Raw genomic sequence first — 69,921 nt, 5'->3', positions numbered from 1 at the left:
ACTTGCAACAGTCATTTGAGAAGATCAAGAGAGAAAGGGGTAGTGTGCGATGTATCTGGCAGACGTATATGGAGACAGTTCGAAGAATATTGCTGTATAAATACAATAATAGAAATACCGGTTATGTTTTAAAAGTACCCTCAATCTGATAGCCAGTGGGATTATTGTGAAAGATCGCACAATGTTTCATCATAAACAGGCCCAGATAAAAGTACATGTCATTCATTCCCACATTATATCCCCTTCATAGACACGGGACATGGTTGTTACAGGCAGGGCAAACACTTTCTTCTATAGGTATCTGCGGGTTTCACGCTACGTACATGTATTCAGATTATTGAGAAAAGTAGCGACGCATGTTCTCCTCCATCACACATATAATTGTATAGATACCCAGTGATTAGGGATAGCACTGCAGCAACTTAGTGAAATTTACGACATACACTATCATCTGCAGTAGTACTGCCACACCTTGCATCGTATTTATTACTCTCTTACATAAAGTGAAATATCACAGGGTTGTCATGGTAACGATAATTTGGCATACTATTTATTGTCTTATTCTCTTATCTGCAATAAAAATTTAAATCAGTTTTGACGTGAGCATGTTAAGAGAAAAGAAGCTGTAAAACGAATATTAATGTGATTTTAAAAAATTGAGCCCTTGGGAAGTCCCTAATCCCGTAGCCCCATTGTGTATACTACTACTGAGGTACATGCAAAATTTGATGAAAATCGGTTGAATAGTTTCTGAAATATTGACTTTTAAGTGAGCATGGGGTCTGTCGGGAAAAGGCAAAATGTCCAACTTTTTGTCGTAATTAAGTCTTAATTAATCTAATGAAGTCAACGAGAGTGTTTCCAATGCCGTTTTGTTATAGTTTAACCATCTGTCGCCTCGGCTATTTACCTACAGCTCGCTGAGATGGCTTGCTACGTTATGTTGATGTCCGCGAAACAGTTTATTGTGAATCTCCTTCTATGATTTGTTTGGTTTTCGTAATGAAGGATTGTCAGGCCTGTTGCTTCCGTTGTTCTATGAAATTTGTTTTCTCGTCTTCGCTGATGACGGCGTTTGTACGAGACTTGGTTCGAATCTCTTGTTTCATTCTGTGATATTTTGCGATTTCTGATAGCACCAAACGAAACTCTTCCTCGGAGATTTTAGAGTCGGTGATCGCGGTGGAAATATGATCGTCTATCGTGTTTAACTTCGCTTCGGCTAGAATTCTAATTTCGTCGTGTTTCAATGCTTTACGTTGCAGTCTGCGAGATATGAACATAAGGGTCAATCCCATCAACCCTACCACTCCGGCTGTTATTTCGATGCCTAGCACCACGGGTGCGGCCACGATGGTGGATAATTACCAGATACCTGCTATGCTTAATCCCATGCTGACTGAAACCAGAGCGCTGTCAACACCGTCCACGGAATTGACGGCCCTGTGATATTTTATTTTGTAATGCCGACCGCGTAATGCGTTCACGTTCTAGTTGTTGTTTAATCTCACATATCTGTCGCAAACGGAACCCGTCTACGGGTTCCAGTGTTTTTGCTACTTCATCCACGACCGGGTACAGTCCCATGCTGTATATATAGTATGTTTTTATATGTTCCTTTCAGTGAGGAAAGACTGAAATAAAAATTCTGTCTGTCTGTTAGCTTGTCAACGGCTTTAGGTGATAAAATTAATGAGGTTATGAACGTTGATTTCAAAAGTACTCAAATGTGTAAAAATGAAGTTACAGGAACCAAGTATTTCACATGATGGAAGCAAATGATATCCGGCATGGTACATAATTATCTAAGCTGGGTAAACATTTGAACATTTACATATCTTTCAACGCCTAAGGTAGTGTCCATGTCTCCAACCCCAGTAAACGAAATCGATAATTTCAACACCCATTGCAATTCAATGAAAAGCATTGGAAATACTCTATGATCACGTATTGGCTGGGGTATCTATTTGTAAATTGATGCTGAAATTCCGGTCATAGCATACATGAACGAGGTGCTTGTGCATACAAAAATATATGATGAGCATATGTTTCAAAAGTATAGTATTTTATAGAAAATATATGCCTGAAGTTAGGAAATATCTGCAAACATGCCTAAATCCAATCATAGCATGTATTTCAGTGGTGCGTATTTTGGTCCTGTGAAGGACGTCGGTTTACTGACACTACTGCAATCTGTTGCGGGATAAGATGATCCCCTTGAAAACATCCCCGAAGACTCTAACCATTAGTAAACAAGCAATAACCAGTGATAAGGTTATGACAAGACCGACCATAAGCTCATCACGAAACAATCCATCGCGTTTCTATTGCCTACTATGTCTACATCTTACTCATGTTATAACTGGATTGCAATCAAGCATTGTGTTGCTTTACTCAATGATGCCTTGTTAAACCTGTATATTTGAATATTGTAACAGCAATCGTGCGTCTGTAGACCCGAGAACAGATGCCTAATCGTATTAACGTTACATGATGTCCTGGGGGATATACGCCCGGACTCTACGGTCACCTGGTTTTTCGACATTTATACAATCATTAATGCAACAACGGGTTTAATACTCATATTTTTTTTGGTATCAGTCCATTAGCTCCTTCCACAACTTCAACACGAGACAGTGTAGGCTCGTGCAATAGTCAGACGCTGAGTGACGGCGATTCGCCATGGTCGATTGGTAAAGATGAACCACCGGGCCATCCCACGCATATAGATTTATTCAATTTGAAAGTGTTCAGAACCACAAAGCATGAACACAACAAGATATTATTCAGTTTCAGTTCATAAAAGTTATCAAGACGATTATATGACAATACATATGGTCTACATGTAATACGGCACATAATTCACAAATATTCACACGTCTCCGGCCCCTTTGAATATACTGGCTCTTCTCTGGTCTGGAGAAGTCATGATTCTATTGTTATCGTGTTTGCTCTAAACGCAGTTCACTGTGTGCAAGGCTACAACAACATCTGAATCGCACAACATGGCCCTGGGCGTGGGCACCCAAGTGAGGGATGAAATGTTCTGCACAGAGTGGTCACTGGATGCATAATAATGCATTCACAACGTGTACATCGTGGGGAACATTGTGTGGAAAATATGTTGACCGACTTGGGCCTTCGTGGTAGCGCTCGGGCTTGTACGGCAGGACTCGTCAGTAACAGCAAATGTATTGCCAGATGATGACAGCAGGAAACGAGTGTGCATGTTCTACCGTCAGAATGAGGCCCTGCCATTTATCTGCAGCACTTAAAAGAGTATTAATCCACGACTAACATAATTGGTGGTACAATATGAATTTGACACGATATCAGATACATTTTGAAAAAGGACATGCTCAAGTAAACTTCGACCAGGGTGTAATTCAGAGGTGACAATAACGGCATCCTTGACTGATGCCCTCGTATAGAATCTCAACTTGAGTCAAATATGTACAAGTATATTTTCCAGTACCTATAACATGGCATCAATAAGTAAGAAAATCGCGTGTAAACCATGAACGGCATATGTAGTCGTATGATAGGATATGAACTTATAACTCATCCACTCTAACAACATCTAGTGAATTCTTTGCATTATCTCCATAGATAAGTAACACAAATTGTCGCAAGAATAGTAATGTATGTGTCGCGGGGTATTAAAACACGACCACTGGGCTGGTGCTCAACGTCTTTATTGTGCCATTTGCCATCGTGGTACAAACACGAGCGTGCCATAAACCTGTAATAAGGGAAATTACATAGAGGGCTGCCACTGCCAACATGGTGTGTGCCGGGCACATGGCACATGCAGCTTTTATATCACCTGAGTGCACAGACTGCAGGAGCAGCATGTGCCAGAGCCCAGGACGTACCTGCCGGCAGCCAGCTAATCTGTATGGCAAGCTGTTAGGGACACAAATTGTAAAATGTGCCAGGGGTGCTGTGCTGTACATTGTATGAACAATTGAACCTGTGACACCTGCCTGTACTTTCTCCTGGTACAACATAGAACAATATATTACTAAAACTCTAGTAGTGCCCTACTGACAAGTGTCTATAACGCTGACAATTGACTGGTGGTTAATAGGTAAGTTGAGGTAGTTGAACTATCACAGTATGAAATATTATGTGAAAGAATAGACAGCAAGGACAAAGGAAATGTCTCGTTCCTTTACACATGCCAGATGGGAAAGATTCAGAGGCTGAGGTATCCTAACATGATGGGTGTATGTCAGAGGTTTGCTTGCTTTGTTTGTTTGTGTTAACGCCGTACTTAGCAATACTCCAACTATATAGTATTACCAGTTGCCTCTTACGGCAAGCATGGGTTGCTGAAGGACAATTAACCCAGATCTTCATGGGCATGTGTCCGAGGTCAAAGGAAGCTTGTACACAATGTTGGATGACCCTAAAACAACTGGTGTACTAGGTAGACATATTTTAATTGAAACGCTTTTAATCAACTGACACTCATCTTTCCAGAAATGTATAGCCTGTTTGTCTTTGAATTTGTAAATTGGGGCAATCAAATAATAAATCATAAGTGAAGAAACTCGTTAAATAGGAAACTTCGTGAAAACATTTCCAGCTGTCAAAGTGAGAAATCGGAGTCAAACGTAGAATTGTGGGACCATAATCTCACGACTCACTTGAGAAAATATTGGCAAGATCCAAGTTATAGAAACAAGGAATGATGCAGATTATACAAAGCTAGGATTGGTGGAAGGGATTTATCCAACTACCATCAAGTACATTATGCTAAATAACCCGTACCTTTTTCATACGCGGGGACATAAGGCGCAAATCAACTTGAAATACTTTTTACGGATGATCTGTTTGATTGTCATTTAGAAGTTGGTGAGCAGTATTAAGTAAGATACTTAATGGATAACAACATATTTATTGTAATAGACACTGGACATCAATGTTACAGGTAGGGCATTCCTCTACAGGTATATTTCTTTTCTTCTTTAGTCAAATGTTAGTGGGAGAAAAGAGCTACAGAGGTTACAAGCTTAAATGTTGTCAATCACATTGGGGTTTTATAGTTGTTTAAGTTATGCAATGTGTTATTACGCTCTTCTCATTTACTGGGTGTTAAACGACGACAATGTTACAATGCATCCGTGCATTATAAAATTCAATCAATAACAAAATATCTGAAAAATACTTCACCAATTTCATCTTGAAAATGCAACAAGAAACACACACACAAACACGCACAAACGCACAAACGCACGCACACACACACAAACACGCACGCACGCATACACACACACACACTAAGTCTCTGAAAATAGGGAATAGTGTTAGCAATAGGTAACTCCGTTTATACTGAATTAGGTCCGGTGAGCAAGCAGATTCAGAACAAGCGGGAGTCTACATTGGCTTTATTTTGGACTTTTGTATTGCAGAATGGGTTGGGCAGAAAGTTTGGAGTATGAGACAGACTACTGGCATGCCTAAGACCCCAGCGATACAGAGTGAATCTGGCTCGCACCAAGCAGGAAACGCATTTTTTTAAAAACCGGACATCTCATGCTAAGGTAAGCAGGAGATGTCCTTCATTTAAAACAGGCTCTGCTGAAAACAGCTGGTGGCTTCATGATTTGTTGACGACATCCGGCCTGGTAGTATTCATCTGAGAGAGGTATTTCAATGTGATTCACGTGGGCGAATTCCATGATGCGCTAACTATTGTCAATTCATTTTCTCTCTGCTTGACTGACAACGCAGTAATGCGACATACTGAAATCGGAAAATGAACAACAGTTGGCGTGATAGTATCCATCTTGTCAATGCCACCTACTACTGTCAATATGCGTATACAATTTGAAGATTTTCCGCGCAAAACCATTTTCTAATGCATCAAACTCGTCTGCCAACGACTATCCCAACGTCTGTGGGTGTATTGAATAACTGATAGTGATTATATGGAACTTGACAATTCCCTCTCTAAGGTACGACTTATGCAGAGACCAGTGGATATTGGCGACATACATAGTGTTGGCAATAATAGAACTTGGAATGAACTGTTATCCACATCATAAGACTGACTATGCATATATCCATTAACCATTCTCATAGGTTCACACATATGTTGGAACCATAAAACAATTTCGGTCAGAATTGCTCTTCCGCAACCCATGTTGTCGTAAGAGGGAACTAATGTGGTCGGGTGGTGGTTCTTAGTTACTTGATTGATGCATGCCATAGTATCCCACTTGCGAAGACCGATGTTCAATAGTGTCATGACCATGTTATGTGAAAGTCTTTTGTGTAAATATCATTAGATATTACTAACACTGAGGCCTGCATATTTTATGAACGTTATATATGTTATATCAGCATGACGTTCATATAAATGTTATCTAGGAATATCTTTATGTTGTCCATAACAGCAGGCACTTAATGTTTTGCCTTTAAAGCAATGCGTTTCTGTCTTAATATTTCTTCATCAAATAAAGTTCATCTTTGATAAAGTTGCAAATAAGTTAAACTAAACCTTTCCTGTAGCCACAAGCAATTAGATGTTCCTCGTTAATTTGTCCACCTTAATGAGCTGTGACTATCCTTATATTTTCATTATGTTTCTTGTGGTTTCATCAAGCATTTATGATCGTATGTGGTCTTGAAATGGAAATACAAGTGCACACAGCTCACTGGTATGGGATGTGTGTCTCTCAGTTACCCCATCCATATAGTTGCAAATCGGGTCTCATACATACCAAACGTGCACAAAACATTTGAAATTGTACAAATTCCTAATCATTTCCACATCCGGAAATGGAGACGTGTCAGTTCGAACGTTTGAAATGATGTTTGAAATTATAAACTGCCCAAATTATTCCAGATGGTATCACCTAAAGTTTGTTCAATGTTTGAGGCCCCGTGGCCAAGTGTACACGTAGATATATACATGGCGTGGTGATGTGTTTTTCACAGCATATAAATACAGTAGGTGAGGATATTATTTTCAATAATTCCTTTTCAGAAGGATGGCTTATCCTGTAAGATTTGGCTGTTTCTTGTTGACATAAGGTCTGAAAGTTTCTGTTTTAATTTATATAGATGATAGTATAAGGACAACAACAGCTCTCTGCTTGACTTATAGTAAGGACACACCCATAAAAATTATATCCGTCCTCAATTTCCGTTAAATTACATATATCGCAACTTAAGGCATTTTAGATCATACATTTTACTTAGGTGTTTACACCTAGAAGTAGTTGTCGTAGTAGTAGTACATTTACATTTACACACTAACAATTGTATAGCGCCGATTTGTAAGCTGCTCAAAGGCGCTTTGTTTTTTCCCTTCGATCACTGGATGTCAATCCAAACGGCAACTCGTATTATCAATCTCAACTCCCTGGGGATCATACAACTCTTGCAGCCACTAGGCCCACCGAGTTAGTGTGGCTTTCCCATCCTTACGAGGTATCCATTCACAGCTGGGTGGACTTGGACACATAGTCACAGTACTTTGTCCAAGTTTACTGCACGTTGGTGTACCCGCAACAAGGTGTTTGCACGTATTCATGTGGCCACCATCTGGTCATATACCAACGGATTCGTGGGTTCTTTTAAGTGCACAGGGTTGTGTACTGTACACTAGGGGTTGTGACAACACTGAAAGAGTCGGCACACAAAGTTGACTCCAAGGTTTTTACACCCGGTCACAGGTGGGCTCGATCCCATCATCTCAACCTCGCTGGATCACTAGCCTGGCGCTTTAGCCAGTTCGCCCACCAGTTGTTGTTGTAATAGTAGTAGTAGTAGTAGTAGTAGTAGTAGTAGTAGTAGTAGTAGTAGTAGTAGTAGTAGTAGTAGTAGTAGTAGTAGTAGTAGTAGTGGTGGTAGTAGTAGTAATAGTTGTAGTAGTAGTGGTGATGGTAGCATTGGTGACAGTAGTAGTGGTAGTAGTAATTTTAGTAGTAGCAGCAGCGGTAATGAGAGTGGAGATGGTAGTATTGGTGAAGAAGCAGTAGTGATAGTAGTAGAAGGGGTAGTAGCAGTGGCAGTAGTAATAGTACTAGTGGTAGAAGCAATAGTTGTAATAGTAATGGTAGTAGGGGTGGTGGTAGTAGTAGTAGTAGTAGTAGTGGTAGAAGCAATAGTTGTAATAGTAATGGTGGTAGGGGTAGTCGTAGTAGTTGTAGTAGTTGTAGTAGTAGTAGTAGTAGTAGTAGTGGCGGTGCCAGGTAGTAGAGCCAGGTAGTAGAGCCTGACCACCCGATCCCGTTAGTCGCCTCTTACGACAAGCATGGGTTACTGAAGATCAATATTCTAGCCCAGACCTCACGGGTCAATAGTCGTAGTAGTAATAGGGGTAACATAAGTAGTACACGTAGTAGTGGTTGTAGCATTGGTGAAAGTCGCAGTAGTAATAGTGGCAGTAGTATTAGTACCAGTAGTAGTGGTAGTAGTAGTAGTAATGGAAGTGGTCATGGTAGTATTAGTGAACGTAATAGTTGTAGTAGTAGTAGTAGTAGTAGTAGTAGTAGAAGTAGTAGTAGTGGTAGTAGTAGTTTTGAAAGTAGTCGTAGTAATAGTAGTAGTAGTAGCAGCAGCATAAGTAGCAGTGATAATAGTAGTATTTGTGGTGGTGATGGTGGTGAAAGTACATGCAGTAGGTTGTCAAATGCAGTTAACCTTAACGACCGTTTTACCAACTTTTCTTTACGACGCGAATCTCAATGTCAAACCTGTCCTCAGAACATGTGCTATAAAGATCCTACACTTGTATTCATTAATGCATATCTCTAGTATCTCCAAATGATTCTTTCCAGTATTTTTAAGGGTAAGACTTCCGCCTGTATCCCCCCTAGCTTTTAACGATAAGGAAAAATTTCTTTGAGTGGCATTTATAGAAGTTGGATATGTCTTTCAGTCTGTTCAGATACAATTAAAGAAACATGTTAAAACTCATCCTTATCAGATGAGGAATATATATTCAGGTGATATGATTTGACCAGAATGAATTTTAAGGGGGAATACGGGCAGAAGTCTTTCCCCGAATTGATAGTCTCTAAATTTCATTTGAAGCCGAAGATTCATCTAATTTCCAAACACAGTATGTTTATCTCAATTCTACCATAATCGATTTAGAATCGAACTTCCTCGTCCTGCGGAAGACACTGCGTAATCCGGCATGGGACGAGAGGCGAATTGAACTCATCTGTGAAGGGAGTGGTAGGTGCCGTTCGTATTTTGTTAAACATTGCAACATAAAAACTATTCTGTCCAAAGAAAACAAACTACTGTTTAGTCAATGCAATAATGTAACACCTAAGAGCTTGTTTTTTATAATCATAACTCCACACGACCGAAACCAGCCTATTGTTTTGTGTGCTGTGTTACTGTACCTCCCTGGCCACACTATAATGGAATCGTCTGACCTACTTATTTTCTTGGAAGTAGACAGTTAGGCAACAGTTTGAAATGGCGGACAAGCCAGTGTTTACATTTTGCGAAAGGTTGAAATTTGAAGTGACAGTGGAAAATACTTGACTGACTATCGAACCTGAACCCTGCAGAATCGAAGAATAGATCCTTTTCTGATCGACCTACGACCTGTAACTCATCAAAGACTATTGATTTTTATGACCGGCGAGTGTCGATCATGCCTCCACCCCGGCATGCGACGAAAGAGTGACAGTGCTGCTTTGTGTACATGCGACTAACTTGGCATTCCTTGGAACATTGTTCTCATCATTTGGGACTGGATTGTGGCCAAGCTTTTTCAAAGTGTACGAACACCAGTGACAGCCTTGCGGGGAAGGTGTCAGGGAGCGGAATTCTCGTGGTTCAATTTTTGACATTTTGAACGATGCAACGAGACATGATGGAGTATGAGTGGCATAAATTTTGTGTTTCGCCTGACGGTTATGGTGCGAATTTCCCATTCTAAACTGAAACAAATAAACCATTTACCAGGAAAGTAAATGTTTACGAACGTTTTGCCGCACAAATAGGGATAGATAGGGATGTATTTTTACAAGGTCTTCTGATTTATATGTTAGATATTGTTTGTTTATGTTTGGGGCTGTGTATTGTAATTGAGTTTGAATATTTTTTATAATAGAAGGTAATAATTATGATAGTGAGGTTCCCTAATAATTGTTCCCTTATAATTGTATTTTTCGAGTTTATATAAATGTTTTATCAGCATTTCCATCACGTCTGTTGTGTTGATATTAGTCATGTTGGTGGCCAAGCTGAAGTAGTGCGGCAGTGATGTATACGTGCGCAGTGAAGCGCCGTGAAATCAGACGCATTGTCAATCCAAAATTGATACCGTCTGATTTTTGTGATTGACCAATCAAATTCGAGAATTTCACGTAGCAATGGTAGAATAGATTTTGAAAGTTACATAAACTTATACATATTCACATGCCCACCAGTTATGAAACTCATAAATGGACAAGCTCATCTCACAACACTCTTTCGTAACATCAGTGCGTAGATTTTGAAACACATGAATATCTTCAAAAGATTCATGCATGATCAAGTAGAATTCAGATTATAGGTGATACAGTTTGTGTGCTTTGATTTCAAAAACGAAATTGATCTCCATTGTGTGGGAATGCGTGCTACTCATATGCACCTAGGACGTTGCTGCGTAACACAGTCGGGTGGGTATTTAGATTTGAGACGTCTCAGTACTTCATTGTTTCAGATGCTTGCAATTTGACGCAAGGCTTGAACTTTCAGCTGATTCGCACGTGCTGCTGGACGGGTTTATGGACGCAACCATTTGATTTTCGCGGTGGGGAGTTGGTATTTTCTGAAATAGTAAAGTCTCTGTTTTACTGGAATATATGTGCCCCTTTTTCTTTCAGGCGGTGTGTATCGAATCATAGAGGAGTCCCTTTTTCATTATGTTGGAAAAAATAATTAAGCTTCTAAACATGTAGAAACTGCTGATCTCAAACCTCAATCAAGCTCCCCTTCCTTTGAAATGGTTGCTCCCTAATGGCGTACTGTAACACACAGATATTGTCACAGATCTTTCACGTGTGTCGTTTATTGATCGCAATACTTATTCGCTATTGACTTTACTAGTATCATCAGCCATGTTTCCTTTGTTACGATCTTTAGGTCTGATGCAGCTGGCCCAAAAACAACCTGAAGTAGCGCTAAGCCTATCTTAAGTCTATGTTAAGGTTTGGGAGTTACGGTCACCTTAGCGCTAAGATCGCTTTGTACAACCGTGTCCAGCCCAGGCTACACCAACTTCACATGCCGTGAACCGGGCGTCGTCATCGACGTCATCCACTCCATTTGCGACCCCAATGACAACCGCACCCGCAGCCACAGTTACACGTGGGGTCGCGACGTCAATAAATGTGAGTAGACACAACGTTTATTTAATATTTCTGCATCATTCATTCCACTGGTTCCACAAGTCCTACATATGCCTACTGGTTCTTTACACGACTTCTTCGTCTTATTACTCTCTAACATATGTCTAAAATGGTTGTGTTACTTACACAACTGAGTACTGTACTGTGAGACAGACATATATGAACCCTTGATTTTTTGCTTGTCTAACGTCGCACTCGGCAGTATTCCAGCTATATGGCGGCGGTCTGTAAATTATCGAGTCTGGACCAAACAATCCAGTGATCAATAGCATGAACATCGATCTACGTATTGGGATACGATAGCATGTCAGCCAAGTCAACGAGCCTGACCACGATCCCATTAGTCGCCTATTAGAACCAGGCCTGTTGTCTTGTGTGAGTGTTGTGTGAGCATGGCGTGTGTTGCGTGGGCATTGTGTTAGTGTTGTGTGAGTAATGTGTGAGCGTGTTGTCTGAGTGTTGTTTCAGCGTTTGCGACTTATGTGATTGTTGTTTGAGTGTTTCCGTGTTGAGTGATTGTTGTGAGCGTGTTCTGTGAATGTTGCGTGAGCGTGTTGTGTGTGTTTGCGTGTTGTGTTATTGTTGCCTGAGAGTTGTGTTAGTGTTGTGTGAGCGCGTTGTGAGCGTGTTCTCTGCATGTGTTGTATGAGTGTTTGCGTGTTGTGTAAGGGGTGTGTACCTGTTGTCTGCACGTGGTGAGTGGTGCTTGTGTGGTGTGAGCGTGTTGTGAGCATGTTGCGTGAGTGTTTAGTGCGTGTTATCTACATGTGGTGCGTGTGTGGTGAGTGTTGTCAGCGCGGAGTGTGAGTGTTATGTGCGTGTTGTATGCACGTGGTGCGTGTGTGGTGTAAGCGTGTTGTGAAAATGTTGAATGAGTGTTCTGTGCGTGATGTGTGAATGTTGTGTGCGTTTTGTGTGAGCATGCTGTGTGAAGGTGGTGAGCGTGTTGAGTATAGTGTACAGGCTGTGTGAGCGTTGTGTGAAGGTTGTGAGCGTGTTGTGTTGAGTGTGTTTGCATGTTGACTGAGTGTTTTGTGCGTGTTGTGAGCGTGCACCACGAGGGACGCGAAAGGGTGGGGGTGGGGGTCGTGGGGCGCGTGTGTCTGGTGTGTGCATGTTGTGTGAGTGTTTTGCACGTGTTGTCGGCATGTGGTGCGTGTGTGCTGTGAGCGTGTTGTGTGAGTGTTATGAGCGTGTTGTGTGAGTGCGTGTTGTGAGCTCGGGGCGAGTAAGTGTGGTACGTGTGTTGCTTGTGTGTGGTTTGTGTTGCGTGTGTGGTGTGGTGCGTGTTGTGTGTGCATGTTGTATGCATGTTCTGTGAGTGTGTGCGTGTTGTCTGCATCTGGTGCATGTGTGTTGTGTGCATGTTGTGTGAGTGCTCTGTGCCTCTGTTGTGAACGTGCTGTGTGAGTGTGAGCGCAAGCCATTCGTAACCGTTTATGAGCAGCAGTACTTCGAGGCAGAAGACCTATTGTGGCCCTGTGCTGTGACCACTCCATTGACGTCCTCTAACTCAACTTTCATATGCTGTCCAACAAACTTGGTGCGCTGAACGTAGCTGTGGAAGCCCTTGCTGTCATCATTAGCCTTGGGAAAATATCATTTTAGAATGTTTTGTGGTAGTTTGGGATATTTCGGGTTTTGTAAATAAATAATTGAGTTTCTCTTTGTTATGTTTTTACCAGCAATGAGGCCTGATTCATAGAGCCTATTTGAAGTTGGCTACTTTACCATCCCCACATAAAAAAGTACACAACACAAGGTCCTAAACCCTATTATAGCCAACTTCAACTGTCACTGGGCAGAGAAGCCTATTACAGTTTCAAAAGAATATATTTTTTGGTGACATTTCTCACGGGTGTAGGAGCCGTCACAAACATGCACAAGTCAAATGTTCACCTGAAAAACACGAGAACATATAGCACAAGTCAAACTGAGAGTGGTATCACATAACTGTGTCACTGATGCTTCATATAGAAATGTACTCCACGTGGCAGTCGCGGTGGCTGAGCGGGTTAGCTGGCTGACTATGAGAGTGTGGGTACGAATATCGAATGGGACTCAACCCAACAAAAGTACTAGAATCTGTAATTTACTTAGAAAATGGAATCCCAAATATCACAAATGTTGTGCTCAAAGTGTCTGGCATATTTTGAAATCCATACCGAGGCCTTGAATGTTGTAGTACTGATCAACTGATAGGAAAACATTCTTTATTACCCACGTGGTCAACGTATGGGTAGTTGCATACTAATCTCGTTCGTCACACGAGTGTCGTATCGCGTTGACCTGTGTCGTAACGACTTGACCTGAGATTCTAACGATTTGATTGGATAACCGATGACCTCTCAAATAGGTCACATTCTGACGTAACTATTTTTTTCATTCATAACAAACACGTGAATTCATTCATTCTACAACTTAAATGCATTGTGGGAATGTTAACATCGCGAACGTTGCCGTGTCCTGTTTAATGTGTGAGTCGATCTGAGACATTATATCCGTCGAAAAAACATAAACGCAATGTTTCCACCAGTGATGTTGGCCGAAAGAAGCAGCTGCAAACCAAGAAACGGGGTGCTACGGAGTAGTTTACTGTAGGAGGCTGTACGAGGCGATGACAACTGACATGCATCGTGACGTCGGTTACCAAGGCAGTGACGTCATTACAGTGTGACGTCATGCAAATTTGTACTACAGTACAAAACGTTTCCGCAACCTCTTTATGAAACCGGTTTCGGTTTGAAACCAAAATATTTACAAAAATACGCGTTTTGTCAATTTAATGCATGTAAGACGTGGGCAATAAATAAAATACCACACTGGGTCTCATTACATGCGAATTATACGAAACTCGTGACTTTCCTATGTTATTAGAAGGTCAGATACCATAGAAAGGACACTCGTTTCGTATATTTCGTATGTAATGAGACCTCGTGTAGTATTCTCTATGTATTGTCACCAGAGCTTGGTGTGCAGGAATGACAAACGTTCACATTTGGACAGCCTACATTCTTAACCCCTCCCAAGCCGTACATCCTCTCCCTGAGGAAAAACTATGTTAGTTTATTGGGCATTTCGGCAGTTTCTAAATGTCTCGTATAGAACTGAGGTCAACGGCAAGACTAAAGCGTTATACAGAAAAGTGCATACAAAAATGCATCCATCTAAGCTAAAGGCTTTGACTATGGACAAGCCAAGTATCATTATCAGAATAAATCTTAGTTTCGATCATTTATTTTTTCCAATTCTAAAGTACATGCATAGCAGGAACACGTGACGCAAGAAATCAGCAGATGACTCACAATAATAACGTCATCTCGTTATCTTCAGCGATATGGATATGCACAAAAAACAACAGCTAATATACATTACATGATGAAACATGTCCATTATTATACGCTACTGCTAACGATCACCACTAAAAGATAATACGTACAAGTTGTGTGCATTTGTTGAATTACCATATTCCGTGAACAAAACATTGCTGTGCCACACAAAGCCAACAAACAATATTTGATCAACAATACCCCAGATCAACAATACCCCAGATCAACAATACCCCAGATCAGCCCGTGAGTGGGGGACTCAGGAAGCTATGACGCCGAGTTGCAAACAGGAGAAAACTGTCTTCCCGCTTTTTTTGTGGACCACTTGTATACTTTGACGAACACCTTAGACATGTGTTACCAGCAATCATCAGTAGCACATGTCGTGTTTTCTAAAAGGTGTTTTATTAATTCGAGTTAATCACAAGTGTTGAAGTACCTGTGTTATTATGACCATGCGTAGGTCATCCAGAAAAATCAATCGTAAGTAGCGAGATGATCTTTGTATCTTTCTGTAGCATACATGCTTGCACGGGGCAGGATAAGCTAAACCTGAGCTTCCCAATTTAGTCACATAACTATTATGTAATATAAACGACATTATTTCTAAGCATTCAGCATCTCATAATCAGCAATCAGTTACCACATACTGCGCGATCTTGAATAGGCCTATTTACTCTGTAACGATTAAGACACATGTGGGCCAAGTACGATTAAGTGAAGGTAATGCATTACAAAGAAGGTACAAAAGTAGTGAAGGCAGATTAGGGATCGTTTGTACCACGTACATGACTAGTTGTGTTCTACATGAACCAATAGCTAGCACTTAAGACGGACAACTTTGATCTTGTGATTCCATGTCTGACAAGGTTTGTTTTAGTATTTCCAACCCAAAGCCGCCGAGGATAATCTTGATGTCAGTATCATCATTAATATCAGTCTCATAATGGCAATTGACACGTTCTTTAGCTTGCTGCCGTACTACCTTCTCTAAGTCAGGATATGCACTGAACTTATCAGCCAGCTTGTTGATGATATCATCCTTCGACTGCACTTCCTCGTCATTTGTCTTCGTGCGACCCTCATCTATCACATCGTATTCATTAGGGACATCATGCGTAATAGATACTTTCCGTGGGGCACCTTGGTTAGCTCCTCTCTGGTTTGCTTTCTGGGCTTGTCGGGCTGCTTGCTGGTTTCTGTTGAGATAGTTCACATAGCGTGGCTTTGCAACCCCTACCTGAGAAGCTGAGTCACATGGCTCGATGCTGTAGACACTCCGTGTGTCGTTGTTGAAGTAGTTCTTTCTGCCTCCGTCCATGGGAAACTGGTCAGAGACTTTCCTCCTTCTCAGGGCTTTGGCCTTTTTGGCCTTTTTATGCCTGCAACATAATTATGTCAACTAAACAAATGACACATATGTCAACTAAAGATCCATGATATATGGTCTTTACGTACTTAGACCACTGGTGTCTCACTGATTACCTTTGTCAATCTGGTCTAATGACGTCTGTATAAAAATACTTTTGTTATTTATAACAGGTGAATGAACTGGTAGAGTTTCTCTGATGCGCTTAGATATTTCATGTATTAGGCAATTTGTTTTTGGTTGTTTTGTATATAATACAACGCAATACATATGAATGAATCTACAAGACGTAACGACATGCTCGTGAAATAACTGCTACTCTTGAAATATGTGACATTGTTAGAATCATCAATACAACTGTTTACAGGTACATTCTGTACTTATTTGCCACTTACTTGTGCCACATAGAATACATGCACCAGCATATTGCAGTGAAGACAATACCTCCGAGCGCGGATGATGCCAGCTCGATATCTGAAACATGTTGTTGACGCTTATAACAATGAGTTTGAACATGCATTTCCATTAAGGGAGGATAACAATATATGGATAAACAACTTCTTTATTGCAATTAGAGCGACGTTTGGGTGTAGGTTTAACACCCTATGTAAGCAGGCTATTTGTACCGGAAGCAGCTGTAAACATGCCCCATAAAGGCGATACAATCAAATACATATAGACACGTGGGTATTAGTAGAATACTTACAATAAAGCTTCCTTGATAGAGCTGATACACGTTCACAGTTACACACTGGCGCATAGTTCCAGCCGATATTGTTCTCGGCTTTATTTGGAGCGCCTGAAATATATCACATATCCGTATGAACAAAACACTCTTTGTTCGTTGGCGTTTCATAACCACCCAACACATTCCAGAAAACAATTACCATATATGTTACAGAGTATGTAATGTAGCATGACTACTCCCCTTGCAGTCAACCATTAGTAACAGCTGAAATATGTTTTAAACAACTGGGACGTCCAGTACACAAATCATTTACATCCAGTTTCAGTCAGCCGGAATATGTACTGGGCATAACGACCACCCTAAGATTGTTTTGAAAAATAGCTCTTGCAAGCAATAAAGGCATTTAAAAATAATTAACCTCAGGTTCTAACAATAGGATTGGGTGTCAAAGGTGTGTTGTTACAGAATTCATCATGCTAAAGAAGTATAGTTTGGTTTGGTGACATTAACGACAAAATATCAAGATCCACCTCCAGCGACAGAGCAGGACACTTCTATCAGTGGCGGGTCAGACATTGGTCTGGTCCCCCTCACTTCAGCCGCATCTTACCTGGAGTTGGTGTTTGGTGTTTAGTAGTTGTAGTAGCCGCAGTTGTTGTAGTTGGTGTCGTGGTTACAGGAGTCGTCAAGTTTGGACGTTGTTGTGGGCGTTGTGGATCTTGGGGTGTAGTCGGTGTGGTTGATGTGGTTGGTGCAGTTGTAGTTGTTGTCGTGGTGGTTGTGGTGGTTGTAGTGAACGTAGTCACATCATCACATGTTACGGTCATATCGGAACCTGAAACATTGAAACTACTTTCAACAACCCATCATATGTCTCTCTCTCTCTCTAGAAAATGCCGGGCTGAAAGCTGCCCTCAGCAATATTCCAGCTAATCTCTCTCTCTCTCTCTCTCTCTCTCTCTCTCTCTCTCTCTCTCTCTCTCTCTCTCTCTCTCTCTCTCTCTCTCTCTCTCTCTCTCTCTCTCTCGTTACCTTCTGCATACAGATACATCTCTCTCTCTCTCTCTCTCTCTCTCTCTCTCTCTCTCTCTCTCTCTCTCTCTCTCTCTCTCTCTCTCTCTCTCTCTCTCTCTCTCTCTCTCTCTCGTTACCTTCTGCATACAGATACATCCATAAATATACGTCTTCCTTGGAATCCACATCCGTCAGTTCCACCGTCACGTGACCAGTTGTTGATGCGACCGAGTAGATTTCCTTCATTCCAACAATGCCATAGATTGAATCGGGTAAGGAGGGATCCTTCTCCTCCACTGTGTTGGTGACACTGATTGGCGGGGCATCACCTATGTTGAGAATACGCCCACATCGGCTACTGGAAGAACAAAGTCGTAGATCAATCGCTGCAACCTTCAGTGTTGTATTGGTCCCAAACACAACCTGGCAAGAACAGTTGAAGCCTGTTTGTTGAGGATGGTAGTCGGGATAATCTTTTGACGACAGAAACAGTCCTTTCCCCATCTTTGTCCCCTTTCACACATGGGCTGAATTGATCGATCTGCAAAGAAAACAAGCTACGTATCGGTTGTTTTTCGAAAGAAGCTGCCATTCTGAGTAATGCAGTATAACGATCATCAAACGTTCCACAAAGGTCACCATTAAACCACGAAGTGTCCCTATCTTGCACCACTGTATGGAATCACCACGAAAGAGATTACGTATATATCTATAGTTAACATTTATGATTTGGTATATTTTGACTGGTTATGTTGCCTTGGAGTACCATAAGCACATGGTCGTGGACATACAGATACGAATCACAGATTTGTTCCTAGTAAATGCCTTGCTTCGTCGGTATGACTGATCCCTACTAAAGTGGTAAAATCTGTGTGATGAATCATTTGAGCTGTCTCTTAACATTAAGTATAATATATAATGCCATACAGCTGGAATAGTTAAATATTTGCTACTACCACCAAGATCTGCACCCAAGGCGGCTCCACTCAGGCTCGCGCCCAAGCTTCGACGCTCACCTCGACGACCCTCCTACTCGTTGCGGCGTTCGTTCGCTTATTCATTGTAAAGACTATAACAACTTGTAAAGAATGCACATAATATAATCTGATATATAATTTACTGCAAGTCCATGTGTAATGCGTCTGTATCAAGGTCTGAAATGTATTGCAATTTTCGGAATCAGATCTTTAAAATACCCATTTGAACTGAGAACAAACTATTCGCCTCTTTGCTGATTCATCATTATTATTTTAAATGATCAATCCTTATGAACATTTGTCACGTCAATTCGTAAGGAAGGAGTAGTGTTTGAAGTATCTTGAGCTCAAAAATAGGTGGCTGCAACGGAAAACAAGGTTGAATGTGTGAACATTTATTGACTTGACAATAAGGCTTAAGATATGCATCCATTTAAAGCGTATGATCTTATGCAGATTCATAATCATGTTAGTGGCCAAGGTGGATTACATTATTTCTCATACGTTGATACTTACATGGTGCACACATGTATTCCGTTGTGACGTATTGGGTTGTCAACACAGATGTCAACCCTTGTTGATATGGGCAGCGCATGTTGGGTTTATTTTCATACACAGGGTGCCACGGCGCTCTCTGCCCTTGCAATATGTCTTCCCCGAACACACATTTCTAATCTGGTCAAAGTCCTTAATGCTTGTAAAGTTGCAGTCAGTTGGATCCACATTACAACATTGTTTTGGGTATGTGTTCTGGCCAGTGCAATTGTTATCTGATGAAAACGCCGGGTCTTTGAGCGCAAATATGTTTCTTATTGGTGCAAACCAATCCTTGTCGCATTGCACGTCATACCATTCTTGATAACATAGGGTTTTGTTGTGGAATGGAATAGCTGACCCATTCGTGTACACAACCTTCAGGTCTGAAACAAATGTTCAAATGTCCTAGGTACCATTCATATCGTATATACATCGTTAAAGGATATACTGAACCCCCCATATTCATATCGTATATACATCGTTGAAGGATATACTGAACCACAATGTGGTTGATGACTCAGATACAAGCATGTACAAGCCTGCTGTTGACAACATGAGGTCAACATATTTGATATTAGAAAAACTTTTAATCATTTTGGCTGTTGTAATAAAAATCATAATGTATAATCTTGTTATTAAATATCACTGAGTATAATGTCAGTCTCTCATATTCTTGCCATTGTGGTTTAACCTCTAAACCATGTAATCTTAGAAGAGACACGTCGTCCTTAAAATAAAAAAAGACCCCAAAAGTAGCAGAATTAACCAAAGTACGACAATGCGACTACGTGACAACAGGACAATATGCTCCTTCTAGAAGTCCATACTTTACTATATCAATATCTCATTACTGACACAAGTTGGTTAACTGCGTAAAGACAAGCTCAGACACAGCTTGGTTGGCGGTAATACCAATGCTACAATATGATTCTGAAATATACACCATCACATCCATAATGCCAGTGTGTCTGTATATTATCTTGAGACATTCAGACATGGCGAGTTCAGGTCTAAAAATTTAAGAAATAATATTAGTAATCTCAACACTTACTTCAGTTAAGCGTCAACTGACAACATACAGATATACGTTAACTGTAAGATTACCGTTTTGTTGGTTGGTTTGTTTCTTGTTTAAAGCCACACTCAGCAATATTCCAGCTATATGGCGGCGGTCTGTAAATAACTGACTCTGGACCACACAAACCAGTGATCAACAGCATGAGCATCTACTCAGTTGGGATACGATGACATGTGTCAAGCAAGTCAGCCACCCTGACCACCCGATCCCGTCAGTCGCCTCTTACAACAAGCACGGGTTGCTGAAGACCAGTTCTAACTCGGATCTTCACGGGTCTGGTAACATTTTGAGTTTCATGGAGGAAACATCCGCCATTTTGGAAAATGCAAAATACTGCAGATATTAAGTTGGTTGTCGTGTCATAGAATGACATGACGCAGACAATATGGGTTCAGAAGAATATGGTATTCAGTGTAATTCGCAATGTGATGTCTCTAAAGCCGACAATGGAGGATGTTTGCATGTACTGACATGATTACACCGTAAACACTCAGCTTAACAAAGTGTACATGTTCAATTATCGTAACTTAAGTACTCCGAGAAAGACACGGCTTACCTTGAGATACTGAAGAAGCAAATTGTACCCACATTAATGTGACAAACAGTACAGTTATCTTCATCTTGATATACATCCTCGGTATCGACTACAGATCGATGTCGTTGGCACAGTACTGCACACAGCTGAAACACATTCTAACAGTCATTTTAACCAAACAACCTTTGGAACACAACCTCCCTATCTTTTACGTCACAATAGCGTTATATATATCACAAACAGTCATGTGTAATCTTATGCAGTCTGATATGTTATCTAAGAGGTCAACTCGTCACAAAAGGATAACACGTGAGCTTGTCATTTCTACCAAGTCTAAAATACAACATGCTGGCGTCAAATTCATGTCGGTGTGTAATGTACCAAATATTTAACGCGTCATTGGATCATACTGTATACATGTATACTGTATACTAAGTGGTCAGCATATACTGAGAGAAACAAATAAAGGAACACATGAAAATAAAAATATAATAGTTTCCAGGCTTCATCACCTGTTTTTAATAGCGCTGTGGGAGGAAATCTGATAATAAATAAAGGAATAATGCCATGAAGTGGTGTTCCCTTACTTGTTTCCCTCAATATATGTTCAGTGATCATATTTTACATAGCGTGTGGGTTGTACAGTTGTCTCATGCGCTACAATTCGTTGTGCAGAGTTGCGTACCTTTGGGATAAAAACAATCTGAACTGGGTTTCGAATCTGGGTTCCCTCCAGGGTTGTCAGCTCCTGGATTTCACCAAAGTGGTAAAAGTCTGAGACCTCCATCACTTTAGGCGTCCCTCCCACATTAAGATGACACGCCATAACATAGCTTGAGTATTGATAAAAGCGGCAATAAACAAGACCCATTCGCACACTCCTTTGGTATTCCAGTGGGACGGTTTCAATGCACAGATACCGTATAAGTATTTGTTTCACATTTGTAAAAACTTGGCTGTATGTTTTACGCTAAAGACAAAACTTCAACCACCATCTCTCTGTATATCAATCAATCTTTCTTCAGTACTGAGGAGGCCATAGGCTATAGTACATTGCATATGAACAATTTTCTTATCATCATGGCTTGATGAATATAAACATTTCAACAATTCAATAGAGAAGAAAACTGATCAATTGATGGATGGACAAATTAAAATGCTTTAATGAATTATATTTTTACGTATTGTATTATATGCTGGACATTAACAATGGGTTAGAGTAAGCAATAGGAAGAGTACATCGCAATTGATAAGATTAGATCACATGCACATTTGCCCCAGGTTGAGACAACAGTGAGTTAACCTAGGACTGACATGCAACTGTAGATATGATATGGGAAATCTAGGGTGTAAACTCGGTAGTTTAGAAAACATTTATAAAGGTATTTCGACACTTTGTTGAAAGCGAAACAAGCCACACCACACCAAACTCTGAGTGATATATATATTCCATTTCATCCAGAAGGACTCCTTCTCTATCGTATCTGGTAGCAAATCCTGTTAGAGGGATGTAGACGTACTGGTCTCCATTATGTTTAGTATGTTTTAACAAAGTGTTTGCACCAGCTCTTCAGGTGAATGTTCATCCCTAAAGGCAACCCCGTCGTACCAACTGATCATGATTGTGTTTGTTTGTTGGATGTTTAACGCCGCACTCAGCAACATTGCAGCTACACTGTGGCAGTCTATAAATAACCGAGTCTGGACCAGATAATACAGTGATCAACAGCATGGGCAACGATCTACGTACTTGGGATGCGATGACGAGTGACAACCAAGTCAGAGAGCTTGAACACCCGATTCCGTTAAGTGCCTCTTACTACAAGCATGGGCTGCCGAATTCTAACCCGGATCTTGACGGGTAGAGGTTTAATTAACACTGACAACGACAAGCACGTCAACCCCAGCACCACAGTCTGCAGCATAGGTGACACAAGTATCCCCTGTTGCAGTCCCATCTGTAACCTCACTGATCAGGTACACTGTCTCTCCAGATGAGGGAGGGGGATATACTTCACATGCAAAGTGGTTTGGCTTGTGACAAGAAAGGTGGGTCAATACTGGCACTGTAAACTCAATCCGCTGTTTGCCAGGTGGCCAGTGGAGCTGTCTGAGTGTTGATGATGATGTGGGAGTCGAACTACAATTCAGGCAGCTGTATTATGAATCTCCTACGAGCGCTTGATATTCCAATGAGGATGTTGTGGCAGGAGTCGAGTCGTGACTAGATCAATGACAGGACAAGTGACGCAGCTGCTGACTGTAATCATGTGGCGAATACTTCCGATAGATCTGATGTGGAAAATGTCTTGACGATTTCGCTGAACTGTCTGTCCATGTTGAGAGAGGAATCGAGGTATATTCTAAATAATAAAAATATCACAAACCCAATATTGCGAATTGCGGTTATTTCGTGATGCTTGGTAATAAATCAAGAGATATAGAACATGACAACCGGGAGTAGCAGCATATCAGCTAACAGTGAATAAACGATGAGCAGTTTTCAGTAATGATCCGGTCACGAGGTAAAACATGAGACCATGGAATGTTGTAACTTTGAACGAATCAGAAATATTGTATCGGGACATGTGACCAGGACGGAGCAGGCTCGAACACCTTAAAAGGACGCCGCCGGCACTAGCAAAGAGTTGTGGGTTTCAAAGTCAGCTTAACATTCACATGGCGATCGTTGCAGTTCCACCATTGGTAAAAAGGCCTGCCCTGTCATGTCCTTGAAATGAAGAGAGGGACTGAGTAAGAACTTGGGCCCCGTTTCACAAAGCGATCGTAGCGCTAAGGTGATCGTAACTTCCATACTTTAACATAGACTTACGGCAGTCGTAGCACTACGATCATTTTGTGAAACGGGGCCCAGGTGTTGCGTTAATCACTGTATGAATGTGCTGTTCGCCAATGCATGCATGTGATGTGGACTCACGCCTCGACTTAGACCACTCGACAGACCACACGAGTATAGAGACCCAGCTTACAATCAAGATGACAACATGGAACGGCAACACTATTAGATAACAGTTGTAGGGTCTACTGACGCCCGAACGCAGTTACGACAATATGCAGATTAGTAATATCAGAGACAGACACTGCTTTTGAAACGGTGGACTCGAAGGGAAATAGAGACAGAAAACAGAATGATGAAAAACGAATACACATATATTTCATTTATTTACAGACAGACGGAGACAGACAGAGTTTATTTCCAGTAAAAGGCCGTAGGCCCAAAATACATTCAAAAGGAAATGCCAGTGTAGTCAGGGGCACAATGATCATTCAAGTGTGTTTGTAATAATCCTTTTAACATAAAATAGATACAAGGCAACATATTTTACAGTGTCTACATTAGTATTCTTGAAAAGACTTACTAAAGATTATACAGTATAAGGCTTTTTAACACATTTTGTCATAAACCTCTCTCTTAGTTGTGAATAGGATTCACAAATGAATAGTACATGAAATTCATCTTCAATATAGGTAAGACCTTTAGATTTACATGATGTACAAAATCTTTGATTTTGTTCCGAAGGGAACATAAACAAACATCGAGGGTACATCAACCCATGTCCCCCTCGAGACCAGTGAACATCTTATAATGTGTATACCTTCTTAAAGCATAATATTTTCGGTTATGGAGAACTCGACTACTTTCATGTTCCTCACAACGGTTGTCGACTGTATAACATTACAAAACAATGACAATGCGGATAAATAGGACCAACTTCAGCTCAAGAGGAGGCTCATAATATTGCCCATGACAAAAATGCACATGGGATGCTTCAAGTCTATCTTCCATATACACCGTGATCAGAGTATGTACATACACATATCTTGTTATGTATGTTAAATTTTACAATTCCATGTGCACTGTACATCGTCATCAATATGCAGATCTGTAAAAACAGATCCATCAAACCTGCATTTATATACGCTTGTGTATGTGTGTTTGTTTGTCTGTCTTACTGAACGAGTTCCCGTGAATTGCCAAGTTTATTACATTGCGCGTATTTCAAAATGGAACCGACGAACGAAAGCGTGTTACCCACGCCTTTGAAGCTTTCAAAAGTGTTTCGAAAGTTTAAGTAGGACTAGTGTAGCAAAGTATTCAGTCCTCATTTATTTACTTACAACATCGTCTAAATTCAAAATATATTTGAAAATAGACGAGGTTGATATAAGAGAGGTGTATAAATACAATAAGTGTTTATTGTTCTCTCAGGTTACATCATCATTGCCAGTCCCAGTCCAAAAGTACTGCTCAGTAGCACTCTCCGAACAACTCGAGAGTGAAAAGTTCTGTATGCTTTCTTAAAAAGGTATGTTTTCAATTTAGATTTGAAAATCCTCAGGTTGTTAACGGTCCTTAATTCCAAGTTGATTCCAGTGAGTGGGTCCGGTCACCTGAACAGATCGATCCCCAAACCTGGTGCTGGGCTTAAAGTGTGGGACAACAGGAAGACCAAGATTTTCAGACCAGAGACTTCGGTCGGGATTATATCTGGTGATCAGATCAGACAGATATTTTGGAGCTACGTTACTGAGACATTTGAAAACAAACAGGATGAATTTGCATTGAATTCTGTCTGACGCATGTGTATCAGCAGACACGGGGCTGACGTTTCCAATCCCAGTCCTCTTGGTCCAAGGGCCGCTACTCCCATATACAAAACAGTTCATAGTCGTAAGTAGACACGTCAAGGAATATTGTGATGATCTTTGGGCATGTTGTGTTGTATATGTAACGCTGCTTGCACTACGACGATGCAAATGTCAGTGAGTCTTATGACAGGCAGCTGCGACAACTGGGTATTGTCTATGCATGTCTGTTGGTTTGCAAATATTAGTTGTGCCTACCCGGTTATGTGTTGAGTAGACACTGCCAACTACAGATGGCAGACGCTGCTGGCGCCACTGTTCCAATGACCAACTGTTGTGAAAAATTACACCTGGTGTCAAAATATGTGTTATCAGTACACTGTTTAATGATATTAATCGGGTGATATCTTCACGTTTTCTCACTCTTAAGGCAACCATGTCCACAAAGACTGCGTGTATTTCTGTTTCGCATTCATTCAGCATACATCGTCCACACCGTAAAAGCTGTTTGTACATGCGGGAAGCAAGAAAACTGTCATATGCACTGTGCTGAATTAGCCATATCAAGATGATATTGAATTGGAACAATATCCAGATTCTAAAGATACAACGGAGCGTCTCTTTAATTCCAGATTTGAAGCCATGGTCTCTGACAGTTTATTCCGATGACGAGAATTCCGTTTCAACTCGTTCATCCTGCAACAACACAAGACGTTGATATTGACCCCAAATTAGTGAACCCTCGTAATTAATGCTCATATTTGAGTGAGTTAAAATGTATAGTCACATCGGCCGCTCATATTTGAAGTGTAAACGTACATAAACCAAATCAATTAATACTGAAAGTTACATGGGTTTTTAATATATATATAAAACTATTATATATGCGTACTAGATATGATTTCAGCATGATTACGTCACTGATTTTGCGTGTTGGCGATTAGGTGCCTCACTCTGGGATTCGATTATCGGACGGGACTCGACCCCAAAAAGTACTAGAATCCGTACTTTACTGAGGAGGTGTAATCCCAAACATATCATGTTACATTTGACCACTTTTAAAAAGGCATTTTCTGATTACCATACGTGGAGGTACCAATATGAATAGCAAAGGTGAATATATTCAAACGTTAGTGAAGTTACCATACATACATAGTCATTCTGAATGCTGTTGAAACTGAATTTACCCAGGTAAAATGAAATGGACCTACACACATTTTGTAAATTGATATTGCAGTCTCAATCAAAATGGGGATCGGCGATCTGACTATGAGCTACATACACTCTTTTACAAGACCTATATACACATATACAGTACCTCTTCTTGAAACACAAACACATAGCTGTTGTGATCACCATCAGTATGAGAAGCGTTGCTCCCGTCAGACTTGTGATCACCTCGAGTACTGAAACAGAGGGAATTGACATACAGCTCCCATGCACTGAACACGTCAACACATGCAACGTAAACATCCAATCCTACTTTGGCAAGGGTACTTACTAAACGCAATCTTGTCATCGTCGTTGCCTGATTTACCTGGAAGGAAATAAAAAGATATTTACTATCTTTGTTCCTATTTCTGTTATGTGTTTTGCGCATGATCTTTATGGTAGGGTTAGGACGACATTTATTATAATAAATGGACAAAGCTTTCCAGGTAAACACATAATAATGGCACTGATAAAACATGTGTTGATTAATGGCACGTTTTAAGTAAGTCGATAAGAATCTATTATCTCAGAACCATATAACCATGGTAAATATTAATAATACACGAGTGGTTTTCCCACAAAGGTTAAAATCGTCCAATGTCATATTCTTGTATTACATTTTCTATAAAGTGTTACATAAGAGCAGCATTTGATACACAATCTTAGTCAAATCCGTTGAGTTTTATCCTAATTTTGCTACCTGTGTTAAATGTTGATTCTTCAACAGGTGCTTGTCTGGAAACTGTGGGAAAGTACATTGAAAACTTGTTCACTGGTGTTCCAGGTGTTCCGGTAGACTGTTCAGCAGCAGATGGAGTGATACTAAGTGTGGTTACACCGCTTCTGTTTGTACGGAACGATGTTACGTTTGAAGGTGGAACTGTCCTCTTCATTGATGTTAATGATGAAGGTGAACTTCTTGTAGACTGTGGTGATAATGACAGGAAGGCTGAAGACTTCGGTCCTCCGCTCGTTGATGTAGGTGATGAAGGTGTAGGTACAGTACCTTGCGAGGGTGACACTGTCACTGGATGTGAAGTTTGTTTTGTTGTCTTCATGAGATGAAATGGTGTGACGCTTGAAGATGATGATGCTTCAAACAAGGACGAAGACGACCTTTGAGGTGGACGTGTCGAGTATGATGTGTGTCTTGCAGAATGTATCCCACCTGTGGTCCAGTGTGTGCGTGGCGGCGATAATGTTCCTGTCATAGAAGGGGAAGACGGATACATTTGTGGAAGTGAAGATGACCTTTTCGTGGATGGCAAAGAAGCTGTTGTACTTGCAACCAGTATTCGACCTAACGTTGTGAGTAATGGTGAGGAAGACATGGTGTATTTTAATCCAGAAGATGAATCAGACATGGAGTTGGTTTTGCTCAAGTGAACTTGTGTGCTTCGACGTGAACCGTGCGTTGATTTTGAAGTCGTTAGCCAAGTAGCTGTAGAGGTGATAGGCACTGTGGTTATCCTTGAAATCCGACTGCTGTAAGTTGTCCCAGTTGTAGTATGTGATTCAGAAGATGTAGTATTGGAAGTTGCCAGCATTGGTCCTGATGATTTATATGAAGATGTTCTGTTTGTTCGGGGCGATGGCACGTTTGAAGGCGGAACTGTTTGAACCCTTGATGTTGATGATGAAGGTGAACTTCTTGTAGACTGTGGTGAGAATGACATGAAGGCTGAAGACTTCGGTCCTCGGCTCGTTGATGTAGGTGATGAAGGTGTAGGTACAGTACCTTGCGAGAATGACACTGTCACTGGATGTGAAGTTGATTTTGTTGTCTTCATGAGATGAAATGGTGTGACGCTTGAAGATGATGATGCTTCAAACAAGGACGAAGACAACCTTTGACTTGGGCGTGCCGAGTATGACGTGTGTCTTGCAGAATGTATTCCTCCTGTGGTCGAGTGTGTCAGTGGCGGCGATAACGTTCCTGTCATAGAAGGTGATGGCTGATACGTTTGTGGAAGTGAAGATGACCTTTTCGTGGATGGCAAAGAAGTTTCTGTACTTGTCTGCATCCGACCTAGCGTTGTGAGTAATGGTGAGGAAGACGTGGTGAATTGTAATCCAGAAGATGAATCAGACATGTAGTTGGTTTTGCTCAATTGAACTTGAGTGCTTCGACGTGAACCGTGCGTTGATTTTGAAGTCGTTAGCCAAGTAGCTGTAGAGGTGATAGGCACTGTGGTTATCCTTGAAATCCGACTGCTGTAAGTTGTCCCAGTTGTAGTATGTGATTCAGAAGATGTAGTATTGGAAGTTGCCAGCATTGGTCCTGATGATTTATTTGAAGATGTTCTGTTTGTTCGGGGCGATGGCACGTTTGAAGGCGGAACTGTCTGAACCCTTGATGTTGATGATGAAGGTGAACTTCTTGTAGACTGTGGTGAGAATGACATGAAGGCTGAAGACTTCGGTCCTCGGCTCGTTGATGTAGGTGATGAAGGTGTAGGTACAGTACCTTGCGAGAATGACACTGTCACTGGATGTGAAGTTGATTTTGTTGTCTTCATGAGATGAAATGGTGTGACGCTTGAAGATGATGATGCTTCAAACAAGGACGAAGACAACCTTTGACTTGGGCGTGCCGAGTATGACGTGTGTCTTGCAGAATGTATTCCTCCTGTGGTCGAGTGTGTCAGTGGCGGCGATAACGTTCCTGTCATAGAAGGTGATGGCTGATACGTTTGTGGAAGTGAAGATGACCTTTTCGTGGATGGCAAAGAAGTTTCTGTACTTGTCTGCATCCGACCTAGCGTTGTGAGTAATGGTGAGGAAGACGTGGTGAATTGTAATCCAGAAGATGAATCAGACATGGAGTTGGTTTTGCTCAATTGAACTTGAGTGCTTCGACGTGAACCGTGCGTTGATTTTGAAGTCGTTAGCCAAGTAGCTGTAGAGGTGATAGGCACTGTGGTTGTCCTTGATTCTGTTTGTACGGAACGAAGTTACGTTTGAAGGCGGAACTGTCTGCTTCATTGATGTTGATGATGAAGGTGAACTTCTTGTAGACTGTGGTGAGAATGACATGAAGGCTGAAGACTTCGGTCCTCCGCTTGTTGATGTAGGTGATGAAGGTGTAGGTACAGTACCTTGCGAGAATGACACCGTCACTGGATGTGAAGTTTGTTTTGTTGTCTTCATGAGATGAAATGGTGTGACGCTTGAAGATGATGATGCTTCAAACAAGGACGAAGACAACCTTTGACTTGGGCGTGTCGAGTATGATGTGTGTCCTGTAGAATGTATTCCTCCTGTGGTCGAGTGTGTCAGTGGCGGCGATAATGTTCCTGTCATAGAAGGGATGAAGCTGATACGTTTGTGGAAGTGAAGATGACCTTTCGTGGATGGCAAAGAAGACTGTTGTACTTGCAACCAGTATTCGACCTAGCGTTGTGAGTAATGGTGAGGAAGACGTGGTGAATTGTAATCCAGAAGATGAATCAGACATGGAGTTGGTTTTGCTCAATTGAACTTGTGTGCTTCGACGTGAACCGTGCGTTGATTTTGAAGTCGTTAGCGAAGTAGCTGTAGAGGTGATAGGCACTGTGGTTGTCCTTGAAATCCGACTGCTGTAAGTTGTCCCAGTTGTAGTATGTGATTCAGAAGATATAGTATTGGAAGTTGCCAGCATTGGTCCTGATGATTTATATGAAGATGTTCTGTTTGTTTGGGGCGATGGCACGTTTGAAGGTGGAACACTCCGCACCATTGATGTTGATGATGAAGGTGAATTTCTTGTAGACTGTGGTGAGAATGACATGAAGGCTGAAGACTTCGGTCCTCCGCTTGTTGATGTAGGTGATGAAGGTGTAGGTACAGTACCTTGCGAGAATGACACCGTCACTGGATGTGAAGTTGATTTTGTTGTCTTCATGAGATGAAATGGTGTGACGCTTGAAGATGATGATGCTTCAAACAAGGACGAAGACAACCTTTGACTTGAGCGTGCCAAGTATGACGTGTGTCCTGCAGAATGTATTCCTCCTGTGGTCGAGTGTGTCAGTGGCGGCGATAATGTTCCTGTCATAGAAGGTGATGGCTGATACGTTTGTGGAAGTGAAGATGACCTTTTTGTCGATGGCAAGGAAGTTTCTGTACTTGTCTGCATCCGACCTAGCGTTGTGAGTAATGGTGAGGAAGACGTGGTGAATTGTAATCCAGAAGATGAATCAGACATGGAGTTGGTTTTGCTCAATTGAACTTGTGTGCTTCGACGTGAACCGTGCGTTGATTTTGAAGTCGTAAGCCAAGTAGCTATAGAGGTGATAGGCACTGTGGTTGTCCTTGAAATCCAACTGCTGTAAGTTGTCCCAGTTGTAGTATGTGATTCAGAAGATATAGTATTGGAAGTTGCCAGCATTGGTCCTGATGATGTATATGAAGATGTTCTGTTTGTTTGGGGCGATGGCACGTTTGAAGGCGGAACTGTCTGAACCCTTGATGTTGATGATGAAGGTGAACTTCTTGCAGGATGTGATGAGAATGACATGAAGTCTGAAGACTTCGGTCCTCCGCTCGTTGATGTAGGTGTAGGTACAGGACTTTCCGCGACTGACACCATCACTGGATGTGAATTTGATTTTGTTGTCTTCATGAAAAGAGATGGTGTGACACTTGAAGACGATGATGTCTCCAACACGGACGACGACAACCTTTGAGGTGGACGTGTCGAGTATGACGTGTGTCTTCCAGAATGTATCCCTCCTGTGGTCGAGTGTGTGCGTGGCGGCGATAATGTTCCTGTCATAGAAGGGGAAGACGGATACATTTGTGGAAGTGAAGATGACCTTTTCGTGGATGGCAAAGAAGCTGTTGTACTTGCAACCAGTATTCGACCTAACGTTGTGAGTAATGGTGAGGAAGACGTGGTGTATTTTAATGCAGAAGGTGAATCAGACATGGAGTTGGTTTTGCTCAATTGAATTTGTGTGCTTCGTCTTGAACCGTGCGTTGATTTTGAAGTCGTAAGCCAAGTAGCTGTAGAGGTGATAGGCACTGTGGTTGACCTTGAAGTCCGACTGTTGTAAGTTGTCCCAGTTGTAGTGTGTGATTCAGAAGACGTAGTATTGGAGGTTGCCAGCATTGATCCTGATGCTTGATGTGAAGATGTTCTGTTTGTTTGGGGTGATGGCACGTTTGAAGGCGGAACTGTCTGAACCCTTGATGTTGATGATGAAGGTGAACTCCTTGCAGACTGTCGTGAGGATGACACCGTCACTGGATGTGAAGTTTGTTTTGTTGTCTTCATGAGATGAAATGGTGTGACGCTTGAAGATAATGATGCTTCAAACAAGGACGAAGACAACCTTTGACTTGGGCGTGTCGAGAATGATGTATGTCCTGCAGAATGTATTCCTCCTGTGGTCGAGTGTGTCAGTGGCGGCGATAGTGTTCCTGTCATAGACGGTGAAGATGGATACGTTTGTGGAAGTGAAGACGATCTTTTCGTGGGCGGCAATGGGACTGTTGTGCCTGCAACCAGTAGTCGACCTTAATGTTGTGAGTAATAACGAGGAAGACGTGGTGAATTGTAATCCAGAAGATGAATCAGAGTTCAAATGCATTAGCGTGCTTTCTTCATACCCTTTGCTTGAAACTGACCCAAATAACCCAGTTGCTGTTGTGGTCATCGACCCTGTCGACGATGTCCATATGTCTGTTGTCCTGGTAGCCCTGGGATAATGTGATGTTGCTTTTGAGTAAGAACTGGTCATGTAATTGTGTGAACTCGTATGAATCGACAGGCGGCTTTTAGTCGACTGTGTAGAAGAAGCTCCATCTGGTGGTATCGTCTTCCCACAGGCAACAGTCAGCTTACTGCCATCAGAAACTACAAAGACATATATACTGTATCATGCTTCGGTCTTACTTTTAAAATTGAAGTTGAGGAAAAACCTAGATTCATTTGTAATTCTTTCGTAGTCATGTCGTAAGTGTAACATTTACTAGTTAAAGTTGTGAATATAAATACTGAAACTTGTTTGACACGTGACCGAAAAACTATTCATTTGGTAATATATTATAATCCAGAGTTAATAGTGCGTACCTGAAGCCATCATCCACAGAAACTGACGATCACTGTTGTTAGCAAGAACGTTCATCGTTAGATTTATATCTACCCTGCTGCTGCTGGTGGTATACAGAACGTTATTACAACCATTCACAATCTCAGTTTTGGCACAATTTATGGTTGAAGTCCCAGACATTGAACTTCCGAATGAAAGTGTACAAGTTCCCGAGAGGACACGGTTGTCGACAAGAGCGATGACGATGGAAGACTGCGGGTTGTTACTGTAGGCAGCACAATTAGCATTGCGTACACTTCCATCCTTCTTGTCGCTTATCAAATAAACATTCTTCCCATAAAGCACCTCATCGGAATTTACATGGATTTCATCTTTTGCTTAAAAAAAAGAACAGAATAAATAAAAACTCGAGGAAGAGGATAATAGTGAAAAATATCATCTTCAGATCAATGTGACATAACAGCTATATTCCAGCAACAACACAGAAATAATCTAATCCTACCTGCCCTTAAAAACGTGTTTTGCATTCGCAGTGTTGTGTTTTGGGGGTTTGGGGAGGGGTGTGTAGGGGGGGGAGGGAAGGTTTGAATTTGAATTTACACACGTCAGAGGTGTACACAAGATAAGTGATTTGTAACTCCAGCCTCTGCGGCTTAGTTATTTTCATTGCTGTCTTTTCGTCTTGGCGCTATGGTGTCTCACACATCCAGGATGGGAATCGACTCAGTGAAGTACTTTGTCTAGAATTTGTTGGGGGTTTTTACTGTTAATTACAATTATTACATATGTCCCATGTCAGCGGAATGGTATGAGTTGCTGAAGTTAATTCCTAACCTGAATCTTCACGAATAAGCTTGATGTGTGACGGATACAACGTAGTGAAATCACATGAAACTCAAAGGGGTGGCATATTGTTCCAAAGAAACTAACTGACATTTCTACATTCAGTTTGTACCATAGCATAGATAAATAGACGCTGTATACGAAATAGTGTAATCGCTACTCGCCATGTACACAGTCAAATTCCAAGGAAACATAGTCTCCAGTAAATAGTTCCGTGCTGGTCAACCGCTTTCCGGAATCACAGCGATGTCCACGACTACAGTAGCTTGCCATCTGAGACAGGGGACTTGACAACAGCGCCTTCTGTCCTGGAATACACACTTCCTTGAGTATGGTGTCTCCATTGTGGACTTTGCAACACCTTCGGACAATATGATAGTCTCGTTGTCCTCTGAGTTCTGTACGACATGTACTACTGGGGGAGATTTGACCAAACAAAAACTTCTTCGGGGCAAGATACCCAGTACTTTCACACAGTGGGGAGTCAATGATGAACTCGGAGTTGTAGCAGGCTGAATGGTTCAGTCCGTGCAGAAGATACAAGCCTGTAAAACAAAGACGATCATAACAGTATTCCGCAATTCCGTTTGTGTGGAAACATACTGACCGACTGACTGAGTTTGGTTTTACGCCGCTTTTAGCAATATTCCAGCAATATTCCAGCAACATCACGGCGGGGGACACCAGAAATGGGCTTCACACATTGTACCCATGTGGGGATTCGAACCCGGGTCTTCGGCGTGACGAACCAACGCTTTAACCACAAGGCTACCCCACCGCCCAAGGAAACATACAGTTGGTTGTGTTTAACAAGACATGCGTTTGCTTATGAGATTGTCTTCTTTGTTCTTTTGTTTTCTGTTGGAATTTTCATTTTGGGTGGTGGTAGTGTTTGTGTGCGTGCGTGCGTGCGTGCGTGTGCTCATTTTTGCTTTTTGTGGGTTTTTTGCTTTCCTTTACAACAATATATGAGAGGGACATATGAGGGGTTTTATCCTTTTGCACTAATACGTATAGAGTCGGGAATAAATTGACTCCGTGTTTACAAAAAGTGTCAAAACCTTACAAAAAGGGTTTTGACGCTTTGCATCAATGCTGATATTGAAGGGAATATATATTTTTCTATATACAGTGCACCCTGGTTATAATGCCACCCTGGATAAAGTGCCATATTTTTGCCAGAACTGATTTATGGCCCTTTTAATACCCTGGTGATAATGCCAAACAGGAAATAATGCCATTTGCCAATGGTTTTCGGAACAAAAGTAATATCCTCTGGTTATACTGCAAAATTACACTGGCTGCAGGACTTTGATTGTCGATGACAGACAAAAAGCTGCAGAAATTGTAGCTGGATATAATGCAAAGGATGTGTTTAACATGGATGAGACTGGCCAGTTAAAATTATAATTATAAAATAGTCAGTAGTCCTGTAGTTCAATCCGTCGGTCATTTCTGCGAGCAGACCCCCGATGACTGATCCTTGTACAGTGGTAAATGTGTTTCATGGCGACGTAAACTTTTGGCTAACGGTCAACAGCTGTTTCGACAGATTCAGTTTTTGTTTGTTTTTTTTATATTCAAGTGTAACCTGTTACCCAAACTGACAGAAGAGTGGATATTGTTTACCTCGGTCCACTGTGAATAGCAAGATGAAGAAAGGATCACTTACATTGTAATAAGGACAAAATGAAGAATAACGGACACATGTCGCAGGTTGATCGTGGCACCTAGGGACAAGGACAAGTATGGATCAATACATGGCATGTACTATATTTTTATTGGATTCCATAAACAAATATAATCGGAATTGTACAATCAACCCTGCTTTCAGAATAGAGATGTCTGTTGATGTGGGAAACGTACTGCAGCGTTTGTATACGGTGTAGCTTATGCTCCTAATATCGATGAAGAAGCACAACATTGTTAACAAGAAGCCAGCTTCTGTGGTTAGAGGAAACTGTATCAATATATTCACATCGTTACAATCTCGGTATATGGCAACGGTGACTCACAAGCTACATTCATATTTCTTCCTGTACATAACTATTAAACATAACTATTTCAAGATCTTTAAGGAGTTATACCAATATCAAATACCAATTTGAATTTCACATATTTAGTTTCTTACCTCGGATGCGGATGGCTTGCTTATGCCTAATGCAGTGATTGAAATAAGCCAGCAGTGGCTTCATCTCATTGACTAGCGTTATCTTATCGAAGGTGTGAAATACACGTTTGATAAAGACATTCAGTACAGGCGATATACGAGGGAATATCAAAATACTTTGAGCCTAATATACTTCTGACAATAATGATATAAATAACAGTATGATATTGAAGAATGGTTAATATCATTCACATAAACGTAATATTGACATGCACATGTCTTTAGTTTCCTGTCACCTGACATCTAATCACGTGTACAACGTCCCGAGGGTATGACATCGTAATGTCCCCTAAACGTCATGTTTTCATCATATTGTCATTTTAAATGCTATAAGACATATGGCTGAGCACAATGAGGTGCGGCTCTGTCAGAGATTATATAGTACCAAGTTATACAATACCCGTATTAACACTTGCAGTTTGCATGGACTATGATCGTGTGCATGTGACACAAATAGTACCATGACAATCCTTCACCCACTTTGACTTTCACAGCGACCTTATATCTTTCAGCAATGCAACACATGAAAACAGTCAACTGAGAAACAATTTCAGTGTTTTCTCTGCGTAGACATTTTACACTGATAAGTGAGTGAGTGAGTTTAGTTTCACGCCGCACTCAACAATATTCCAGCTATATGGAGGCGGTATCTAAATAATCGAGTCTGGACAGACAATCCACTGATCAACAGCATGAGCATCGATCTGCGCAGTGAGGAACCGATGACATGTGTCAACCAAGTCACCGTGCCTGACCACCCGAACCCGTTAGTCGCCTCTTACAAGCATGGGTTACTGAAGATCAATATTGTAACCAGGACTTTCACGGGTTTTACACTGCCGGTCTGCCTGAAATGGTTTAGACTTAGGTATCCCAAATGGAGTCGAGCAAAATACTTAGATACGTTTCATTCAAATGTCATGGGCCAACACATTCTATTTACAACTATACATTTATATAATGCTTTCACAATCAAATGCTTGGTAATTCCAGAGGTTGTATGACAATCAATCTGTCACTCGACTTTGTAAATAACTCATGGTGTGCAATGCTATGACATCACATTCTGAGGTAAGCAAATTATGTGACCTGTCACCTGTAAGAAAGGAAATCATGGTTTCATCACTGCTTTTCAGCAACGCCAAACCCAGCAACCTTCCAGCTATGCAACGATTGTCTGTAAATGATGGAACCTGGACCAGTCAATCCTGGGATTAACTTCATGAGATACGTTCCTGAGACACGGAGTGTCAACCATGTCAGCGAGCCTGACCATTTGATTCCGCTAGCCGCCTCATAATGGCAAGCATTGGTTACTGGAGACCAATTCTAACCAGAATGTTCACGAATAAGCTTAGTTCGTGACATATTTGTTATTGTGAGATACAAAAATACAACATAGTGAAATTATTTAGAACTTAAAGGGCTTGGATATTTGCATTGTGTCATCCGTGGTTCGAGACAGTGAGTTCGGAAAAACAACAATGAGTAGCTACATTATTATGTATTATCTTTAAGAAACGCAAACAGCCACTTCAACACCCAATCCAAGTTTTACAAGTGTATGCCTCTTAGACAAACATAGGAATTGGAGCCGATGTCAACATATGAACCTTCGCGAGGAAACATTGAAACATTTATAAGAATGAGCCAATTTACTATGCATGACACAGGAATATTTTCAGATTAGCAGTTGAAAATTTGCATTGGTCATAGCATGGGCCATGCAGGATAACCTAGCTAACGCCTAACGGACACTTGAATACCACCAGACCATTATCACACTTTCTGCTGTACTATCAGATGGGGGCACACTCGAGATGTATTTGCTGTTGTTGTTGATAATGTGCCTACGTGCTCAGAATAATACCTGCTGTGTCTCAATAACGATAACAATCAGGAAACACAAAAAAATTGATAGCATTATATTTCCCGCCCACGCCCGGGTGAACCATTGAAGCAGTTTAACAATGTATCAGGGAATCATTGCACCCATACAACAAGCTATTATAGTAAGTAGGAACCGTAACTTATAGAAATCCGCCTTATTAATTCCTACCAAGATTCTAGTTAACCTTGTAGTTCACAAAAATGCCCTCTATAGTTCGCCTTAGTAGTAATAAATTCAAATTGTGCTTAAGGGGAAAAGGCATAGATACATTACTTGCGTTAAAGAATTACATAAACAGTTTCACCTGTTGTGAGGAAAAGGAGTTAGAAAGATCGCCTTCATGAACATGTCCGGATGGTCATCAATAGTACTGCCGTGGACTATTTGTGTAACACCGTGGACAGGGAGGACTTTGTACTGTTCCATATATCACGTATACAGACACCTGGCAGAATGTATGCGCTATCTTCCCGAGCACCTGTTGTGTACCCTTTGTATATATTTTTTTCCGTTCCCGTATCAGTATGACAGCGCACGCTTTGGTCGGGTTTCTGATGCTCTAAAATATCAAGTGGATTCCGGGAACTGACAATCTCTTCACACTGATGTTCTCTCTTGGTGGTGTGTGCTCAGATATTTCTACACCTGGGTCAACAGTTGTGACATCTAAATGAGTGTTACCGAAGTGGTATAATATATTCGTTGATGATAACATTTAGGCCAAAACAAATAATATTACGTTTCTGATCGCCTCCCAGGTCACTTGCTTCGCTGGGCTACGTGGTATCTCGACCACCACATGCTCACATTGGAGCGCCGGATAAACAAAGTGAATGACGTCTTTTCAAGACAAGGGTCGCGTTTCACAGAGCGATCATATCGTATCTCCTATACTTTAACATAGACTTACTACAGTCGTAGCGCTGAGATCGCTTTGGGAAGGACGACCCTGGTCTAACATCTATACAGGCGAGAGTGACGCCATGCTGCTGTACCGTCGTTGTGTAACGTCACACCAACACCATTAAAAGCCTGGGACGTCGTTCCCTGTTGAAACTCAAAGCATGCATTACGATGCATTGTGTGTGTGAGTGTCAGTTTGCTCTAATCCATCTACACCGACATCTGCATCTTTATCGTAACTTAAAGGCGAAATAGTTATTGTTTTGCGCAGTTACTGAATAGTACGAGTATATAATATTGCCACAGAGAAAGGCATGTTGGATTACTACGTATAGTTATGTATGCATGAGTCAGGCTTGTACAAGGCTTGTCTCATAACTTGGAGGCAGACTAGAAAACACATTTTTGTTGCCCAGAGGTAGGGTCTGTGGTGATTACATGTGCAGTTGTCCATTGACCTTTGTCACAATAGACCAATGACACCGATTCCGAATCTTCAGGAGAAACAAATCAGGAGCCAAAATTAAAAAGATTAGTATTAAATTAAACATATTCATATAACATTTTATTGATTAAATAAACGATTACACAGCAAGTAGTCTGTATATCAGGAGATATTGCTCAACCCCTGAAGGTCTGGTATAGAATATGGTCTTCAGCAGTCCACGCTTGTCGTACGAGATGACCGGGGATCGGGTGATCAGGCTCGCTGACTTGATTTCCACATGTCATCGTATCCCATTTGCGCAGATCGATGCTCATGATGTGATTCTCTGGACCTAATTATTTACAGTCCGCCGAAATACTGAAACAGTGCTGAGTACGTCATTATGCAGCAAACAAACAAGATATTGACCAATAGGTAGAGGTATAAGCTGAATTCTTCATGTGAAAATTGAATTGAAAACACGATAGTGTATTACCGTATGTGTTGGGCACATGAGGAATAAGCTTGATATTTGACGATATCAGCATTGTGACCACAAGAAAGAACATGTCACAGGAAACATTCTTCACATGAGGGAGTTTCAGATTTTGGTGGTTCCTGAAGGACTTTATAGGTGAAGGAAACACGTTAGACTGACGAAATCACCCTGAAAATCTACCACTTTGATAGACTGACTGACTGAGTTTAGTTTTACGCCGCTTTTAGCAATATTCCAGCAATATCACGGCGGGGGACACCAGAAATGGGCTTAACACATTGTGCCCATGTGGGGAATCGAACCCGGGTCTTCGGCGTTACGAGCCAACGCTTTAACCACTAGGTTACCCCACCGCCCCCACTTTGATAGAAACAACAGTTAAGGTGAAAAGGAGTTGAACTTGGCAAACCTGTGCAAATTCTGTCTGGGCAGGTCTGGGCAGAAGGGTGTATATAATGGTACGTGGACTGTGAAACTGTGAGGAGTACCAGTGTACAGTACTCATCATTATAACCAGTGTATAATACTCATCATCATTACCGTAATAATAATAACAATAATGTGTCCATTTATATAGCGCCAAACTCCACACTAGGTATGCTCATAGCGCTAACAATCAAGGCACAGCACATTATTACCCCGGATAACCCAAGCTGCCTGTTAAGCGCTAGAAGGTTATAGTCATATGACTTTTTTCCATTTTCCTGCTGGGTGAACAGAGACAATTTTGAACAAACTCACTTGCCTAAGGTGAGACCACATGTGTCACATGTGCTTCGTTGTGGGCCAGGACTCAAGTCCTAGAAACTCCCAGGAGTCAGGCTGCCAAACACGGTCACCCATCCAAGGACCTTCCGAGCTCGACGCTGCTTAACTTCACCGATTTGTGACCTGAGCTTTGAGCACAGGACCACGCGCTACCACAACCGTACACTGTACCATGGTCTACCCTGTAGTGGTACTACTGAAATATTACTTGACATGTTGTTATATCCCACTAATACACCAGGATCCGCTGTCAGAAAGATATCCCAAGGTTTTACTGCTTCTGATCTAAGGGAAACAACTCGAGATGTTCTTTTTGGAATGACACCCGTCACCTTTGTACATGTATTATGTTATACATGATGGGTTGGCGTTACTTGATGGTAATTTATGAATTAGTTGGGTTAGCTGCGAAGGGTCTATACGAGTAATGACTGATAGTGTTTGATGTGAACACTGGGGACATCTCACTGAGGATCCCCCACACAGACTGCGTGCAGACTGGCTTGATGACCTAGAGGTTGAATGGTTGTTCGGAAATGGAATACATCTGCCGTGTAATCAATCATTCACTGCGTGAGATAGTGGGTCTGTATTAACGCCACGTTGAGCATCATTTCAGTAATGTAACGAAACGACAAGGGAAATCCTGGATGGATGCGGGTACTGGACAGTTCGGTGACACCCGCGACCATGGGGTACAATCCCCATGGGGTACAATCCCCATGCTCACAGGTGTCATCAGGTGTCATATTCAGGGCATATATCACGAATAATAAATCTTAGTCTTAGCACATTCCTGCGTCTTTCCATAACACCTATAATAGTAGTCTTAGCATATTCCTTCGTCTTTCCATAACATCTATAATAGTAGTCTTAGCACATTACTTCGTCTTTCCATAACACCTATAATAGTATTCTTGGCACATTCCTTCGTCTTTCCATAACACCTATAATAGTAGTCTTGGCACATTCCTTCGTCTTTCCATAACACCTATAATAGTAGTCTTGGCACATTCCTTCGTCTTTCCATAACACCTATAATAGTAGTCTTAGCACATTCCTTCGTCTTTCCATAACATCTATAATAGTAGTCTTGGCACATTCCTTCGTCTTTCCATATCACCTATAATAGTAGTCTTAGCACATTCTCCTCCGATTATTCAACACAAAGTAATAATTCCTCATGGCAATCTTGGTAGTCAAAACTTGGACGAAATGTCTAATTTCGTATCCTTCAGTGGTGTCTGACTGTCCGAATGGTTGGACACGCACGGTTACTTGGTTGGACTCTGTTACAGAGTGTACCGACACGGAACCTTCATATAAGGCAGGCTGCATCCGCCAGGGGCTTGCAATGATTGTCCTTTTGACAGGGTATGTAAGCCCATATCATTCATTCTACATTTATTCAAACTCTTTTTAAGTGAGTGAATGAGTTAATATGTATCGTCACATGGGCAATAGTTCAGCCATATCGTGACGAGAACAATTAATTATGATATTATAGAACAATAAAATTAGAAATTAAAGGCCTGTTGACGAAGAACAGTAAAAGATACCAGTGTATCACAGATATTAACCTAAAACTAGTATGTTATCATAAAACGATATTTTTAAAGAGAACAATACAATATAAAAAACATTCTATGGATTGCCAACAACTGCCAACCATACTAGGGACCATGGGGACCAAACGCTTTTTAATGGTACATTAATCGTTCGGTGGAATTTCGCCTGAACTTGTTGATAGCCAGGATTATTTTTATGGCAATACAACAGTACTTCTTTATTCTGTAAAGGCGACGTTTCGACTTAGAATCTATGTCGAAACGTCGCCTATACAAAATAAAGAAGTTGTATAGCCATAACAATAGTCCTCATTCTTCATCTACCCAAGTCCCCATTGTGCCCAGTGGGAGGTCGGGCTGCTGGTGATGTATATCGCCGGGATTTACAGTGTATTGTTTTGTACTGTATATAATTCCATACTAAGTGTGCATACAATCTTTGATATTCAGATCATTTCCCTGTCTTGACTTGTCGTCATCTGGTGTAAATGTAATCATTGTCAATGTGAAGTGTGTATATCCACGAGATGGCTAAAATACCGGTGTACTTTTAACTAACTAACATAAGACAACCTATTTAATGTGAGAAGAAAACTGAGAAGTGCCTGTGTTGAATGAGGTTGCATAACCTTTATATATTTACTATATTCATATGTGACAATAACACTACGGAGGGGTGCGATGTCACACAGCTAATGTTAGTATGCCTGTAATTTGACTACCAGGCAGGTTTAAATGGAATAGAGATATCACAGTATATTGGGAGTGAACAGTCAGTTGCCCATAACTTGAACTGTATTTATACAGTGATATATGTCATCTAAACTGAACCATCAGCTCTTATTTTGCCTTATAATATGGTATGTTACTTACATATATTGAGATTGAAAAAACATGTTGAAGGTTGTGAAATTTCAATCAAAAAATCAATCAATATCCATTCAATACTCAGAGGCCACAGGCATATAGTACATCATACGTACATACGGACGTACCTACCTACCTGCCTACCTACCTACCTACCTACCTACCTACCTACCTACCTACCTACCTACCTACGTCCGTCCGTCCGTCCGTCCGTCCGTCCGTCCGTCCGTCCATCCATCCATCCATCCATCCATCCATCCATCCATCCATCCATCCATCCATCCATCCATCCATCCATCCATCCATCCATCCATCCATCCATCCATCCATCCATCCATCCATCCATCCATCCATCCATCCATCCATCCATCCATCCATCCATCCATCCATCAAGGAGCAAGGAGAATATATACATAGCTGTATAGTGAGTATATACAATTAACAAGGTTGATGTACATTGGATATTTGATAAGTGATTACAGCAGAGGTAAGGTAGACTATCTGAGACACCAGGTAGCAAAAGAAAAACAATACAAATGCCAAAATAAAAGATAACTTGTCCAGTGCTAACAAGGCAGCCCTTAAACAACTGCAGTCTGACCCAGCTATCACCATCGCACCAGCAGACAAGGGAAGAGCCACTGTCATCATGGACACCACAGCCCTCACCACCCTAACCAACAGCATCCTGAACGACCCCGCCACCTACAAGCAGCTGAAGAAAGACCCAACCAACAGCCTCAAACGTGACCATAAAGCCCTCCTCAAGGAACTACGTGACAACAACGAGATAGGCCCCACTCTTCATAAGCAGCTCACAGTTCCTCATCCACGACCACCCTATACCCGCGCTACCATTAAAGTACACAAAGACCCCATCAAGGCCCGCCTACTAGTCTGCTCCAGAAACACCGTCCACTACAACACCGCCCAACACATTGCCCGTCTCCTCGCCCCCCTTGGTAAATCAGCCACATCCTTTGTCTCCGACTCCGCAGAATTCTGCACCAAGATCAGTTCAATCACCCAACCTGGCAAACTAATTAGCTATGACGTCGTAGACCTTTTTACCAATGTACCCAGATAGGAAGCCCTTACCATCATTCGGAAAAGACTCCAAGACCTCCACCCTGACCTAGACACCCGCCTCAGCATCTACAGTATAATCCGCCTCATCAACTCCAGCATCAGCTCTACCTACTTTACCTGGTCAGATAAGATTTTCCAGCAAACCCATGGGCTACCCATGGGTTCACCTCTCTCCCCTATCATCACTGAGATATACATGACGGAACTAGAAGACAAGGCCGTGCTGACATCGCCCATTGCACCAATATGCTGGTATAGAAAAGTAGACGACACCTTTGTAGTTCTCAACCCCAACGACAACCCTGAACACCTCCTCAACCACCTGAATTCCCAACATCCCCGTATGCAGTTCACAATGGAAGAAGAATCTGACAACAAGCTCCCTTTCCTCGACGTCCTAGTAAAGAAAGAAGACAACACGCTCTCCACTACTGTCTACAGGAACCCACCCATACCGACCAATACCTTCACTTTACCTCCAACCACCCTCTATAGGTTAAGAAAGGCATCGAAGAGCCAAGAACATCTGCTCGACAACGCAAGCCCTAGAAACCGAACTAAACCACATTCGCCATGTCTTCGTCCATTATAACCAGTACCCCCAGAAGCTAGTCAACAATATCATCACAACCACCCTCAATCCAAGAGATAAACCACCCCGCCGGCAATCAGCACCCTTTGTAATAAGTATCCCGTATGTCCCAGCAGTCAGCCACCAGATAAGACGACTCCTTTAGCAGCAAGCAAGGATAGACGTCCTGTTCCAGAAAGGCAAATCCATCCAGAACCTCCTCCAAGCCACAGGCAAACCACCGTCAACAACAAAAGATGACCCCTCGGGAGTAGTCTACCAGATTCGTTGTCAATGCGGAGACTTCTATATTGGTGAAACATCCCGCCCGCTACCACTACGAATCAAGGAACATAAAGCGTCAGTCCAAAAACGACTCCAAATCCGCCATAGCCGACCACACCCACCCCCACCCCACCCCCTTTGTGCTTGTAATCACAACTAGTGTACTTCAACCTACTCACTTATCATTGTACGTCAACTCATCAATTGTATAAACTCAGCTCTAATCACAATCAATCACTCTGTACATCAACCTCCTCTGCTGTAATCAAATATCCAGTGTACATCAACCTTGTTAATTGTATATACTCACTATACAGCTATGTAAATATTCTCCTTGCTTCAAATTGTTGTATCACTTGCTTGATAACGGTGTTAGTACCTACACCGAAACGTCGCACTCATTGCAATAAAGAAGTTGACTATCCATAGAAATCAGTTTTCCTTCATCTTTACAACTTCTAAAATGCCTCTCAAAGAAATCTTGTAGGCTTTATGAGTCAATGAAACATAGCGAAATTGCACACTGGGAATGCAGACTTATCCGTCTTTGGCACCAACTCGAGGAAAGTCAGTTTGAGTGTCACATGGAGATGTGTGGTGGCGCTGAAGTCAATACCTCGTGTGACCACCGTGGGCATCCAAAATTGCACGGCATCGCCTCGGAATCGAACGAATAAGTCTCAGAATCTCGTGTTGCCCAATCGCAGCCCACTCTGCCTGTAGTGCCTGTGCGAGTTGCTGAAGTGTCTGGGGCTGAGGGTTACGGCGTCGCACCCGTCTGTCCAGGGCATCCCACAGATGTTCGATCGAGTTTAAGTCCGGTGATCTTGATGGCCAGGGGAGCACATTGATGTTGTGTTTCTGGAGGAAGTCTCTAGTGTGACGTGCTGTGTGGGGCCTGGCATTGTCCTGTTGAAACACCTCCCTCTGGCGATCAATGATTGGAAGGAGGTGTTGGCGTAGGATTTCGTCACAGTACCGTTGTGCTGTCAGGTTGCCCTGGATCATCACCAAATCACTTCTCCTTCGGCAGGTGATCGCTCCCCACATCATAACACTGCACCGGCCGAATACGTCCACCTGGGGACCGCAAGCGTCGGCAAAACGTTCACGTCGACGTCTGTAACACCAGCATTCTTCCATCGCGTCGTTCTAATAGAAATCGTGATTCATCACTGAACCAGATTCTACGCCAATTCAGTAGGTTCCAGGTCTGAATCATTGAACAGGATGTCGACGATGTTGTTGTCGAAGCACAGGGTCAAAACAAGGTTTTCTGGCACGTAAACCAGCCTCTCTCAACCTGTTCCTGACGGTCTGTGCAGAAAGCCTCCTCAATCGGGGTATTTGTCGAGCGGTACTGGTCGCCGTAGCTGTTCGATGACGCAGGTGATGTACACGGATGTAGCGATCCTGCGCCACAGTGGTCGCTCGAGGTCGCCCGCTACGAGGGGCATCTTCTACCGCATTCTGCCGGCGATATCTCTCCCAGAGCCGTGAAATGGTGCTTTGGTGAACATTCATGCGTCGGACAACTGCACGTTGAGGCTGGCCAGCTTCAAACAAACCAATGGCGATATGACGGTTGGCTTCACTTAAACGTGGCATTTTGCATTCGTCAAAAATATTCCAAATACAGTGAATAATCGACAGACAGCGATCAACCTTTCATACCTATCATTGAGACTATCTGATCCCCAACTTTCACGTGCATTGCATGTGAATTGTGTATTCTGTTACACTACACGCCGAAATTGAAAATCTTGCTGTTAAATACAGGTATTTTACGGACGGTGCGTTTTGTTGTGATGTTTCAAAACATAAACACCATGAAACTCATAATGAGAGCAAAACCTTTTGTAAAATGAATCAAGTTATAATTCATTGCTACATGAAATTTCTATTTTCATGAAGTGTTTCCTTTCGGGACAGCACACACACACACACACACACACACACACACACACACACACACACACACACACACACACACACACACACACACACACACACACACACACACACACACACATTCAACAGCTATACTATCCTGTTGCGCCGAGCTATACTGGGTTCAACATCTACACTACCATGTTGTGCCGAGTACATGCTCAGGCTTCAACATCTACACTTCACTGCTGTGCTGAGTAACACACTCGATTCAGCAGCTACACTACCCTGTTGCGCTGAGTAACACACTCAGGCTTCAACAGCTATACTACACTGTTGTGCCGAGTAACATATTCAGGCTTCAACAGCTACACTACCTTGTTGTCCCGAGAAGCACACTTGATTCAACAGTTACACTACCATGTTCTGCCGAATAAAATACTGGGTTCAACTTCTACACTACCCTGCTGTGCTGAGTAATACACTTCATTCAACATCTACATTACCCTGTTGTACCGAGTAACATATTCAGGCTTCAACAGCTACACTACCATGTTCTGCCGAAAAACATACACAAGGTTCAACAGCTAAACTACCATGTTGTGCCGAGTAACACACTCAGGCTTCAACAGCTACACTACCATGTTGTCCCGGGTAACATACGCAGGTTCAACAGCTTCACTACCTTGTTGTCCCGAGAAGCACACTTGATTCAACTGCTACACTACCATGTTGTGCCGAATAAAATACTGGGTTCAACATCTACACTACCCTGCTGTGCTGAGTAATACACTTCATTCAACATTCACTACTCTATGTGCCGAGTAACACACTCAGGCTTCAACACCTACACTACCATGTTGTCCCGGGTAACATACACAGGTTCAACTTCTACACTACCTTGTTGTCCCGAGAAGCACACTTGATTCAACAGCTACACTACCATGTTGTGCCGAATAAAATACTGGGTTCAACTTCTACACTACCCTGCTGTGCTGAGTAATACACTTCATTCAACATCTACACTACCCTGTTGTACCGAGTAACATATTCAGGCTTCAACAGCTACACTACCATGTTGTGCCGAAAAACATACACCACATACACAAGGTTCAACAGCTAAACTACCACGTTGTGCCGAGTAACATACTCAGGCTTCAATAGCTACACTACCATGGTCTGCCGAGTAACATACACAAGGTTCAACATCTACACTACAATGTTGTACCGAGTAAAACACTGGGTTCAGCATCTACACTACCATGTTGCGCTGAGTAACACACTTGATGCAACAGCTACACTACCCTGTCGTGTCGAGTTACACAAACAGGCGTCAACAGCTACACTACACTGTTCTGCAAAAGATCACACTGGGTTCAACATCTACATTACCATGTTGTACTAAGTAACATGCACAAGGATCAATATCTACACTACCCCGTTGTGCCGAGTAACACAAACAGGCTTCAACAGTTACACTACCCTGTTGTGCCGAGCAACACACTGGGTTCAACATCTACACTACCCTGTTGTGCTGAGTAACACACTTCATTCAGCAGCTACACTACCGTGTTGCGCAGAGTAACACACTAACGGTTCCACATCTACACTACCCTGTTGTGTCAAGTAACATATTCAGGCCTCAATAGCTTAACTACCCTGTTGTGCCGAGTAAAACACCCAGGCTTCAACAGCCACACTACCCTGTTGTACCGAGTAACACACTCAGCCTTCAACAGCTAAACTACCATGTTGCACCAGGTAGCACACGGGGTTCAACATCTACACTACCCTGTTGCGCCGAGTAACATATTCCGGCTTCAACAGCAACACTACCCTGTTGTGCCGAGTAACAGACTCAGGCTTCAACACCTACACTACCATGTTGTCCCGGGTAACATACACAGGTTCAACTTCTACACTACCTTGTTGTCCCGAGAAGCACACTTGATTCAACAGCTACACTACCATGTTGTGCCGAATAAAATACTGGGTTCAACTTCTACACTACCCTGCTGTGCTGAGTAATACACTTCATTCAACATTCACTACTCTTTGTGCCGAGTAACATATTCAGGCTTCAACAGCCACACTACCCTGTTCTGCCGAAAAACATACACAAGGTTCAACAGCTAAACTACCATGTTGTGCCGAAAAGCACACTTGATTCAACAGCTACACTACCATGTTGTGCCGAGTAACATACTCAGGCTTCAATAGCTACACTACCATGGTCTGATGAGGAATAAACACAAGGTTCAACATCTACACTACCATGTTGTGCCGAGTAAAACACTGGGTTCAACATCTACACTACCATGTTGCGCTGGGTAACACACTTGATGCAACAGCTTCACTACCCTGTTGTGCCGAGCAACACACTGGCTTCAACATCTACACTACCCTGTTGTGCCGAGAACACACTCAGGCATCAACAGCTACACCAGCATGTTCCGCCGAGTAGCATACACAAGGTTCAACATCTGCACCACTATGTTGTGCCGAGTAACACAAACAGGCTTCAACATCTACGCTACCATGTTGCTCCGAGTAAATTACTAGGTTCAAAATCTGCACTACAATGCAGTACCAACTAGCACACTCAGGTTTCAACAGCCACACTACCCTGTTGTCCCAAGTTACACAATCGGGCTCCAACATCTACACTACACTGTTGTGCCGAGTAACACATTCAGGCTTCAACAGCTACACTACGCCATTGAGCCGAGTAACACACTCTGGCTTCAACAGCTACACTACCCTGTTGTGCCGAGTAACACACTCAGGGTTCAGCATCTACACTACCCTGTTGTGCCGAGTAACATACTCAGGCTTCAACAGCTACACTACCCTGTTGTGCCGAGTAACATACTCAGCTTTCAACATCTACACTACCCTGTTGTGCCGAGTAGCACACTGGGTTCAACATCTACACAATCCTGCTGTGCCGAGTAACATAATCGGGCTTTAACATCTACACTACCATGCAGTGCCAACCAGCACATTTCGGCTTTAACAGCTACACTACCCTCCTGTGCCGAGTAACACAAAGGGGCTTTAACAGATACACTTCCCTGTTATGCCGAGTAACACATACAGGTTTCAACAGTTACACTACCATGTTTTGCCGAGTAACACACTTAGGCTTCAACAGCTACACTACCATGTTGCACCGAGTGGAACACTGGGTTGAACATCTACACTACCCTGCTGTGCTGAGTTACATACTCAGGCTTCAACATCTACACTACAATGCAGTGCCAACTAGCACACTCAGGCTTCAACAGCTACACTATCTTGTTGTGCCGAGTAACATCCTCGGGGTTCAACAGTTTCACTACCCTGCTGTGCTGAGTAACACACTTGATTCAGCAGCTACACAACCCTGTTGCGCCGAGTAACACACTCAGCGTTCAGCATCTACCCTATCCTGTTGTGCCGAGTAACATACTCAGGTTTCAACAGCTACACTACCCCATTGTGCCGAGTAACACACTCAGGCTTCAACAGCTGCACTACCCTGTTGTGCCGAGTAACATACTCAGCTTTCAACATCTACACAATCCTGCTGTAAAGCCGGGTAACCCAGGCTTTAATAGCTGCCATGTTGAGCCCAGTAACATACACTCAGGCTTCAACATCTTTACTACCCTGTTGTGCCGAGTAACATGCTCAAGATTCAATAGCTTTTCTACCGTGCTGTGCAGAGTAACACATCCATGCTTCAACAGCTACACTACCTAGTTCTGCCGAGTAACATACTCAGGCTTCAACAGCTACACTACCCTGTTGTGCCGAGTATACACTCAGGGCTTCAACAGCTACACTACCATGTTGTGCCGAGTAACATGCTCAGGCTTCAACATCTACACTACCTGCCGAGTAACACATTCAGGCTTCAATATCTTTACTACCCTGTTGTGCCGAGTAACATGCTCAAGCTTCAACACCTACACTACCCTGTTGTGCCAAGCAACATGCTCAGGCTTCAATATCTACACTACCATGTTGTGCCGAGTAACACACTCAGGCTTCAACATCTACACTACTGTTGTGCCCAGTAACATGCCGAGTCAACATCCTACCAGGCTGTCAAGTAGCACACTCCAGTTACACTACCCTGTTTTGCCGATTAACATACTCAGGCTTACAACTACACTACCCTGTTGTGCTGTGGAGTAGCACACTCAGGCTTCAACAGCTACACTACCCTGTTGTGCCGAGTAACATACTCAGGCTTCAACAGCTACACTACCCTGTTGTGCCGAGTAACATACTCAGCTTTCAACATCTACACTACCCTGTTGTGCCGAGTAACACACTCAGGCTTCAACAGCTACACTACCCTGTTGTGCCGAGTAACATACCTCAGGGCTTCAACATCCTACACCACCATGCATACTCAGGCCTTAATAGCTACACTACCCTGTTGTGCCGAGTAACACACTCAGGCTTCAACAGCTACACTACCATGTTGTGCCGGAGTAACATACTCAGGCTTCAATAGCTTTACTACCATGTTGTGCCGAGTAATGTACTCAGGCTTCAACCAGCTAACTGTAGAGCAAATAGGGTTGCGCAACAGAGAAAATGACCAGTCTTCATATATGCGCGCGAAGCGAGCGATGGTTGGCAACGTACTTCACTCACCCTGAAAAAATATTTGCAATATCAAAATAAAATATCGCCACCATCAAAGGTAGACACCCATTTACACAGGGTTGTGCTCTCAGCACAGTCAGGTTTCTTGAGTAAACTCAGCTTACACTACCCTGTGTACCGAGTGTGCCACACTACAGGCTTCAACAGCTACACTACCCTGTTGTGCCGAGTAACATACTCAGGTTTCAACAGCTACACTACCCCATTGTGCCGAGTAACACACTCAGGCTTCAACAGCTGCACTACCCTGTTGTGCCGAGTAACATACTCAGCTTTCAACATCTACCCTATCCTGTTGTGCCGAGTAACATACTCAGGTTTCAACAGCTACACTACCCCATTGTGCCGAGTAACACACTCAGGCTTCAACAGCTGCACTACCCTGTTGTGCCGAGTAGCACACTGAGCCTTCAACAGCTACACTACCCTGTTGTGCCGAGTAACACACTCAGGCTTCAACATCTACACTACCCTGTTGTGCCGAGTAGTACGCTGGCTTCAACATCTACACAATCCTGCTGTGCCGGGTAACATACTCAGGCTTTAATAGCTACACTACCATGTTGAGCCCAGTAACATACTCAGGCTTCAATATCTTTACTACCCTGTTGTGCCGAGTAACATGCTCAAGATTCAATAGCTTTTCTACCCTGCTGTGCCGAGTAACACATCCAGGCTTCAACAGCTACACTACCTAGTTCTGCCGAGTAACATACCCAGGCTTCAATAGCTTTCCTACGCTGTTGTGCCGAGTAACATACTCAGGCTTCAACAGCTACACTACCCTGTTGTGCCGAGTAACATACTCAGGCTTCAACATCTACACTGCCCTGTTGTGCCGAGCAACATACCCAGTCTTCAACAGCTACACTACCCTGTTGTGCCAAGCAACATGCTCAGGCTTGAATAGCTTTACTACCATGTTGTGCCCAGTAACATACTCAGGCTTCAATATCTTTACTACCCTGTTGTGCCGAGTAACATGCTCAAGATTCAATAGCTTTTCTACCCTGCTGTGCCGAGTAACACATCCAGGCTTCAACAGCTACACTACCTAGTTCTGCCGAGTAACATACCCAGGCTTCAATAGCTTTCCTACGCTGTTGTGCCGAGTAACATACTCAGGCTTCAACAGCTACACTACCCTGTTGTGCCGAGTAACACACTCAGGCTTCAACATCTACACTGCCCTGTTGTGCCGAGCAACATACCCAGTCTTCAATAGCTTTACTACCATGTTGTGCCGAGTAGCATACTCAGGCTTCAACAGCTAACTGTAGGGCAAATAGGGTTGCGCAACAAAGAGAAAATGACCAGTCTTTATATATGCGCGCGAAGCGAGCGATGGTTGGCAACGTACTTCCCTCACTTCGGTTCGAAAAATATTTTCAATATCAACATAAAATATCGCCACCATCAAAGGTAGACACCCATTTCCTCACAGGGTTGTGCTCTCAGATTTCCAACCGCATACTTAATAATTACTCACTCAAAACATATTTAATTCAACACTTTAAGCGCCACTCGTGCCACATCAAACCGATCTTCGCCTCCATTACCCCTGCCAGCTTCCGGTTCAACGGAGTGAAGGAACGGGGGAGTTAAATCTAAATATACTTGTTGAATCAAATGTCCGCCATATGGGAATACTTGCGGAGTTACATCCCCTGCTTCATTCGCTCACTCCGCCAGAAGGGATTTTTGTAGAATAAATATTACGAAACTTCTAACAATAACGACGACAGAAAAGAAAAATAATATCCCACAGTTTAATGGTAAAATTAGGCAGTATGATATTTCTCTTTAATTTCTGCTTATTCTTGTTCCTTCACTCCATTGAACCGGAACCTAGCAGGGGTAATGGAGGCGCAGAACGGAGTGATATGGCACGAGTGGCGCTAAAAGTGTTGAATTAAATATGTTTGGCGTGAGTAATTATTAAATATGCGGTTGGAAATCTGACAGCACAACCCTGTGAGGAAATGGGTGTCTACCTTTGATGGTGGCGATTTTTTATGTTGATATTGAAAATATGTTTCGAACCAAAACGAGGGAAGTACGTTGACAACCTTTACTCGCTCCGCTCGCATATATGAAGACTGGTCATTTTCTCTTTGTTGCGCAACCCTATTTGCGCAACAGTTTGCCTGTGATCTACACTACCCTGCTGTGCCGAGTAACATACTCAGGCTTCAACATCTACACTACCATGGTGTGCCAACTAGCACACTCAGGCTTCAACAGCTACACTACCCTAGTGCGCCAAGTAGCACATTGGGTTCAACATCTACACAATCCTGCTGTGCCGAGTAACATACTCAGGCTTCAAAATCGACACTACCATGCAGTGCCAACTATCACATTCAGGCCTCAATAGCCACACTACCCTGTTGTGCCAAGTAATACAAACAGCTTCAACAGTTACACTACCCTGTTGTGTCGAGTAACATACACAAGGTTGAACAGCTACACTACCCTGTTGTGCCGAGTAACACACTGGGTTCAACGTCTATACTACCCTGATGCGCTGAGTAACACACTTGATTCAACATCTATACTACCATGTTGTGCCAACTAGCACACTCAGGCTTCAATAGCTACACTACCCTAGTGCGCCAAGTAACACACTGGGTTCAACGTCTATACTACCCTGATGCGCTGAGTAACACACTTGATTCAACATCTATACTACCATGTTGTGCCAACTAGCACACTCAGGCTTCAATAGCTACACTACTCTGATGCAACAAGTAGCACACTGGGTTCAACATCTACACAATACAGCTGTGACGAGTGACATACTCAGGCTTCAACAGTTACACTACAATTTGTGCCGAGTAACATACTCAGGCTTCAACTTCTACACTACCATGTTGTGCCGAGTAACACACTCGGGCTTCAACAGTTACACAACAATTTGTGCCGAGTAACATACTCAGGCTTCAACAGCTACACTACCATGTTGTGCCGAGTAACATACTCAGGCTTCAACATCTACACTGCCCTGTTGTGCCGAGCAACATACCCAGTCTTCAACAGCTACACTACCCTGTTGTGCCAAGCAACATGCTCAGGCTTGAATAGCTTTACTACCATGTTGTGCCCAGTAACATACTCAGGCTTCAATATCTTTACTACCCTGTTGTGCCGAGTAACATGCTCAAGATTCAATAGCTTTTCTACCCTGCTGTGCCGAGTAACACATCCAGGCTTCAACAGCTACACTACCTAGTTCTGCCGAGTAACATACTCAGGCTTCAACAGCTTTCCTACCCTGTTGTGCCAAGTAGCACAGTCAGGCTTCAACAGCTACACTACCCTGTTGTGCCGAGTAACACACTCAGGCTTCAACATCTACACTACCATGTTGTGCCGAGTAACGCACTGGCTTTGTCAGCCACACTGCCCTCCCATAACGTTTACAACACACAGCTACATCCAGACAGGAGTAACCAGTGTCTCAATATTAACTGTCAATACCTTACATTATTCAGATTCAACAGATTTGGTGACACACATCACCGAATTTAGTACTATATTATTCCATGCCGTGTAAAAATAGAAGAGAAAAATATTTCGATGTTAAAACATTGAAGGATCTTTTTTATGATTATTTGCCATTTTATTGTAACAGAAATGGAGTTATGTATTTAAATGATTGGTAGTTTAGATGTGGTATTTTTGTCATTTTAATGAGGACTAAATTTGATTACAGTGTAACAGTCTCCAGTTGCTGAGGGGCTGATATAACTGTCCATGCAATTAGTAAAGGTACTGTATGTCCACATGGTCCCTAGTATCAGCCTGGTGATCAGCCTTCAGTCGCTGGTAATCTATGGCCTATTTTTAAATTGCACTGTTGTCTATAATGATATCTCTTTATGATAACATACTAGATTTAACGGTGATACTATAGTAGTTACTATCATTCTCTCTCCCGCTCTCTATCTAGCTATCTCTCTCCTTATCCTCTCAATTTCTTTCTCTTTCTTTCTCTTTCTCTGCATCCCTCTTCTCTCTCCTACACGAATGTCAATGTGCTAGTATTAAGGGACTGCGTCACATTCCATCAGTTACATCCAGTCAGGAGTAACCAGTATCTAAATATTCGATGTAAATAACTTACCTGAATTATTCAGGTTTCACAGAATTGGTGTTACACGTCACTGAGTTCAATGCTTTTATATTCCTTGCCGTGTAAAATAGTTAGAAATGTACGCAAATCACAGCATAATCTAATTTTGACAATATACTCATGGAACTTAGTTAAGCACCCCCAATATATTTCATCAAAGTAATGTAGCTATCGATGATGATGAGTGAGTTAATATTTATCGTCACATCGGCAATATGTCAGCCATATCGTGACGAGAACATTCAATAACTATATCGATGATGATGATGATGATGATGATGATGATGATGTTTAGTTACTTTAATAACATCGTATTTCTATATTTTTTTGTCGAGGTGTAGGCAGCATGACCTTAACTAAGATGTCATAGGCTGCCCCTGCTGGATAAGGTCGTAAAATGATTCACAATGCATCTGACTCACTGATTACACCTGTTATGTGTTTGTTATGTGTTTGTTTTCAGTGTAGTACTGTAACGCACAATGTGATTGATGTAATACAAAGTCCGTACCAGACCGCCAAACCTTTCTAGCAGGAGAGCCTCGTTTTGAGATTTCCACGATTTCCAGGTTTCCGTTTGTCAGAGCTCGATGTCCGACAGAGCACGCTGCACGACGTGTTTGCAAGGGTTATAAGGAGCGTAGTGCTGCAATAGACAAGTGCTTTGATGTATCAAATAATACTGGTTAATAATTATGTATCCAGTTACATGAATTGGTCCCAAAAGTGTGGACTTGTTATTGTACTAAGTTGCGCAATAGGACGGGACCCAGTCAACAGGAAACGAGACTGTTGTGTAATCGATGTTTTGACTTGTTTGTAGCGCATTTCAGCTATTCAAAAATACAGTTTTAGTTTGAATGGGTTTACCCAAAAGGAGCCTTGATGCACGTGAAATATATGCCACCCAGTCATACGACGAAAAAGCAGTATCTCTGATTCTTGAGAAGGTAGTTATGTTGCTCTCAATCATTGTGCGTATATCTAAATATGTATCAGACAAGGCTATTTCTATTGGCTCCTCTATTTCTGGTTCAGCAGAATAAATCAGGGGAACTCAGTTTGCTGCCTGGTGGTTATTGAACAATATCAGATCATTATTATACCGGAAGTTCGGTTAAACATTTTGCTCAAATTACTTTCTTTTGACTCTGTCAAACCGAACAGAAATTCCCATCTAAATGCACAAAGAAGCAGATCCGAAATGAGTGGAAAACAATCGGTGCCCATGAGGATAATGTCTCAGTATTTTACACCCTAATGTTAGGTAGATAGTATCAAGGAGGAAGTCCAGCATTTCACATATTGTTTTCTGAAAACTTCGGAAGAATATTTGCTTTCACTTTTCCCCAAAACTGTGCCTATAGTTATCTACCTTTATAGCTAAAAGACATGGAATTATCATGAAACGGCCTTCCTATTATCAGAAATTTGCGGGCCGCTGCAAATGATATTGGACCGCTCAACCTTAACGACGGGCCACTATCAGTTCTGTTGTCAAGTGACGTCATAGTGGGTGCGTGGGCTTACGGTTCATTCGACTTTGGCTTTGGACTGGCAGACATTCTGGGGCGAATGCAACAGCATTTTAGCGGTAATATTGGCTTTCTTGCTGGTGCTAACCTTAACAATTGCACTATTAACGTTGTTGTTGGACCAAAACCGAACACTGAAAACTGACGTTGTGTCTGACATAGTTTGACATGTTGCAGGCCATGGTCTTGTCAAAGGCCAAGGTCGAAAATCGTCACGTTCTGTTTTGACGTCACTTGAATTGTTCTTAGGCAAGACCCAGTCGTGAACATGGCCACGAGAGTTGTACGATAGTTGCCATAACACGAGTAGTTAATGGGCAGTGCTGTCCTGTTTTGGACAGAAGAGTTCAATAATGTACTACAAGGTACTACAACCGCATGGGGCTTCAAGCCCAAACTAACCCAATATATTATGAAGATTTCCAGAAAAGTTACACTGTATATAAGAGTGCGCGTTTGCATCAGTGGTCTCGGATTATAGTCTGTTTGCAGTGAAAACGTACCGATGAATTTCACTTTAAACAAACAAAGTAAATCAAATAAACAGAATCCTCATAATTTTACCTTGCCAATTGAACATTTACATTTACATCTCAGAATTTTATTCAACTTCGGATATAAGTTGTTCAACAAACGATCATAGTTTCAAATCGCTATTATTGGTTTGCATTACATGGGGGGTAGACGTTGGAACAGTAAAACAAATGCACGTGCGGTTCGTGATGAGCGTTAACTTAGACTACCGTAGAAACCAACCCTTCTTGTTCTCGGGGTTTCATTTAATGTGCCTACCCCTTGTAATACAAACCAATAATAGCGAATTGAAACTATGATCGTTTGTGAAACAACTTTTATCCTAAGTTGAATAAAATTCTGAGATTGTAATGTTCAATTGGCAGGGTAAAGTTATGAGGATTCGCAATCTCAATTTCACTTTATTTGATTTACATTTTTGTTTGAAGTGAAATTCATCGGTGCGTTTTCACTGCAGACAGACTATACGTATCACATTACAAGACGTCTAAGACTTGTGTGGAGATCTGTCACTCTGGATATGTAGCCTGGGTCCGTTTTGGAGGTTTCACAGCTGTTGCATTGAAGTGAACATCATCAACAGTGTATTTATTACAATACCCACACTTTCTATATTATACTTACTTTGTATTTGTACTGGCACGCTATTTTGTATTGTATAACATAATTGATGACAAAACAATAACCTGTTGAATTCATGCTCCGAGAACTATTCAGGGTCATTTGATTGATATGCAAATGCAATAAGAATAAAGTTGAAAAGTTGTGCTTAAATTATGAAGAGCTAGAACTTGTTTCATCATGTACATACACTCATGCCAATAATGGTTGTGAGCCCCCAGCCTATTAATAAAATTAAAGGGGATGACAACCATCATTGGCATGGGTATATTTGCAGGCACAGCAAACTTAGCTGAACAGGCATGGAAGCATTAACATGTTCTGCAAGAGGGTTTGCTAACTGACTTGAAATTTTGTTTTTCACAAGTTTATATCAAGACTTTCTTTCAGTTCGTATGTCTGGATGCGAATTCGAGAATTTCCCCCTTCACCTAACATGGTACATGTTTATGATACATTTTGTAAGCACGCACTTAATCTTCCATGACATACACCAAGTATTGTTGCACGTGGTGAAATAATTATTTTAAGTTGATCAGTATTGTCAAAACATTAAATATTGGATCTGATTGTTATCTTCAATAATGTAAAGGTATTCTGATACTGATACTTAGTCGTGGACTTCTGCACTTGAAGTGTTAAAATTTATGTTTCTTTCGAATGTTATTTGATGAACGGAAAGGTTACAACATACAGAAATACTCTAAGTAGACTTCGGTCTTCTCTCCATAGACTGTGGTGGAATGTGATTGATATTTTGGACCATTTTAATTTAATGCTGGAATTTCAGTCGTTTCCTTCTACAATAGTGTTATACATTTCCACCCCAGAGAAAGCTGGTCGATGTGTCCATGGCTGACAATGTTCTTTGTTATTAGTAGCTTGGGGAACGTTGAACTTTTAGCATTGAAAAAACGTTTTACTTTGTAGAAGATCAGTGACGACCTGCCATGTTATAACATTACATACTTAATGACACTTTGTATATAACTCTAGCAGCGCTCTGTATTGTGCGTATGTTAGCATTGTGAAATGTACAACAGGTCGCTGGCCCCTTTACACGGTGATGTCGTATGTAGTTTGCCTGTTGGTTTGATGATGGGGTATGTGGCTGGTCTGTTGGGATGACAATTGTCTGTGTGCTTGGTCTGTTCGGATGGCAATTGTGTTTGTGGCTGGTCTGTTGGGATCACAATTGTGTATGTGGTTGGTCTGTTGGGATGGTGATGGATATGCTTGACTGGTCTGTTTGGCTAATGATAGGTATGTGGCTGGTCGGTTAGGATGACAGTTGTATATGTGGCTGGTCTGTTGGGATGACAATTGTGTGTGTGGCTGCTTTGTTGGGATGGTGATGGGGTATGTGGTTGGTCTGTTGGGCTGACAATTGCGTATGTGGCTAGTCTGTTGGGATGGTGATGGGGTATGTGGTTGGTCTGTTGGGATGACAATTATGTATGTTGCTGGTCTGTTTGGGTGGTGCTGGGGTATGTGGTTGGTCTGTTGGGATGACAATTGTGTTTCTGGCAGGTCTGTTGGGATGACAATTGTGTATGTGGCTGGTCTGTTAGGATGACAATTGTATATGTGGCTGGTCTGTTGGGATGACAATTGTATAAATGGCTGGTCTGTTGGGATCACAATTGTGCATGTGGCTGGTCTGTTGGGATGGTGATGGGGTTTGTGGTTGGTCTGTTGGGATGACAATTGTGCATGTTGCTGGTCTGTTAGGTTAACAATTGTGTATGTGGTTGGTCTGTTGGGATGACAATTGTGTAAGTGGCTGGTCTGTTAGGATGACAATTGTGTGTGTGGCTGGTCTGTTGGGATGACAATTGTGTATGTGGCTGGTCTGTTGGGATGGTCATGGGTATGTAGTTGATCTGTTCGGATCACAATTGTGTGTGTGGCTGGTGTCTTGGGATGACAATTGTTTGTGTGGCTGTTCTGTTGGGGTGACAATTGTGTATCGGGCTGGTCTGTTGGAGTGACAATTGTTTATGTCGCTGGTCTTGTGGAATGACAATTGTGTATCGGGCTGGTCTGTTGGAGTGACAATTGTTTATGTCGCTGGTCTTGTGGAATGACAATTGTGTTTGTGGCTGGTCTGTTCGGATGACAAGTGTGTGTGTGGCTGGCCTGTTGGGATGACAATTGTGTATGTGGCTGGTCTGTTGGGATGACAATTGTGTATGTGGCTGGTCTGTTGGGATACTGATGGGTATGTGGGTAGTCTGTTGTGATACTGAAGGGTATTTGGGTAGTCTGTTGGGATACTGATGTGTATGTGGTGGTCTGCTGGGATGGTGATGGATATGTGACTGGTCTGTTGGGATACTGATAGGTATGTGGCTGGTCGGTTAGGATGACAGTTGTATTTGTGGCTGGTCTGTTGGGATGACAATTGTGTGTGTGGCTACTTTGTTGGTATGGTGATGGGGTATGTGGTTGGTCTGTTGGGATCACAATTGCGTATGTGGTTAGTCTGTTGGGGTGGTGATGGGGTATGTGGTTGGTCTGTTGGGATCACAATTGCGTTCGTGGCTAGTCTGTTGGGGTGGTGATGGGATATGTGGTTGGTCTGTTGGGATGACAATTATGTATGTGGCTGGTCTGTTGGGATGGTGCTGGGGTATGTGGTTGGTCTGTTGGGATGACAATTGTATATGTGGCTGGTCTGTTGGGATGACAATTGTGTGTGTGGCTGGTCTGTTGGGATCACAATTGTTTGTGTGACTGGTCTGTTGGGATGGTAATGGGGTATGTGGTTGGTCTGTTGGGATGACAATTGTGTTTGTGGCTGGTCTGTTGGGTTAACAATTGTGTATGTGGTTGGTCCGTTGGGATGACGATAGTGTATGTGTCTGGTCTGCCTGGATAACAATTGCTTATGTGGCTGGTCTGCTTGCGATGACAATTGTGTATGTGTCTGGTCTGTTGGGAAGACAATTGTGTGTGGCTGGCCTGTTGGGATGACAATTGGACGACAATGTGTTTGTGGCTGGTCTGTTAGGGCTGGTCTGTTGGGATGACAATTGTGTATGTGTGGCTGGTCTGTTGGGATAACAATTGTTGTATGTAGACAATTGTGTGTGGTCCTGTTTAGGATGACAATTGTGGCTGTTGTAGATGTGATGGATATCTGGTCTGTTGGGATGTTGGGTTGTGGGCTACTTTGTTGGTATGGTATGTATGGGGTATGGGTTGGTCTGTTGGACACGACAATTGTTTATGTGGCTGGTCTGTTGGGATGACAATTGTGTATGTTGCTGGTCTGCTGGGATGACAATTGTGTCTGTTGCTGGTCTGTTGGGATGACAATTGTGTATGTGGCTGGTCTGCTTGGATGACAATTGTTTTTGTGTCTGGTCTGTTGGGAAGACAATAGTGTGTGGCTGGCCTGTTGGGATGACAATTGTTTATGTGGCTGGTCTGTTGGGATGACCATTGTGTGTGTGGCTGGTCTGTTGGGATAACAATTGTGTATGTAGCTTGTCTGTTGGGATGACAATTGTGCTTGTGTCTGGTCTGTTTGGAAGACAATTGTGTGTGGCTGGTCTGTTGGGATGACAATTGTGTATCTGTTGTCTGGTCTGCCTGGATAACAATTGTTTATGTGGCTGGTCTGTTGGGATGACAATTGTGTATGTGGGATGACTGGTCTGTTTGGAAGACAATTGTGTGTGTAGCTGGTCTGTTGGGATGACAATTGTGTATGTGGCTGGTCTGTTGGGATGACAATTGTGTTTGTGGCTGGTCTGTTGGGTTAACAATTGTGTGTGGCTGGCCTGTTGGGATGACGATTGTGTATGTGGCTGATCTGTTGGGATGACAATTGTGTATGTGGCTGGTCTGCTTGGATGGCAATTGTTTATGTGGCTGGTCTGTTGGGAAGACAATTGTGTGTGGCTGGCCTGTTGGGACGACAATTGTTTATGTGGCTGGTCTGTTGGGATGACAATTGTTTGTGTGGCTGGTCTGTTGGGATAACAATTGTGTATGTAGCTGGTCTGTTGGGATGACAATTGTGCTTGTAGCTCGGCTGTTGGGACGACAATTGTTTATGTGGCTGGTCTGTTGGGATGACAATTGTGTATGTTGGCTGGTCTGCTGGGATGACAATTGTGTCTGCTGCTGGTCTGTTGGGATGACAATTGTGTATGTATGTGGTCTGCTTGGATGACAATTGTTTTTGTGTCTGGTCTGTTGGGAAGACAATAGTGTGTGGCTGGCCTGTTGGGATGACAATTGTTTATGTGGCTGGTCTGTTGGGATGACCATTGTGTGTGTGGCTGGTCTGTTGGGATAACAATTGTGTATGTAGCTTGTCTGTTGGGATGACAATTGTGCTTGTAGCTCGGCTGTTGGGACGACAATTGTGTATGTTGCTGGTCTGCTGGGATGACAATTGTGTATGTGTCTGGTCTGCCTCGATAACAATTGCTTATGTGGCTGGTCTGCTTGCGATGACAATTGTGTATGTGTCTGGTCTGTTTGGAAGACAATTGTGTGTGGCTGGCCTGTTGGGATGACAATTGTGTATGTGGCTGGTCTGTTGGGATGACAATTGTGTTTGTGGCTGGTCTGTTGGGTTAACAATTGTGTATGTGGTTGGTCTGTTGGGATGACGATTGTGTATGTGGCTGATCTGTTGGGATGACAATTGTGTATGTGGCTGGTCTGCTTGGATGGCAATTGTTTATGTGGCTGGTCTGTTGGGAAGACAATTGTGTGTGGCTGGCCTGTTGGGACGACAATTGTTTATGTGGCTGGTCTGTTGGGATGACAATTGTTTGTGTGGCTGGTCTGTTGGGATAACAATTGTGTATGTAGCTGGTCTGTTGGGATGACAATTGTGCTTGTAGCTCGGCTGTTGGGACGACAATTGTTTATGTGGCTGGTCTGTTGGGATGACAATTGTGTATGTTGCTGGTCTGCTGGGATGACAATTGTGTCTGCTGCTGGTCTGTTGGGATGACAATTGTGTATGTGGCTGGTCTGCTTGGATGACAATTGTTTTTGTGTCTGGTCTGTTGGGAAGACAATAGTGTGTGGCTGGCCTGTTGGGATGACAATTGTTTATGTGGCTGGTCTGTTGGGATGACCATTGTGTGTGTGGCTGGTCTGTTGGGATAACAATTGTGTATGTAGCTTGTCTGTTGGGATGACAATTGTGCTTGTAGCTCGGCTGTTGGGACGACAATTGTGTATGTTGCTGGTCTGCTGGGATGACAATTGTGTATGTGTCTGGTCTGCCTGGATAACAATTGCTTATGTGGCTGGTCTGCTTGCGGTGACAATTGTGTATGTGTCTGGTCTGTTTGGAAGACAATTGTGTGTGGCTGGCCTGTTGGGATGACAATTGTGTATGTGGCTGGTCTGTTGGGATGACAATTGTGTTTGTGGCTGGTCTGTTGGGTTAACAATTGTGTATGTGGTTGGTCTGTTGAGATGGCAATTGTGTATGTGGCTGGTCTGTTTGGATGACAATTGTTTTTGTGGCTGGTCTGTTGGGAAGACAATAGTGTGTGGCTGTCCTGTTGGGAAGACAATTGTTTATGTGGCTGGTCTGTTTGGATGACCATTGTGTGTGTGGCTGATCTGCTGGGATGACAATTGTGTATGTGTCTGGTCTGTTTGGAAGACAATTGTGTGTGGCTGGTCTGTTGAGATGGCAATTGTGTATGTGGCTGGTCTGTTGGGATGACAATTGTGTATGGGGCTGGTTTCTTGGAATGGCAATTGTGTATGTGGCTGGTCTGTTGGGATGACAATTGTGTATGTGGCTGGTCTGTTGGGATAACAATTGTGTGTGGCTGGTCTGTTGGGATACTGATGGGTATTTGGGTAGTCTGTTGGGATGGTGATGGGAATGTGGGTAGTCTGTTGGGATGGTGATGGATATGTGACTGGTCTGATGGGATACTGATGGGTATGTGGATAGTATGGTGGGATACTGATGGGTGTGTGGTGGTCTGTTAGGATGGTGGTGGATCTTCAGAAGGTTTTGCGCCCCCAAACGCGCCAGATGAGTTTTTGGCAATATGTGGAAGCAGCTTAAACGGGTATCCATTGCGGTGTTCTCTGGTGACGTCAAAATGTATTAAAGCTGGAAAGCAGCATTTGTTACTTGTATCGATCGTTCACCAGCTACCGCTGAGTATAAACTTCTGCAGTTACGGTTACGGCAATTCTTATCAGGCAGTGCTTTGAAAGTAATTGAAGGCTTAGGGCATAGTGCTGTGGCGTATGACATGGCTTTGGAACGTTGAATGAAAGTATCGAGGAAAGAGGCGACAGGTTTCCTTACAGTTAGAAACACTGAGTAATTTCAAGGCTATTCGTCAAGGCTGTGCTAAGGACCTTGAGAAATTTGCAGACATGTTGGATATAGCAGTTGCTAACCTAAGAGAGGCTGATAGGTTTGAGGAATTAGACAATGGATTGCTATACAAAATTCTGCTAAAGAAAATGACCGAAACAATGATATCGCAATATCAAAGATGGATTCACAATGGTGAACGCCAGGAAAGTGTAGAATCTCCAAGGGAATGGATACTATAAGAGTCTGAGTATCAGACTATAGCTTCTGAAACCGTACATGGCATAGCACAAAAAGGTAAAGCGTCGGATTACAAAGGTAAAAGTTCCTGTACATTTGTCACTAACTAGTTGTATCAAAGCACTGCCTCTGAAAGAAATACTACATGTAAAGTCTGTGGGGATAATCATGATTTGTGGAGGTGTCGTGAATTCAAGAACATGAGTGCCTCTGATAGATGGGACACTGCCAAAAAGCACAGTGCCTGTTTTCGGTGTCTTGGTTACACTTACATTGGTTCCAATTGTAAGATCACACAGTGTGGTATCTGTGGTTGTATTAAAACTCACATGAGACTTTTGCATGATTCAGCAAATTCAAACAAAACTCAGACAACAAATACAGCTCTTTTGTCGAAGCCAGACATAAGAATTTCACACAGTCATCACATTGTAGAAGTAGATAAGGAATCCAATAAGGTGAGGCCTCAGACTAAGAATGGTAGTTGTTCTGAAAGAGCCCACACTACAGTTCCAAAACCAGAGCCTGGGAAGCCATCGGTAGCTCTCAGAACTGTGCCAGTTATTCTCACAAAATGGCAAAAGAAAGATTTGTGTGAATGCGTTACTGGATGATGCTAGTAGGAGGTCTTCTCTGAATGATGACATAGCTTCAGAATTGGGACTCCAGGACCAACGCAAACAGTTTCTGTAAATGTATTGAATGGCAATACAGAAACATTTCAGTCAAAGCCTGTCAGTTTTCAAATTGAAAGTGTAAAAGGAGACACATGTAACAGATGATTGATATGCAGGTGATTGACTGGGAAAAGAATAAGGATAAGTGGTATCATTTGCAGAACCTCAGTTTCCCAGTTATTGGACGGAATCCAAAAGTAGATCTCTTATAGGAATTGATTACCTACAGCTTCATCAGTCGTATGAAGACATCCCAGGTCAATCAGGTGATCCTATCGCCAGAAGGACTCCTCTGGGGTGGACTTGTATTGGCGATATAGGCCAGACAGCTTCACAGACTCATTGCTCATATGCATATTATACACATGGTCCTGATGCTGAGTCATCGTCATTGGTGAGGAACTTTTGGGAGGGTGAGGAGGTAAATATCCCTCAACAAATGCTGAGCACCAATGAGAAACAATCGCTAGAAAATGCATAGGAATCACTTGTGTGTGAGAAAGGCCGTTATCAGGTAGGAATACCGTGGAAACAATGGGTTCCATGTCTTCCAAATAATTATAGCATGGCCTTCCGAAGACTCGTTAGCACTGAAAAGAGGTTGAAGAAAAACAACCACATTGCACAGGCTTATGGCAATGTAATCTCTGAATATGAGAAAAACGGGTACATTTCCAAAGTATCACAGAATGAATCCCAATGGTATTTGTCACACTTTCCAATTGTGCGCACTGATAAGGCTACAGCAAAAGTCCAGATAGTGTTTGATGCATCAGCGAGATACAAAAATATTTCACTGAACGATACGACTGATCCTGGCCCCAAGCTTCACAGTGAGCTTTTTGATTTGTTGTTGAGGTTCCGCAGGTTTCCAGTTGCAATTATCTGCGATATAGCAGAGATGTTTCTACAGATAGTACTTGCTCCTAGCGATAGGCCTTTTCATATGTTCTTATGGAGGTCTATGAATACAACCAATACTCCTGAAGTATATCAGTTTAATCGGGTGGTATTTGGCAATACTTCATCTCCCTTCTTAGCCCAATTTGTATCCCAACAGCATGCTAAACTGGATCAGGCAGATCTTCCTCGAGCTGCTGAGACTGTCTTTGAGTTTACATATATGGACGACAGTATGGACTCGGTTGAGAATGAGGATGAGGGCTTAGAGCTGTACAAGCAACTGGATGAACTGTGGTCAGGTGCCGCTATGCATGCGAGAAAATGGTTGTCAAATTCGTTGAGAATTCTTGATAACATTCCTGTAGAAGACAGAATTGCTGAAATTGATCTCAGCAAAAGGCATTTGCCATCGGTAAAAACACTTGGATTGATGTGGGTCGCAAAGACTGATATGTTCACGTTCAGTACACTAAGCAATCCACAGGAAGCAAAAACAAAGAGGGATTTCCTGAGTCATATTTCCAGACTTTTCGATCCCCTTGGTCTAATAAGCCCCTATATAATAAATGCTAAGATCCTCCTTCTGGAAATATGGTTAACTGGGCAGGATTGGGACGAATGTCTTCCACAGCATCTGCAAAACAAAATAAGACAATGGTTTGAACAGTGGACAGAAATACAAACCCTTGAAATACAAAGATGTCTCCGTCTGAGCAGTTGAGTAGAAACAGTGCATCTACATTGCTTTGTGGATGCTTCCCAGGATGCATACGGCGCTGCTGTTTATGTCATTCATACTTACCTAAATGACAAAACTTTCAGTAGGCTGGTATCTGCAAAGGGTCGAGTGGCTCCGTTAAAATCTATAAGCATACCTCGTCTTGAATTGATGGCTGCAATTGTTGATGTCCGACTGGTTCCAGAAATCAGCAGTGTGCTAAAAGTTGATATTAAACATTTTGGTCAGATAGCGTGAATGTTTTGTTTCGGCTTAGAAACAACAGCAGAACATTCAAACCTTATGTGGCAAACAGAGTCGGAGAGATACATTGTACCACAAATCCATCACAATGGAGATATGTTCCCCCCATTGACAATCCTGCAGATCTCTTAGCAAGAGGTGCCACAGCTTCACACTTAAAAAGCAATCAGTTGTTGTGGTCAGGGCCTACTTTTCTAACGAAAGGTTAAACTGAATGGCCAACAGACAAAAGCTTTGTATCTGATCTTGATGACAGGGAAAGGAAAACACAGGCAGTTACTGTGGTTGCAGTTGTGGATCCTGATCCAAACTGGAGGCTTGAACCTAAAAGATGTTCCAACTGGAAAAGACTTACTCGTGTGAATGCCTGGGTTTTCAGGTTCATAACTAACTGTTGTGCGCCAGTTGATAGTAGAGTCTTAGGAGAATTATCTGAGGAAGAGCTAGAAGATCCTGAAAACAGAATCATTGTTCGAACCCAACGTGAAGAGTTTTCAAAAGAATATTCGCCCCTGATATCCAAGAAACCTATACTAGGTTCTTCAAAGATCTCACCACTACACCCACAGTTAGATGAACATGGAGTGATGAGGTTAAGTGGTCGATTGACAGATGCAGAATGTTTGCCTTATACGGCACGATTTCCAATTACTTTACCTCGGAGAAGTTGGATAACAAAACTCATTGTGAAATCGTATCACGAGGCTGGCCATCATGTATCAGGAACAAATCTTTGGCAGCATTGTCTTCAAAATATTGGATAATCTCTGCCAGAGAAGTTACATGAGAGTGGGAAAAAACGTGCGCTCGCTGTCGTATAATGAAAGCAAAACCAATTCACCAATTCAACAAGTTATGGCGCCTTTGCCCAAGTTCAGGCTTCAAGTATCACTTCGTGCCTTCAGCAAAATAGCCGTTGATTTTGCAGGTCCGTTCCTCACCATCCATGGCAGAGGAGAAACACATAACAAACGGTACATGTGTCTTTTTACTTGTTTATCAACAAGAGCTGTCTATCTAGAAATGGCAAACAGTATGGATACAGATGCATTTCTGAATGCATTCTTTAGGATGGTGAACAGAAGAGGGCTACCATCTGACGCCATTTCTGACAATGGGACGAACTTTGTCGGAGCTGTCAGGGAACTGTTTGAAGCATTCGATAAAGGAACCATCACTTCCTCATTGGCCAACAAGGGAATCAAATGGCACTTTAATCCACCTTATGCGCCACAATTGGTGGAGTGTTTGAAATTATGATCAAGTCCGCCAAAAGTGCCATATTTGTCATTTTGAAGCACCAGTGATGTTACAGATGCACTGACAAACTCACGTCCACTAACGTATCAAAGTGCTCATCCTCTCGATGTCAACCCCCTCACACCGAATCATTTCCTCATTGGACAGATCGGAGGGATGTTTGCACAACCCCAGGAAGAGATGGAGACGACTTCAGGAACTAGTACGTCATTTCTGGAGGCGATGGATGCGTAAGTGCCTACCCAGCCTCAATACAAGGACGAAGTGGACCACTCTGTGCAAGTATCTAAGAGTCGGCGACGTCGTGCTGTTGATATCTCCTGATACAGCAAGAGGACATTGGCCCTTAGGAACAATCGTCAAGATTCATCCCGGAAGTGACAGACACGTCAGGGTGGTTGACGTACAAGCAGGACAGAGTATTCTCACCAGACCGGTGAACATTTTTACAAGATGTGCCCATGGGAATATTCTGTGGAGAAGGAGTAGTGAGTGAATTGTGACTTTTATTTCAGGTGTTTTCCACGGAAGGATTCTACGGGAAAATTGAGTAGCGACTCTTGTGTTTCATGTATGTGCTGAACTGAAGTATTCAGCGGAGGATGTGACTTGTGAATTTGCTTCAGGTATCAGTGAACTTTGAACATTGCAGTGTGGACTATTACTTAAGAAGATATTGCTATTGAACTGTTTGAATTATATTGTGTGAATTTCTGCAGAAATATGATTTCGAGAGATACAACAAGGACAATTCTTGTGTAATGTTATAATCGATTCAGTGTTTATTTCGACAATTGGTAAGTGTAAGCCGAATGTTTACATGTTTTCATTACATTCTCATGTTTAGTAAGAATGTTGCTTATTTTAGTTATAGTTGTCAGTATCCTTCCAAAGACGGGGGTATGTTCGGGAGGTTTTGCGCGCCGAAACGCGCCAGATGAGTTTCCGGGTGTGACCTGTTGAAAAACACCCCTTGCTTCGTGGAAACCACGCGCTTCTCGTAGGGAAACCGTGGACGAGGGGACACGTGACTGCCCGCGAGAGTCAGTTAGATAGCAGAGCTTGTCGGTGTAAGACCTTATTTGAGACAGTCAGAATAAAGTTGGAAACTAAAATGACATTTTGGCTTTTCCTTATTATCAATAGATATGTGACTTGTGTATTGGGACCCTGATGGGTATGTGGCTGTGCTGTTGGGATACTGATGGGTATGTGGGTAGTCTGTTGGGATACTTATGGGTATGTGGGTAGTTTGTTGGGATGGTGATGGGTATTTAGGTAGTCTGTTGGGATACTGATGGGTATGTGGCTGTTCTGTTCGGATACTGATGGGTATGAGGGTAGTCTGTTGGGATACTTATGGGTATGTGGGTAGTCTGTTGGGATACTGATGGGTATTTAGGTAGTCTGTTGGGATACTGATGGGTATGTGGGTAGTCTGTTGGGATACTTATTGGTATGTGGTAGTCTGTTGGGATAGTGATTGGTATTTAGGTAGTCTGTTGGGATACTGATGGGTATGTGG

General features: G+C 42.4%; 3 protein-coding genes across 3 annotated transcripts; all 3 read right to left on the bottom strand.

Moving 5' to 3' along the window:
• Positions 1-14,593: 14,593 nt before the first annotated feature.
• Positions 14,594-21,090, bottom strand: LOC124280604 (general transcription factor IIF subunit 1-like). The gene is made up of 7 exons (XM_046716583.1): positions 20,921-21,090; positions 19,266-19,669; positions 17,910-18,313; positions 17,369-17,593; positions 16,777-16,869; positions 16,466-16,544; positions 14,594-16,083 (listed from the first exon to the last, which is right to left on the bottom strand). Exons 3-7 carry the CDS (start codon positions 18,274-18,276, stop codon positions 15,528-15,530), a joined length of 1,320 nt encoding a protein of 439 aa, XP_046572539.1. The 5' UTR covers positions 18,277-18,313; positions 19,266-19,669; positions 20,921-21,090; the 3' UTR covers positions 14,594-15,527.
• A 4,009-nt stretch (positions 21,091-25,099) lies between these two features.
• On the bottom strand, positions 25,100-31,387 carry LOC124280602 (mucin-5AC-like). Its single transcript, XM_046716581.1, has 5 exons — positions 30,113-31,387; positions 27,420-29,477; positions 27,009-27,044; positions 26,826-26,913; positions 25,100-26,203 (listed from the first exon to the last, which is right to left on the bottom strand). Exons 1-5 carry the CDS (start codon positions 31,320-31,322, stop codon positions 26,071-26,073), a joined length of 3,525 nt encoding a protein of 1,174 aa, XP_046572537.1. The 5' UTR covers positions 31,323-31,387; the 3' UTR covers positions 25,100-26,070.
• Positions 31,388-31,855: 468 nt separating this feature from the next.
• LOC124280603 lies at positions 31,856-32,842 on the bottom strand. The gene is made up of 2 exons (XM_046716582.1): positions 32,775-32,842; positions 31,856-32,558 (listed from the first exon to the last, which is right to left on the bottom strand). Exons 1-2 carry the CDS (start codon positions 32,827-32,829, stop codon positions 32,014-32,016), a joined length of 600 nt encoding a protein of 199 aa, XP_046572538.1. The 5' UTR covers positions 32,830-32,842; the 3' UTR covers positions 31,856-32,013.
• Between the last annotated feature and the right edge of the window lie 37,079 nt (positions 32,843-69,921).

Source organism: Haliotis rubra, unplaced genomic scaffold (genome assembly GCF_003918875.1).
Source record: "Haliotis rubra isolate DU_JTF1 unplaced genomic scaffold, ASM391887v1 Scf27, whole genome shotgun sequence".
Lineage (NCBI taxonomy): Eukaryota > Metazoa > Mollusca > Gastropoda > Lepetellida > Haliotidae > Haliotis > Haliotis rubra.
Note: the sequence above shows the minus strand (reverse complement) of the source record. Positions and strands in the feature narration are given on the sequence as shown.

Bases quoted from the DNA above. Each gene is read 5' to 3' on its own strand.
- LOC124280602 (XM_046716581.1), bottom strand. From the start codon at position 31,322: ATGAAGACAACAAAATCAAATTCACATCCAGTGATGGTGTCAGTCGCG. The intron at 29,478-30,112 runs GTCGAATACTGG...TCACAACGCTAG, and splicing joins ACCATTACTCACAACGCTAG to GTCGGATGCAGACAAGTACA. The intron at 26,914-27,008 runs GTAAGTACCCTT...CCTCTGTTTCAG, and splicing joins CGATGACAAGATTGCGTTTA to TACTCGAGGTGATCACAAGT.
- LOC124280603 (XM_046716582.1), bottom strand. From the start codon at position 32,829: ATGAACGTTCTTGCTAACAACAGTGATCGTCAGTTTCTGTGGATGATG. The intron at 32,559-32,774 runs GTACGCACTATT...ATGTCTTTGTAG, and splicing joins TCTGTGGATGATGGCTTCAG to TTTCTGATGGCAGTAAGCTG.
- LOC124280604 (XM_046716583.1), bottom strand. From the start codon at position 18,276: ATGGGGAAAGGACTGTTTCTGTCGTCAAAAGATTATCCCGACTACCAT. The intron at 16,545-16,776 runs GTAAGTATTCTA...AACATGTTTCAG, and splicing joins TCTATCAAGGAAGCTTTATT to ATATCGAGCTGGCATCATCC. The intron at 16,084-16,465 runs GTAAGTGGCAAA...ATTATGTTGCAG, and splicing joins ATGTATTCTATGTGGCACAA to GCATAAAAAGGCCAAAAAGG.